Below are 60,948 nucleotides of genomic sequence, written 5' to 3'. Positions count from 1 at the left end.
AAGTATTTGGAATTTTTTTATTTTTTCTCTATTTTTTCAACTTTGATATAATTTTTACGATATTATCCGATATTGAGGATTTTGTACACTACTGTTGTAGAAAATTTAATTTTGCGTCGAATGGCTATATTTGACTGTAATTCAATGAAAATTAATAGAGTTATGTGAGTTTTAAGATTTTATTTGTTTTTTTTTTACTAATTATCTCGTAAATCTCATCAGTTGTCATTTCAGAAAAATTGTCAACACACTGTCAAAAAGGTTTGTTTTTGTTCTTTCGAACTAAAATAACAAATTCGAAATCGGATGGAAATTGGCGAAGTTAGGAGTGATTGTTCACATCAACCTACTGAAAAACGTTGTTTTGGCCATAAAATGAGATTTTGGGGGTGTATTGGAAATTTCTCCTATACCATTTTTCTTAGTTTTACTATACCTACAAGTTGTACTAGGTCTCCATAAAAGTATAATATTATACCACTGTCGCACAGTGTAATAAGCGAATTTAACCAAATTGGAGACTTATAAAAGGTAAGAACTTAACTTATATTTTGCATCACCGCAATTATCTGTGAACTTAAAAAAAAAACGTCAAAAGTCCTAACTGTTGTTAAGTTAAGCATACAAATTTCGCTCTTAAAGTAATTTAACAGACATTAAAATACTAATTTGCACTTAAAGAGAAAAACTTTGCAACGAATGAAAAAATTGTAATCCCTGGGGTTCTATAGTATTTTTCTGGTAGGTTATGTAAAATAAAATATTCCCATACAACACATAGACTGAAAACTCCAGGGCCTAACAAAGAAAATACGTTTTCTTTTTGTTCAATTAGTTTTATTCATCAAAGTAATTTCCATCAGGAATAACGCAATCATTCCAGCGCCGCTCTAACATTTCATTACCACCTTTGTAGAACAGTTTATTCGAGCGAAATTTCTTACCGGCGAGCAGTTTTTTAGGTCTGCGAGCAGCCAGTAGTCACTGGGAGCCAAGTCTAGCGAATACGGTGGATGTGAGCAAACGCGGCATCCACTCTGAAGAGAGCTTTCTCATAGTTAAATGCTCATACAATATAAAGTCAATACGTTCTTTTGATATCTTTAACATGCCAGGCAACTCACGCAACTTCACTTTTCGATCATTCAAAACGATTTTGTGCTTTTTTAATGTTTTCTGGCGTTACCACCTCATTTGGACGTCCCTTGCGTTGTGCATCGTCAGTGTTTCTACGACCACGTTTGAAGTCAGCAAACCATCGTTTTATTGTTGGTTCTGATGGAGCGGAGTCCTCATAACACTTTTCAAGCCATTGCTTTGCGTGCGGTATGTTTGCCCATCAAGAAGCAGTGTTAAATTAAAACACGAAATTTTTATTTGAAACATTGTTTTGAAAATAACAAAAGTAGCGTCAATCTTAGCACAATAACTCACGAACTAATAATGTAATCTCATGACATTTTAACAGCTGTCTTTTTAAAGTTAGTACTAACTGAAAAATAGTAAAATGCAATAAAACTATAAACTATATGCCCGCGACTTTTCTGCCCATGTGTTATTAGCATACATTTTTTTCTTTAATTTTATGCCTAAAGCTTGTAGCTCTTATGTATTTTAGATGAAATTCTGAGATATTGCGGCAAAAACCATTCCACCCAAGAATGATAGAAACAAGATTGCGTCCGTCAGAGAGTGCATGACGTCACATTAGCCAAGTTGTGCAGTGTTGCCACCCATTTGCTCTTCGCAATAAATTTAGTGCTTATACTCAAAATGCGAAAATTTTTAAGTTTGGTTTTTGTTTCTTTTTTTTATTTAAAGCTATCGAAACTGTAAATTAAAAAGAAAAAAACTCTATTAATAAACAAAAGAAGGTTAAAAAAGGCCACTCTGAGAAGATTCTAGTGCTAATGAAAATTTGTTGATTCTCTTAAAATTTGATATTTTGAAAGTCCAAATTTAATTTTTTGCTCCTTTTGCTCTTAACGTTGAAAACCTTTTTAAACATTTTAAAAAGCGTTTGAATTTACTGAATTAAAACCATAGTGGTGTAATCGTTTCTTCCGGTCCTCAATCCTTAGTGGGACATAGGGCATCAAGAGGGGTATTCACAGCAAATATAAGCAACAAAATACCAGAAAATATTGAACAACCATAACGACATTTTTACAAAAAGAGTACCTTATCTTGTTACATAACCTCACATATAGCAAAAAAGTCATAAATTAAATTGTACATAACCATAACACATTTATTAAAAAAACGCACATTTTAAAGCCAATTTGTCACGCATACAAAATTCTTTAAGTAATTCAATAAAATTTATTTACAATAAAAAATGTATATTTTAAAAAACTATAAACATTACATTTTAGTTAGAACAAGTTAGAAAAATGTCATGAAGAGAAAACTAAAACTCCGAAACTAAATAACAAAAACAAAAAGTGCGTGTATCATAGTACACATAACAGAAATGAAACTTTCAAGGCAGAGAGAGAGAGAAAGAATATATATCTAAATAAATTCACAGCATTTGCAGAGAACACAAATAGACAAAATTTACAAAAAACGGAGGAGGGTCGGCCGGTGTAGGTAAACGCCGGACACAAACCGTGTCAACAACGCGCACTACTCCGCAGTGATTCCAGGACCGCAGCAACGTCACAAATTACCGCAAGGCAATACCGATAAATCCGACGCCGGAATGGATAGCACTTTATAATACGCACAAGCACTAGCCAGGAAACGGAAATAAGCGCTAAAAAGTTGGCACCAAAAAAAAAACGCCAAAAAAAATTGGGACCGAAAAACGCCCCAAACAGTTGGCACCGAGGAAATGTAACGTCAAAAAGTAGGCACCAAAAATATATTCCCTACAAGTTTGCACCAACAAACAAGCGCCCAAAAGTAGGTAGTGTTATTTCTCACTAGAAATTAGCAACCACAAGGAAAAACTCAGGAAAAATAGCCTAAAGTGTATCTAAAATATATATAAGGTATAGCTCTCTCTTTCCTTTTCCTCTACGTTATATCTTTTTCTCTCTCGCGGAACGAAAATGCCCAAAACGTTGCGTGGCCTTGAAATTTTACTCTCCATTCTCGCTCCTCCATCGACGCCTAAGAAGTTTCACTTCAAAAAGCTAAATCAAGTTACGAAAATGGTAATCTGGCCATACTGGTGCTAAGACGACGTCACTCATTGTCAAATTCGCTGCGTGCAAAGTAACGGTACCGAGATAGACGCCATCTCATTATCATGCATATGCCATACATAGGCATTACTACAGAGGCGAAATGACGCAGCTTATCTTATCGCTGTCAAATACAAAAACAAAAATGTTTGGAAAGTTGAACAACGAAAAAACGATGAAGATATAGTACATATAGCGATTAGAGGTAATATGCAGTGTGACAATATTATAAAAAGCCAATGAGCGAAGCCGTATAGCTTACTTGTTGAATGTACTATAATGACACAAGTATTATTGTTGTTACAGAGTCATGCTGCACAGGCAATACAAAAATATCATCATCCATACGAGCATAGTTCGATTGTAAGTACGATAGCTAAAGTCGGACATGTCTGCATCGTGATTCTTGTGCACTGACAGTTTAGTCCCTTCCCATCCAGCACATCTGGCGCAGGCGACAATAATTTCACTTAGCAAAAGTAATTGACTAAAAAATAACATCATAGTGATTGTCACGAACTAAATGAACGAAATAATAAAACCTTGAATGCAACTTTGGATTTATATTTAGTTTAGTGAATATTCAACGAGTGCGCTTGTGGTACCAAAATCAAACTGAATCGATAAAAGAATCCCAAACAAAAATAAAATGATTGTTAATGTGTTCGAATTAGTGAGCAGTACAAGGTACGTACGGAAGATTTTGCTCATTTGCCGAAAAAGTGTCTTAACTCAGTAAATAGAAATTTTTGACAAAATGGGATATCATTTCTCATGTTCTGCACAGGAAGTTTGTACGCTAATATTGTAAGAGAATAAATGGAATCGAATGAATGACTTTTAAAACCACCAAATTGCATTAATATTTAGCAGGGATTAATATTTAGAGGGAAGTTCGAGCGTTTGAATTTGAAATTATTAAACCAAAGAAATATTGGTGACTTAAAGTATACAACAATAAATTTCTATAGGTATGAAAATTTATAAAAAGAAAAATTTGGTTACAGCAGAGATCACTCGATTTTAAATATGGAGTGCCATATTTGATATTCAACAAAAAACAACTGGTTACAAAATTTCAGAAGAAAAATATATAATACATTTTGAAATGATTCCGGAACTAATGCTGAAAACAGTGACCGACGTAAACGCAGTCCCCTGTCAGCTGTTGCGATCAAACTGATGAGAACCCCATGTAAATGAAAAATGCCTTCCTTCCATATCGTAGTGTCTTAGATTTTATATCACGATTATTTAAAATTCCGATAGAACCCTGTCAGCTGATTGCTCTCTCACCACACAGTGTTGCCAAGCAGTACATTTCGAAATCATTTACAAAATAAACTTAATTTTTATTAAAATAACTTAAAAACACTGTTGAATAATGTTAATTATAGATAAATGAACTATCTGTATTTGTTGTTTTTTGGCTTTGGTTTATTAAACAATGAAAAATTGTAACTGATGACGCGGATGTGTGAAAAAGTGTGTAAGCAAAAATATCAATGGCAACATTGTGTAGATACAACCAAACAGACACACACACAAACCGATGTATTGTGTAAATATGTAACTAAATGAACGGATTTGTTCTCTACGGGATGAGTTTTGCTCAATTTTGTGTTCTCTAGGGGCTGCGGTAAGTACGATACGTCGGTCACTGTTTGCAGCATAAGAAATGCAGGGTTGACTGGCGGATATTTTATGAAAGGGTTCCGAGTAACCTTTGTAACTCCCAATATTCCTCAAATAATATTGTAGTTTTGTATAAATTCGCCATTAAAATGCCTTCAACAATTTCATTATATGTAGTTTGGAACATTATACTAAAATGTATTCTAAAGTTCATTTCAATTCATAAAATACTATATGGAATGTACTAACATACATTTGTATGTCGATATTTCGGTTTTCATATTTGAATGAAAATTAATTAAAAGAAAGTAGTAATTTATTCGAAATGCCATTAATACTGTGTTGTCAGATATCTGCAAATGAAAATTACGAACAAAAATTAAGATTTCGGGAACTGTGCTAATATACAATAAACCGTTTTAATTCACAAAGGCTATTTATTTTATGCGCAGCTGAAGGCCTCCTACGCAGAAAGGAGTTTTACGCAAAAATACTGTAACTGCACAGCACAACTTTATATGCGCTTATGGAATATTTGCGGATGAAATCGGTGTTTCGAAGTTTTGCTGTGTAGTTTTGATCGGCTTTTTGCAATCTGCTTTGTCGACCGTAAATGTTTAACGAAATGTCAGCAGAGAGGACGTACGCTGATATCATGCAATACAAACACATTCTGAATTCTGAAAACGATATGATATTGCATTTTCTTACCTCTTGCATTTTTTAGTTCGTAATTTACTTTAATAAATCCTGATTTGATATTTGGTAAACAGTGTTGCCTAATGTTTTTACGGATTATAGACAATTTTCAATGTGCGTTTTTTTTGTTGTGTTAAAAAGACACGACTAATATAAATACATTTTCTTTGTTATCATTTCTATAAATTTCGCTTCTTCTTACGTTCTATAGTTTTATACGGCTACATTGTATTTAATTCATTTGAACAGTTAACATTCGTTGTGATTTCATCAATTTAAGTAAAAACTAAATGTTGAAAATGATGTATACATAATTTTTAATATAAATCCGATTAGTTTTCTTTGATTTCAATATATCTGAAATGCCTTTGCTATGAATGGATATTTTGAACAAGCCATAGCTACCTACTCGAAAATTCTTTTTCGAGTTACGATGGTATTGTTGCAAATGAGCAATATGCAGACAAATGTAAATGCAAAAGTACTTTCCCTGCAGGGAAAAGTACTAGTTGTGAACTAGAGTGCTACCAGTTCATTTTTCAGCTCAATCAATTTATGTACTATTTTTCCTCTTTATATATACTATACATATATAATTGGCGCGTACACCCTTTTTGGGCGTTTGGCCGAGCTCCTCCTCCTATTTGTGATGTGCGTGCTGATGGTGCAAATCGATCGTGAAAATGGAGGGACCTGCAGTTTCAAGCCGACACCAAACGGCAGATACTTTTATGAGGAGCTTTTTTCATGGTAGAAATACACTCGGAGGTTTGCCATTGCCTGCCGAGGGGCGACCGCTATTAGACGTTCTCTCTGTGAATTCCGAATGATAATCACGCACCAACATATTCGGCTACCGCCTCTATTAGGAAGTGGTATTTTTAACACAGCGATGTCCTACTGTCAATTGTCCGATCATGTATCAGCAAAATACCAATACTATCTATCTATCGCATGGCGCGTCCATAGATGAGTCTTAAACTTCCTTATATAAAAAAAAATGAAATTAAGTAATTATTTTATTACCAGTCATTTTGACCAGATCATTTTATTATTTTAGTGTATTATTCTAGTATTGACGACTAGTATAATTTCTTCTATTAAGTACTAGTATTAAAAAAACTAGTGTTTCTATACTAGTTTGGCTTTTTCCTGCAGGGTTGTTAGCGACAGATTAATTGCTTATAAATACATGTACAGTATTACTCAGTGTCAAAAAGCAGAGATTGAACTGCATTTTGCTCTATATTGATAAGAGTCATCTGAAAAAAATATTTTTTTATGACAATTTATAATTTGTGTTTAAATTTATAAGAATATTCAGACATACTGAATTAAAAAAGTTATTTGCTCACGCCATATCTTTTATAATTTGAATAAAATGAAATGCATCTTTTGAACGTCTCAACTATTACGCTCCCATTTAAAATTTGTATACACTCATATACCTACATTCAAACTACATACATACGTACATTAGGGTGCGCTTTTGCCGAATGGAAAGAGTAAACAATGCAGCATTAGACAAATTTTAGGTATTCAATTTTATAACCTAGAAAAAATTTTAGGCTAACAAAGTGCAAATTTAAAGTTGCCTAAAAAATCGCGTTGATTATTAATAAAAAAAACTTAAAAACTGTCGTATATTCTAAAAGCTCAAATTAAAAATATCAGCTAAATAAATGCCTGTTAACCAATGTTAATTAATGGTAAATAATATATTTATACACATATTTGTAAATATATACATATATGTACATATTTGTTAAGGAAAGCCAAACTCAGCCCGCCCAGTGGTAAATAAAAATATTTAGTATTTCTGTAATCAGACTTTCACCACAATATACTGTATATATGTAAGTGCAATTATTATATTACATAGTTTCTCAGCAAGGTGTTTGAACGCGCGGATAAGTGGGATGCGGTTAAAAGATACGTTGAAGGCGTATTACGGAGAAAAAAGATAGATCTCGACGCAGTACAACAAAACGAAAACTCACTGACAGAGACATAAGAAGACGGGCGCCTTTTATGAACGTCGTTCAATTCACCCACGTCTGGGTACACCATGCTTGTAGCCAGTTTCATGCTTTAGACCCGCCTTCTGTGAGTATTCGCTTTGTTGTACTGCGTCGAGGTCTATCTTTTTTCTCCGGGAAGGGAGTATCCACCAAAAACCAAACAATTTTATATTAGTTTGGGGAAAAAGAAGTCCTTTATTTTCGAGTAAAATTTTTGCGAAGATGGTTTAAAAGTGTTACATGGTTGATCTTTAGCTCCTGGGTGCTGCTAGGACTATAGTGATTTTGTCGACATTTTCTTTAACATCAAAAATGCCTGAATGCAGTCGGCGACACCAAAATTTTACGTAGTTAGCTGTTACAGTATCGGCACCCTAAACACCATTCACAATTCACGCATTTATCAAAGAAAAACCGTAAAGTGTACTGCATTTTCTTTTGCTGACTTCCATTGTTAACTCCCTGTAACTCATAACTAAATGGGACGAACAAAAAACAGCAGAAGAATGTGTGGAACGTCACCTTGACAACACGCATAAACTTTAAATTATTTGACCGTTACTTTAGGAGATATCGATCACTACAGCCATCTACCGAGAAAATATTTGATTTTTTCCCCCTCTCCATTTAAAAATTATCACAGTTTTATCTACAGTGGTCACATAATGTATTCGTACACCCTGCGCACGTGAAAAATGTTGGCTCTGTGCAAAATATTTGCTGTGACAATATACTTACATACTTATTTTGGGTAACTGTAAAAATGTTACATTCCTAATAAATTGCCGCAAGCAAAACTCCCGTTCTAAGGAAAGCAGGCAGACGTAGCAAAATGCTGCAAAACATTTATTCGTGCACTTTCAGTTCATGATATTTTTGCTGTAAAAGTAACAGTAAAAATCGTTTGTGTTTTTACTGATATTGCTGAAAATGAAATAGTATGGCTTTTTCTTAGTTTTTATCGCTGATTCAGTTTCAGTTGCGCGAAATATCTCGATTGAAAGTGACAAAATGGGATGAAGAGCGGATTTACCATTAAAAATGCGCAAAATTGTTATTAAATTGTACTTGGAAAACAAGTCTCTAGGCGAAATCAGGAAAACAATTGACAAATCGCATTCTACGCTGCAAAGAGTTATTGCTAATTACGTTAATACTGGTAAATTGGAATCTAATCAACACCAAGCCGGAAGGCGAAAAATATTGACTTCACGTGCGGAACGCAACAAAGTAGTATTAGTCGCGAAAAATCCCAAATAACCTCCACGCTACTATGCCGAAATATTCTAGAGTCTTTGCATACAAAATTAAACCCATAAACAGTCCGTAATTGTCTGCAAAACGCTGGTTATCAAAACAGAGTGGCACGCCACAAGCCCTACATTTCAGATATTAACAGAAGAAGAGATTGGACCTCACTGTGATGAGTCGAAATTTAATGTTTCCGGATCAGATGGGCCTCCAAAAGTTTGACGAAAAGAAAATAAAGAACATTATATCGTCCCCTTAGTATTAAAATAGCCTATAAATTTTTTGATGTTTTGAGAAAATGAATTTCAAACTTTTTGTCGAAAGTAGCTCTCACTCAAATCTCGTTATGTCTGTAAATATTTATTATTTTTTGACTGACGTTTTGACCCACTTTGTGGAACTAGAATTTGACAAAATTTTGACCACATATAAAAACGACGATGGAGAATCCAAAAATTCAATAAAAAAATAATAGCCTATAAGCACATAGGCTATTGTTATACTAAGGGGACGATATGTAATACAGAACGTATTCCTACCGTTAAGCATGGAGGAGAAATGCAATGGTTTGGGGGTGCATTTTTGCATCTGAAGTAGGAAAAATGGTTTTTATTGATGATAAAATGGAAAAACTATTTGAACATTTTGAAGAATAATTAGCATGATAGTGCCGTTAAACCTCGACTGGATGCTAAAGAGTTCTTGTTTCAACAAGACAATGAGCCAAAACACTCATTTTATCTCGTGTAAGAATGGCTTATTTACACTGTAAGCAGCTTAAAACTCCACCTCAATCAACGGATCTGAACCCAATTAAGCGAGGCTCTTAGAAAAAAGAATCAAAAAGCACAAAATAACATCAAAAGCGTCATTAAAGACAGCTTTAAGTGTTGAGTGGGAGAAAATCGCAGCTAATGAAACCAAGGTAATGGTAAAAATAATACAACGACGTTTGAAAGCAGTTATTAAAGTTAAAGCTGCCCAAAAAAGTACTACTCGTTTTTTCTATTATTTTTGTCTTATTAAAATATTCCTTATATGGCTATGTTCGAATAATATTTTTGCATAAAATTGTGTCTTAAGTTCTCTAATTCCATAAATGGATTTGGAAGTTGTTGTTCCATAAATAATGAATAAAAATGTTATTCTTTACGAATTTAAGTATCAGCTGTATCTGTTTATAAACTGTGAGTGTACGAATAAATTGTGGGACCACTGTAAATAATGAATATTAACGTCGGACATTCATTTATTACTGGTGTATCTATTAATATTTACAATAAATTAAAATCTTCTAAATCCCCTTTTTCACAATTTCGGTGGATAGTTACATGCTTTAAATGTCGAAAAGAGTAAGCATTAGTTGACTGAAAGGTTTGCCATCAAATTTGAAAAAAACTTTGAAAAGATTCTCATTCACATTAACGTATCAATTTACCATATCTCCCTTTGGCACCTTCTCATTCCATTAACATTCTCTGATTCCATTTACATTTTTGCTTTCTCATTCCATTAACATTCTCTGCCATTAACATTCTCTGCCATTAACATTCTGTGGTCAAATGTATGTATTTGAATTCAATAATATGTTGCCTATTGTTAGGCGCGTTCATTTTCTTTTCTTTCTTTTTATAAAACAATAACGTGGGGTACGGTTATATGCACGGTTACAACGGGAAACGAGTAAATGAGCCGTACTGCTATTGATACTTCTTTAAGAAAATTCAAAATTCGGCAGGTCGTTTACATACGAACCTTTACCATGACTTGCCGAGAAGCAACTCCTATTAGGAGAACTTTTCTATGATTTGATTTTTCAGTTCCACAATGGCCATCAAATCCATTTTACCCAACATTTAGCTATTGGATTTTCCTTCAATGGCAAACCTCCGAGTGTATTTCTGCCATGAAAAAGCGCCTCATAAAAATATATGTCGTTCGGAGTCGGCTTGGAACTGTAGGTCCCTCCATTTGTGGAACAACATCAAGAGGAGGAGCTCGGCCAAACACCCAAAACGGGTATACGCGCCAATTATATGTATATATATATATATATTATGTATATATAAGTGGCATTGTACTAATTTATTATTTATTACTATATAAATTGTTAATTTTATATATGCATATACAGCGCACGCTGGATAACGTGAACTAATTCAAACCAAGGCAGTTCAAGTTAACAAAAGTGTTCACGTTTTGGAATGCCCAAAAGGACTAAGTAAATATATTTTTTCACATTTACATTCACATTTTGTTGTTGTTTTCGTTACATATTAATTGAAAATTAATGTGTGTGTGTTTTATTTAAAAAAATCTTTTTTGTATCTTCTGTTTGCCTAAAACTTGAAGCACAGATTTCTCCCTTAACCATCTTAGCACACTCCTACGAGTATCATTATAATCGACGTCTTCCTGACCAGTCCGCTGTCATCATCGGATTCGTTCTCTTGTTGATGATCGTCATCTGCATTGCCCTCCTCGACATCTTCATTCCATTCATGAATGGCTGGTAACGGGAATTCAATCTGAAATTTTTAATAAAAAAAAGTTTTTCAATAACCCACATACATATCTTTGAGCATATCTGCGAACGTGAACGAACCTCAGGATTTAAACTACTAAGGAGATCGACGGTGTTGCTCATCAAGGTGCGAAGTTCAGCTTCCAATTTTTTTGTTTATTATTATTTGTTTATGTTGGTACACTCGTCTCGAAGATATGTTCACGGTTTTTGGTAATATAGCATGTTTAGTTTGGTTATGAAGAAAACAGATCAAAGAAGTTGCATCAAATTTTTTGTGAAGAAAGTGGAGTTAAGTGCTCAAAGACCCTTGAAATGTTGACAGTGGCATACGGTGAGAGTACTCTAAATCAAAAAAATGTTGCAAGTGGTACAAGCCTTTCGCGAAATTGAAAATTTTACCTTATTTTTTAACAGATCTCGTATATATGTACTTGTATATATAGTGCCTTTGCACTAATTTCAGCTTAAAGACGTTGTTGCAGGGAGTCTGCTAGAGTTTTGGTGACATCTCTTCGAATGTTTTCCCATATCTCATAAATTGCTGATTTTAGGGAATTTTTACCACAAATCTGTCGTTTCCGTAATTCTCTTTCAATGTGGGCTGATAGGATAGAGATCTGGGATCTGAGGGGGATGGGACAGTATTTTTTTTACATTGTAAAGCAAACCTTCCCCTACAATCAAACATACATGAAAGTGAACAAGTGAACGTTGCTGATAACTGTAGATAACTCATTTTAGTCATTGTTCCCCAAATCATTACATGCCCCCCACACTGTTTCGCAGAACATTAGACGGATTGAGCGATCTGCCTTCCCTTTTCCAGACAAAACTGCGGACATCCGACCCAAATATGTTGAATTTCGACTCATCGGTGAAAATATTGTTGTTCCAATATTCATACGGCCTGCTAAGGTATTCATTAACGTTGTTCAACCTTTTACGCTCTGTTTTCGTTAGTGTGCAGAAAAATCTGATAATTTGTGGAAGCACGTCCACAATTGATGAATTTTTGACTGATTAAGCTATGTTAATTGCAGAAATTTTTGCAGAAACAAGAACGGCTTTCATTCTATTTTTTTTTCAGTTTATTGTATAGTATAGTGGAAATTTCGAAAAACCTAATTCGACAGTTTTTTCAAAATTTCCACGATTTGACACACTTTTTCCTTTGGAATGGTATTTCACCATAAGGTTTTTTAAAACACTCGATGTTTGGTTATTTTTCTGCATTCTTAAAAACTTGTATCTTCAGTAAAAATGTGAGAAATAAAATTAACTTTTGCTGTTCCGTTTTGAAAAAAATTAACATATGCCATTACCTTATAATATCGGTATATATATCGGCGACCAATGAAATAATCCCACAGAGTCTAATAGTACCTCCGATGTGGAGACATGCAATCGCCAAGGACGGCATTGCCGAGCTTAATACCTAAAGATCGAATGTGAAATGGCGTGTCACATTGCCGAAGTAAGAATACTTTCAAGTTTATTGTAAAATACAAAGCAACTTTGTTTGTTAACATAGAAGAGGGCTGAAAATATCTCTTGTTCCAAATATTTAAAGCGTTATTCTCGCGATCGGTTTAATACCACGTATATATTGTATGATACTGAGTTTCTACAATACTTGTGAGTCCGAAATAGCGACAGTAAATATTTCATGTACGCAATGGGTATGGAACCCGGGTTCAATCGGTTTCTAACATCAGGGGCAACGAAATGCTGCATTAACTCCAATTCTGGTCAAGAGACTAATCGGGTGCAAGGGCCCCGACGAAATCAGCTACGACACAAGTAACGGAGCAGGATTATGTTGCTGAGGCTTGTAAAAACCATATCCGACGATTAAAATATTTTCTAGAATAAATTCAACAGATAAATCATCGCTGCGAATAACATTGTAAGCTACAAAAATATAACTTTCAGGAATAAAAAATCACAATGTTAAAGACGCACATAAAGTCATTTAAGTCCTCCGTTAATATGAAAAAAAGATTTACAAATTTTAATAACGGAAATGTTTCCCCCGTTTACCTACTAAGCTTAAAAGCTTCCCTGATTGTCACTCATAACTTTATTCGCCGTCAGATTCGGTCTACGTTTATTTAGTCTGATTTAACAATCTTATTATAATATCTAATATCTCATTGTAGTTTCCAAAGCCTGATAATTGAATAGTTTTTTTTATAGTTTCGTAGAACAGGTATTCAATGAATTTCTAAATTTTCGGCGTCGAAAGCAAATAAATCGGCTACGGCTTCCTCTGGTACTATTAATGCCATAAATAGTATACGATTTAAAAAAATAGGTATAGGTATACGTTTTACTTTATTACGTTTTGATTTCCAATAAAATTAGTCTGGTTAACGACTAGACAGCCTCTGCTATTCAACAATGGAGATAATAAAGCGTGAAAGTCTAGCTTCAGCAAAAAATTAAGTCAGAAATTCCAACCCGGTACGTATTTTATATTAAAACACATGACGCGGGTAAAGTCAAAGGCGTGTAACTTAAACCTGGATCGGAATCTAGTATGAGGCGGGTGTGAGCTTAGTCTAGAACTCTCCTTCTAATAAATAAAAAAAATAGATTCCGGCTTCTCGCATCTTGCATTAAAAATATTTAAATATCTCTACCGATTCTCCCCCAAGTCATGTTATTTTAATTTTTGAGGGACTTTACGTCTAGTCACTGCTTTATGAATTACCACTTGGAAGGTAATATTCAGTGCCTATTCCCAATGTTATCGATTTTTTCTATTTTATTTGAAAAAAAACTGATTTATATTTAATAAGAAACCCCAATGATTTCATCCACTCACTTACATCATCCAAACATTGAAAATAGAAAACTTCCCAAACATAGTGAAGTGTTTTTCTACCAAATTCTGACATAAGCAAAGCAATGACGACAATTCGGATAACTTCCAATAAAGACTACTTACAGAGATAAAATGGCGCACTTTACCGGTAGCCACGCGCTACAACGCAATTCGTAATTGATAAGATTGGCATGTGGTGTTAATTTTGGGTGTCCATATGTATGACAACACATATACATTAGCATATACTCGTAGAATATGTATGTACGACCATTAGAATTGAATGATTTTTCTTTTTCGCTTTGTATTGAACTGATTTGTACTTTGCTCGTCGCATTCATACCAGTTCCAACTGCATCAATCAAGATAAGCCATTTGAATTGCCATTTGTAATCGTTCTAAGTTACTCAGTAATACTTGTATTTATAGGGAAAGTTATGACGCGTTTTTTCGACAGACATGGTTTGTGCTCATGATTCCATGTGAAAAGGTTTCGCTCACCTCTCACAAATCCGTTCACTTAGAAACATTTGTGAATGCTTTACATATTAAAATTATCTTCTAAATACATCATCATCATCATCGTTTGGCGCTATAGCTTCTTATGAGCTTGCAGAAAGATATACCTCCATGCTGCTCTATCCGTTGCCGTTTCCTTCCAGTTCTTTAATTAAGCGATCTTAGTCTTCCTTTTGCTTTATTTGTGTATGCGTTCGCTTCCCGAATTTTCGGTTGGGCTCTTGAACTTTATATTCTCATAACGTGGCCTAACCATCGTATTCGTGCTCTTCTATACACGAACGACGAAAATGAAGGGGCTTTGGATCATAGGATGACGGCCAACAGTGGCTACTGATGAATTTCACCAAGTGCGTGATATTTAAACCCGCAATATCTGCAGGTGTAGCATACAAGTGAGAGCCCAGATGCCTAATTATACCATCGCCGTCGCATAGTGGCAGATGTAAGCTAATCAACTTAAAATAGTAAAAATGCAAGAAATCTATTCTCTCCCTCCCATTTGCCTTTGGCATTATTAATGGGTTAATTGGTTGGCACTTTCTTCTAAAATGCATACATTTTCACATCTTCAGCACTGTTTTCGGAATAATGATTTTTTTTTTTCTTCACCAATTTATAAAGCTTTAAGATAACGGAGTTCCATCTCAAATTCTTTAATCTTTGAAATATTTTCGTATAAGTCTAAACTTAGAGGTACATCTCTCATAAAAGAAAGAAATCCAAATAAGGAAGAGTACGTTTTCAAGTACGCTTTTATTACGTTTTCAAATTGTCCCCATCTGCTGGGCCTGCACTACGTATACGTAATCAAACTTTATTTATATATGTATTCATGGCAGAAATACACTCGGAGGTTTGCCATTGCCTGCCGAGGGGCGACCGTTATTAGAAAAATATTTTTCTTCATTTTGGTGTTTCATGCACGGAGAATCGAACCTGCGTACTCCGAATGGTAGTCACTCACCAACCCATTCGGCTACGGCAGCCGCCATCAAATATCACCCTTCATTCTTTTAAGGCCGGCGGGCCAATTAGATGTCCTAAATTCAGTAGTTTTCGCGAAGCGTTGTAGGATGAGAAAAAAAACAATTAGCCAAAAACTTTTTTTAAGCGACTTTTTTATCCAGTTGAAGAGTTTTTCTTTCGAATTTTACGTGTTTCTCCAAATTTTCTTAGTTCACATCGAAGATAATTACATCAAAATTAATAATCTTTTTTTTTTTTGTTTTAAGATGAAAATTGCAAGTTGTATCTTGTACAGAAGTTGGATACAGGCGCTCTGGGAATCTATTGATAACTCGGCTTACAATATATTGTTGGAGATTGTACAAATTTTTTTTTTTTTAGTTCAAATATATATTAAACTATCCCCAAAACTTCATTTGGCTAATTGTTTTTTTTCTCATCCTACAACGCTTCGCGAAAACTACTGAATTTAGGACATCTAATTGGCCCGCCGGCCTTAAAACAGGTACGCATCAGATTTTTCAAATGGTTAAAAAATAAATTTTTTGCCTGCTCAACCGATTTTTTTAATTTTAAAATAATTTAGCGGAAGAAAATGCATACACATACATAAAACAGCTAGCTAAACATATGAGCTGACAAAATGGAGCTAGGTGTGCTATATGAATGTGCCTTGATGAAAAACCATCTGGAGGTGCAATTATAACAATAGACGTGGTCGGCCATCAAAGCTACCTACTCTTCGAGTTTGTGACTTCATGCAATGCAATTATTATTTTATTTAACAAGGAACTAAAGTAAGTTGCATTCGGACACCAATGCTTTGAACGTAGCTGAGAAGGTTAGTTTCTTAAATCTCAAACATTCAAAGATTCCTAATTTGGCCTACTATATTCATCATCCGAAGACATAATCATATGCCAGTATATGCATATCTCTCATAGGATAAGTTAGGTTAGGTTGGGCTTGGCAGCCACATTGCACATAGAGACAGGGGTGCCACTTAGACCACGAAATGGGTCCGTTGTGAGTCGCAGGGGCTGGGCTACATTTCCCTTCCATGTTGAACCATCCTGAGCTTTGGACAAAGCGCAAAATGTTGTTGACACCTAAATTGTATAGATTATCAATATTCATTAAGAAATAAGATCTCATATATCAGTTCCTGCTTCTGGCTAGAGCCGGCATGTGCAAAAAGGTGTTGAATTGTTTCCAACTCCTCCTGATCCCTGCATCTATTAAGAACTGATTAGTGCGTCAATATCAAGTTTCGAGAGGTACCCCCATAAAATTATTTATGCTTGACATACAGGTACCTTATCTTGCAAGTTGGTCAACCCTACAGTTCCCAATATCAGCATAAGATAATACGATATTGTTTGGCCATCTCATTAAGAGATTGGCGACAATGTAAGATACTCCTTAATTTTATTTGGAATGCATCCAGGGATCGTAGGGCAGTTTGGCTGTCTGATCGTATGCAGATATCTGTTGATGATAATCTGTTTATCTCTAACCATCTTAAGGCTTCATGAATAACGTTTATTTCCGCTTGAAAAACATTCCAGTGATTAACGGATGTGTTGGGTGATGGATCTTCTTCAAGCCATTCCAGTCTAGAAGGGATTTTCATAGAGAAATTCCTTTCGAAGCAGAGAATGGGAGGGTGAGAATCACAATCACTGGGTATATCCGTATAGGAGACTAAGATGGTTGAGTGTCCATGAGTGACAGTCTTCCATTGTGAACTCGCTCTGAGCCTTACAGCGGAACAGGTCGCTGAGTATTTGCTGAAGAGATCCAGGGGTGGCAGATGTAATATTATATCCAAACCCATGGAGAGCGTGGCCACATATTGCTAATTCCGCTGATCTCTGCATCTTATTCCATAAATTAAAATAGGTTGTTTTCTGCATAGCACACCACCAGATAGCATTTCCATGTAGAAGAATGAGTCTCACAGCAGTAGGATAAAGTCAATGAGCAACCTTAGGTTTAATTCCCCAGGTCTTACCTAAAGCTTTTTTACAGGCATAAAAAGCTAGTTTCGCTTTCCGAACTTTTTCTACAATGTTTGACTCCCAAGCAACGAAAGCAAGCGTTTGGTTGCGTATACGCAGAGCTGGCCGAGCAGGTGAGAGAACTTGAAAACGTACTAAAAGCAAACGAGATTTAAAGAATTACACATTACCATGTTTGGAATTTTTTCTTTCATGCGAGATGTACCTGTGGACGTCGTGGAAAGCACAATAGTACAAAAACAATTTCTGTGCGGAAAAGGAGTTTCGATGCAGCTTCGTTGAAATTAAGCCGACATTATGTCAAAATGCCATCGAAAATTTTGAAAAATCCAAAGCATATATGGACTTTAATATGCGTACGTAATAACTCAGAGAAAGATTTTGAGAAAATTCAGATGAAATTATATATTTAGTACTTAACAATAATGGTAATATAAAAAAAGGGGGAAAAGTCAGAGCTATTGGACAAAGCCGAAAAGCTACACTGCGGAATATATATACATATAGTATATTTGATTAACTATTATAGTAACTGTTCCTTTAAGAAGAATGAAAGAAAGAGTCTATGAGAATGGAAAACAATTTGAAGATAAAATTTCATTAATCACTTCATACCAAATCGCATTTCATTGGTACAGAACCAACTGCAGTCAGGCACACGATGGATACACAATCCGAAAAAAGCTCGAACTATAAAATAATGTTAAAATTGTTCATTCCATTTTATTGTAGATCCTTTATTTAGAATATTTCCAACTGCTATTTTATGCAGTGTGGTGGGCATTCAGTAGTAAATAGGTAAATATGTATATGTAAATATATGAAAATATGTATTATTAAATGAAAACTATTGCTTTAATTTATTATTATCTACTAAAATTGAATCAACAACGAAAATCATGTCAACGAATAATAACGAAGCAAATATTGAAATAAAGGGTCCGGCATTCGAAATTTAAGCAATTAAAAAGGCCATACATTTAGTTTGGAAAATTACTTTTTTTCAATTCAAAGTAAAAAATGTGTGAAAATAATGCAAAATTAAGAATCAATTTACTTTTGCTCGATATGACCACTTTTTGCCTTGACTATGGCCTTGAGATGGTCCAGAAGCGAATCGCAAGCTGCCAGAATGTGGTTTGCAGGTATTTTTACCCACACTCGGCCAATGGCTTTTTTCAGCCTCTCGAGACTCGTGAATATTTTATTTCGAACCTTTCTCTCCAAAATGGTCCAAAGAGAATAATCCATCGGATTCGCGTCTAATGAGTTTGAGAGCCATTGTGTGGACGTTATGCAGTTCAGAACCTTGTTTTTTAGCCATTTTTGGTTCAATCGAGCTTTGTGAGCCAGTTCCGAGTCCTGTTGAAACGTCCTTGGTCTGCCACCGAAATGTTTGTCTTCCCACGACTTCAAAGCAACCTCCATAATACTTTCCCTTTAATTTTTCGCATTTACCTAGACGCCAGGCTCGATGAAAGTAATTGGAGAGCGCCCATCTGCGCTTGCAACGGCCCAAACCATTACCACTGGCGGGTGCTGCCACATTCTTTCGCCATTTGATTGGCACTTCGTCGGGGACTTCGCTCAAGTCGCTTCTTCACTTTCTGAACCATTTCACGTGACGTTGCAGTCTTTTGATGACCACCTCCATGATGTTTCGAGATGCTACCAGTATCATTGTAACGAGTAATGGTGCGACAAACAAAAACTTTATTCACTTAAAGGTGCTCGAGCTCACGAACAATAGCTGGTTGTGATTTTGCAGCCAAATATAATGCAATCACACTATTGCGTTTGAAATACTGAATACCTTACTGATTTTCTGGACTATTATTTATCCAACTAACAGACAGCTGATGACGGTGCATCAGTGAAAGAAGACTTGGAAAAGCTTAATTTAAAGAACTGGAAGGAAACTGCAACGGATAGAGCAGCATGGAGGTATACCGTTCTGCAAGCTCACAAGAAGCTATAGCGCCAAACGATGATGATGATGATGTATTTAGAAGATAATTTTAATATGTAAAGCATTCACAAATGTTTCTAAGTGAACGGATTTGTGAGAGGTGAGCGAAACCTTTTCACATGGAATCATGAGCACAAACCATGTCTGTCGAAAAAACGCGTCATGACTTTCCCTATAAATACAAGTATTACTGAGTAACTTAGAACGATTACAAATGGCAATTCAAATGGCTTATCTTGATTGATGCAGTTGGAACTGGTATGAATGCGACGAGCAAAGTACAAATCAGTTCAATACAAAGTGAAAAAGAAAAATCATTCAATTCTAATGGTCGTACATACATATTCTACGAGTATATGCTAATGTATATGTGTTGTACATACATATGGACACCCAAAATTAACACCACATGCCAATCTTATCAATTACGAATTGCGTTGTAGCGCGTGGCTACCGGTAAAGTGCGCCATTTTATCTCTGTAAGTAGTCATTATTGGAAGTTATCCGAATTGTCGTCATTGCTTTGCTTATGTCAGAATTTGATAGAAAAATACTTCACTATGTTTGGGAAGTTTTCGATTTTCAATGTTTGGATGATGTAAGTGAGTGAATGAAATCATTGGGGTTTCTTATTAAATATAAATCAGTTTTTTTATTCAAATAAAATAGAAAAAATCGATAACATTGGGAATAGTCACTGAGTATTACCTTCCATGTGGTAATTCATAAAGCAGTGAGTAGACGTAAAGTCCCTCAAAAATTAAAATGACATGACTTGGGGGAGAATCGGTAGAGATATTTAAATATTTTTAATACAAGAAGCGAGAAACCTGAATCTATGTTTTTTATTAGAAAGAGAGTTATACACTAAGCTCATACCCGCCTTCTATTAGATTCCGATTTTAATATGAAATACGTCAGGGCTCGAATTTTTTGTTCTAATTTTTTGCTGCAAATAGACTTTCCCTCCTTACTATCTTCCTCATCGAAAGGCTGTAAGTTGGAGACATTTAGTGAGGGAGACATTTACCTATTTCTTGAAAGATCGAGTGTAGAGGCCAAAATGCATTTTTAAATGGTTTCCGATGAACCGATTTGTCCGGAGTCAAGATGACGGACGCGAAATTAAAAAGTTTTGGCAAGGTCATCAATTTGAATACTGTAAGATTTTTGGAGTCGCTAACTATCATAGTTTGGAATTTTGAAAAACTTACAGCGAATTTGTAACCAATCATAATCCCAGCCCCTTAAAAGGTTAACTCTATTTGAATTAACCTTAGCCGTGTCACTAATTTTTAACTACATAAATACACTGGCACTATTTAAATATGTAAATACACCTTTCAATTTATAATCAGAATTTAATAAAATATCGGTACACACTCTTATAGCCCATGAAATTTTAGTATAAAGAAGTGAAAGTTTCAAGTGGATAAAAATTCAAGTTTATTTTTCATATATTTTTAGCCTGACGATGGTGCGTCATATAACAAATGCACTACATACGCAACACCCTCATAGAAAATAAATACAAAATATCAACGTAATTTGTTAGCAACTTCAAACTTACATTTTATTCTACTAAAAATTAGTAAGCCATAAAACTGCTTACCAAAAACCTTTCTAGAAATTTTAACTGAAAACCGTGGAGTTTAGTGGAGAGTTTTGTAGGCAATACGCTGTATAATTATAAAAAAAAAAAATAAAGAAAAATAAGTAAATCTTACTCCAATATTATTCTAAGTGTTATTAAATTACAGTTTTTCTAGATTTAGGCGAAAAGTTATGTATATAATAATGTTTAAAAGGGCACAAATGCTAGAGTTGTTTTATACTTTTTTGGCGAAGTGCTTTAGAATATTTAGTTGCGAAAAGTACTTACGCACTAAATACGAATCAGTTAAAGTCTGCTGGTTTGCTCATCGAAGGTAATCACGGACATTCAAAAATTAAAGGATGTTGCTTTATAACCTACCATGAAGAACTTAAAGAAAAAGATGAACAACATGACTTTGAAATCAGTTGAAATAAGATGCTTGTGTGGAACACAGCAAAACACTAACGAAATACATTAATTGCTAAGAAAATAGAAACTATAAGTATCTTTACTCAGATGTATTCGTTATTTACTTTTTGATGATAAAAAAGTTTAACTCAGTCAATATACCAATTGCGCCAGAATTTGGTAGAAAAACGAAATAATGCAAGGGATAGTATAAAAGACAAAATTTTGGCCAGTGACTGATGAATATAGTAGGCCAAATAGTTTTTAGATGGAACCAAAACTTTAAAAGTTATAGCAATTTGAAAGCCTAAGCCTTTACTTGTTTTACGTTATGTAAATTGTGCCAAGGTAAGTGTTGGTTTTTTTTTTGGAATTTGCATATATGTATGATTATAGTGTAAGATTCAATCTTTAATTTTAGTATTGGTGGAAGTCTCCGGCAAGTCAGGTTTTTGAGAGAAGTCGGTGTGAAAACAGTGAAAAACATATTTTTAAGAGACTTCAACCACAATTTCCTCAAAACGCTGATAGACACTTTTGAGCCTCATAATCATTTTCAGTGTGCAAAAAAACATTACAAACAAATGTATATTTTGTAGACCTGTGTTATGTAGAATATTTCAATGCTAATTTTCAATTCAAATATTGTGTCACATGCACTACTAAAGGTGACCACTTTTGTTATAATATATTTCTTTCACCAACCAACAAAATAACTAATTTTTTTGTCTTTATTGAAATAGCGTAGCAATTTAGCCGTGTTGTTGCCCTTAAAATGTATGCCCTTAATTACTTGTACATCGGCCAACCACTTTCAGTCGATAGATATGTATGTATACTGGTGGATAAATAATGCTGGCCTTAAACTTTCGTACCGGTAGTCACGCTGGCTAACGTAGAGAATATCCAAACCTAAGAATCCTATCAAACAGCTGACAGATCTGCTCCAATTATTTTGATCATTTTAACTGGAAATAGGACCACTTAATAAACCGTATGTGCCTTTTTCCAGACTAAAAACAGAAATATTGTTTTTGCTATGGTAACAGTAATATTATGGTATTTATTATTGTTTTGCTTTTTCCATATATACAACCATTCATACAAACAATCTACGTCGCTGTCAAATTGTACAATTGTGAAAACAAGTTTCATACTGGAGGCTCGACTTGTAAGCATGAGGTTATCAATACTTGCTGGCCGCTGACTTGCTGATATGCAAATAAACAGATAAAGAGGCAAACCAAAGCAAAACCAAACCTCGAGCATTAAGCGAGGTAAAGCGTAAACAAATTTTACAGACTCATTAACTGTAATTGCATGGCTGACGAAAGTATTTTAATACGTGCACATATGTACGTACATATATAGATTGACACAATCGTGCATATGAATGTAAGCACAAGTATATAGTTCAAACATTTTACATTAATACATATTACATATGTTTCGATAGCCTTAATAAATAATAACAATAATAATAATAAAATTTATGGTTAAATAAGCAAAATTTCATTCTAAGAACAGAGTTGCAAGTATAAAACTAACAATGGAACATCATACATATGTAAACATATGCAAGGTGGCGCAAAAGTAACCTTGTGCTTTTTTTTTGGCTGCAATTAAAAAAAAAAATTAAAAACTTTGATTCTTCTTGTGGATTATTTTTATTTGGTCTTTTAATTTTTTTTACATCAAGTCGAGAATATGATGTCATGGAAATGGCCGCCGCCACAGTTGTTTGCCATTTGAGCCCTTTTTATGGCATTTTCCATCACTTTGGCCAAAACTTCCGGCGATAGGTCCTCACATTCTTGACGGATATTGTCTTTAAGAGCTGCAAGAGTCTGAGGCTTGTTGACATAAACCCGTGACTTGAAAAAGCCCCACAAAAAGAAGTCTGGAGCGGTCAAATCAGGCGATCTTGCTGGCCAGTGCAAATCGCCAAAACGGGAGATTAGGCGCCCGGGAAATGCATCCTTCAACATATCGGTTGTGGCACGTGCAGTGTGTACCGTTGCACCGTCCTTTTGGAACCACATGTTTTCCAATCCCAATTCATCAAGTTGCGGCAAAAAGAACTCGTTGATCATTGCTCTGTAGCGCTCACCATTCACAGTAACCGTTTGGCCCGCGACGTCTTCGAAGAAAAAAGGTCCGATGACTCCTCCAGCGAAAACAGCACACCATACAGTGACTTTGAGCGGGTGTAATGGCTCTTCGTGGGTTACACGCGGATTTTCAGTGCCCCAGAAGCGTAAATTTTGCTTATTTACGTACCCGCTAAGATGGAAATGGTCCTCATCACTCATGATTATTTTTGATGAAAAATCATCTTCCTCTTGGTGGTGATTAAGGATGGCTTGAGCGTATGTTAGACGCGATTGGCGGTCAGCAGCTAACAGCTTATGCACCGTCTGGACTTTGTACGGAAACATCTTCAAAATTTGTACCAAAATTCGCTGTAAAGACCGTCGACTGATACCCATTTGCGTGGCACGTCGTCTGGTCGATGTCGGCGGCGCTTCCATGATATCCTCGGCTGCAGCAGCAATATTCTCTGCAGAACGGCTACTCCGGGGTCTGCCACGCCTGGGAGCATCTCGTGTTGTGCCAGTCTATTCGAGGCGAGCGGCTAAACGTCGCAGTGTTTCACCAGTAGGCGTTGGACGGCGAGGAAATCTGCGACGAAATTCACGTTGTGCCAAAGTCACCTACCGATTATTGGTCAAATAAATAGGCAGCAATACTCCGCGTTCTGGAGCAGTGTAGCGTAACATTGTTTATTAACGTGTATTTCGCATGTGTTTACTACACAAATGTCAAAACAGAACTAACATTAGGGGCCAATCGCAAAATTTATAGCATTTTCTGATAGGAGGATTACTTTAGCGCCACCTGTTATATATATATAATTGGCGCGTACGCCCTTTTTGGGTATTTGGCCAAGCTCCTCCTCCTAATTATGGTATGCGTCTTGATGTTGTTCCATAAATGGAGGGACCTACTACAGTTTCAAGCCGACACCGAACGCCAGATTGTTTTTTATGAGGAGTTTTTTCATGGCAGAAATACACTCGGAGGTTTGCCATTGCCTGCCGAGGGGAGACCGCTATTAGTGAAAACTTTTTCTTCATTCTGGTCTTTCACCGAACACTGGTTCGGTGTTATCTGGTCATGGAAATTTTCAACCATCCACCTTGTGCCGCCATCGCGTTGTATGAAGGAATGAAGTCTTGATGAAATATGTACGGGCAATCTCTAGAACCTCGATAGTCATTTCTGCGGTTAATCTTTTTGTTCCGTCAGAAAAAAACCATAACATCTCTAGCACTTTAGGGTCTTTAATTTTGTTTAGAAGGCGTTTTGAACGGATAACTTGCAGCACATTACGTAGAACTCATACTGGAGATCTCCATGGACAACTCGACTTATAATACCCTCAGCAACATTAAGCTCCCGCGGAAGGTCTCTCTTTGATTTAGAATGGTCCTCGTCAATGATCGTTTGCACTTGTTGAATAAATTCTGCAGATCGGACAGTGTCAGAACTTTCCTCGTGTTTTTTGCGTTTTGAAATAGATTCTGCATTCCCCCTGAGCGCCTGATGCTTCAATTCACGATGAACCTTATGAGCGAATGAATGGGCAGATTTAACAAAGTTAGAGATTTCCAAATTGGTGTGAGTTATGTTTTAGTCCTCCATGTCTTGAGTTCTGTCTTATTTGAAAATGAGCAATAAGCAAAATAATTGTTTCGGGAAGTTATAGCCACATATACGCATGTCCTCAACTACCATATGCTTCCTGTATAACATGCACCATACATAGCTACAATTTTTTAAAAAACTCAGTTACTCGAGGCTGTTGTAGCCGAGCGGGCTTGCTCTGTGAACAAGAAGTAATAGATATTTCCGTTTTTAAAAGCGACCGTCAGGAATTAATATTACTTTTTTTTTACTTTTTATTATGTAAACAGAAATACCGTTATGCATCCATATATTTTTCAATTATTCTATCCCATATCGAGAGTACTTAAGCGATTTAATCAAAATGAGAATACTATTTACCAAAAACAGCTGCGTGAACTTAATTTTTTGTAATACTTTGATTATACTGCTAACACGCAACCGAAAGCAATCCTCATTAAATATTATAAACAAACGTCTTTAAGCAGCAAAGTCTGGTTTGAACTTAATTAACTTTTCTTTGCAGGCCAGGTTTGCTTTTTTTCAAACTGGCAATGGATGAAATATTTAGTTATTCCCTTAGAACAACTGAGAAAATGAGCTGGGAGAACGCGTTTCTTCGAGACAAATTGTAATAATAATAATAACAGTAATAATAATAAAAATGTAGTAAAAGTAATAAGACAATATGTCTAAATGTACCAGGAAAGTTTTATACTTAGTTGTAGCTATGTAGTTATGTAGTTATGAAACTAGTAGTTTATGGAGCGCCCCTATGAATGTGTGCTCGCTTAATAAAAGGTGATTTTTTAAGAGCTATAGGAAAGTTTTTCAAAAAAACACGCGTAAAATTCAGAAAAATGTAAATCGATAGTACAGTCCATATAATTTAATGTTTGAAGATTATTTCATGCAAATGTTGACCGCGACTGCGCTTCAAATGGTCCATCCGCTTAGTCCGATTTTGGCATACCCTTTCTTCCAATGCGTTAATTGAAGCAGGCTTGTCTGAATAGACATGAGCTTTAACATAGCCTCACAAAAAATAATCTAAAGGCGTTATATCGCACGATCTGTGTGGCCAATTGACAGGACCCGAACGTGAAATAAAATGTTCACCGAACTCGTCTCTCAACAAGTCCATTGTTACGCGTGCTGTGTGGCATGTGGCACCTTCTTGCTGAAACCACATGTCATGCAAGTCAAGCTCTTGCATTTTGGGCAAAAAAAGTTGGATATCATTTCAAAGTAGCGCTCACCATTCACAGTTACGTTACGATTCGCAGCATCTTTGAAGAAGTACGGTCCAATGATACCTCCAGCCCATAAACCGCACCAAACTGTGACCTTTTCTGGATACATTGGTAGCTCTTGCAATTCTGGCTGATCTTTACTCCAAAATCGACAATTCTGCTTATTTACGTACCCATTGATCCAAAAGTGAGCTTCGTCGCTAAACATAATTTTTCGATAAAAAAGTGGATCTTTGGCCAACTTTCCAAGAGCCCATTCACCAAAAATGCTGCGTTGCGGTACGTCGTTCGGCTTCAATTCTTGCACCAGCTGTATTTTGAAAAGCTTCACATCTAAATCCTTTTTCAAAAATTTCCACGTTGTTGAGTCACAGAGGCCCAATTGCTGCGACCGGCGACGAATAGATAATTGATGGTCATCATTAACACTGGCCGATACAGCTGCGATATTTTCTTCAGTTCGCACTCTACGTAAGCGTGTTGGTGGTTTGATGTCAAATAATGTAAATTTTGTTCTAAATTTAGTCACAATAGCTCGAATAGCCGCTTCAGTGGGTCGATTAAACTGACCATAAAATGGAAGCGCGCGATAAACTTTCTTAACAGAACACACATTTTTATAATAAAATGGTTTGCAAGCGTTGTTCGTTTGTAAGACGATTCATGGTTAAATTATAGACCAAACTGAAGATGTTTGACAGTGAAACAAAACACGAAACGTGCGTCAGCTGTTTAAACCAACTGTTTCAAAAGATAATAGCTAAAAAATCACCCGTTATTTGCTATTGAATGTGTAATTTTTAAATATATGACTTATGTTCGTATACACATACATATACTATAATTTAAAAACAAACCGATATACCGGCATGCCGGTAATACTAAACAACGCCAACATTTTCGCTGACTCGAACCTAACAAGCACTGCTATTAAGCAGATATATGTAAATTTTGCTGTTGGCAACAAGCCTCTTGTCATAAAACGGCCAACCCAATTTGAAATTGCTTGTACATTTATACATATATACGATTTATTTAAACATACATACTCATGTATGTATATGTTTGTGATTTAAGTAATTGGCAGAAATTAGAAGGACTGTCGTAATGATAAAACAAAAGGACTGCACAAGAGATAAATCTAGGAATTTTTGAAATTTTACAAGCATTAGAACAATTTCCGATTTATTCTACCTGTTCTTGTAACTTTACACAAATTACAAGACCGAAAACTCGTTGTAAAAAAAGATGCAGAATTACACATATTTATTATATTATTTGAATAGAAATAAAACACATCGTGAATGGCCTGAATATGAAAAGTATTTTCGTTGCTTCCAAGTAATATAGTAATACGAGTGCATAGAACAACAGACAGTAGGAAGGCGTGATGAAATATTTCATCATGCAATCGAGAAAGCAAAAAGTGATGGTGGAATTATTCATCGGCGTAGATATGAATCTCTGGTAGTGAACTATTTTTCATCAAGACTCTCTTAGTCAAAGTACAAAAAATATGTTTGGTTATTAGATTTGGTCCAAATTAATAAAATAAGAAAATAGACATAACATCCCATTATTATGGGATCTAAAGAAGATTTGCTGCTTAAAAAGTGTACCACGGCCACGCAATATCAGTAGAAAAAGTTAACGCAGTTCAGAGAAGCAAAGTAGAGTTAACGCAATTCAGAGAAGCATAACTTAAAAAAAAACTTAGAGAAAAGACATTATATTGTATTTTGGATGCAAATTTTCTTCCGATATAATTTTGTTTCAAATTTTTCCTAATTTAACTAAAAAAAAATTAATTGATTGCTACAAGTAAATTATGTCAGTATTCTCGTTCCATATGAACAAGCCAGATCGCTGATTTATTTTTTCTCTTAAGTTAAAAACCATCGTAATCTACCCTAAATACAAAAATTCATTCACATAATTCAATACATAAAAGTAAACTACTTATTTCGAAATATCATTTTTTTAAATGGATGTATGTAATTCAGTAGATGAAACGTTAGTAATATTTCTTCTTCTTAATTGGCGCGATAACCGCTTACGCGATTTTGGCCGAGTTTAACAAAGTGCGCCAGTTGTTTCTTTCTCGTGCTAACCGTCGCCAATTGGACACACCAAGTGAGGCCAAGTCCTTCTCCATCTGATCTTTCCAACGCAGAGGAGGCCTTCCTCTTCCTCTACTACCACCAGCTGGTACCGCATCGTATACTTTCAGAGCCGGAGCGTTTCTATCCATTCGGACGACATGACCCAGCCAGCGTAGCCGCTGGATCTTTATTCGCTGCGCTATGTCTATATCGTCGTAAAGTTCATACATCGTTCCATCGTCTGCGATATTCGCTGTTGCCAATGTGCAAAGGTCCAAAAAGCTTCCGCAGAATCTTTCTCTCCAACACTCCAAGCGTCGCTTCATCGGATGTAGTCATCGTCTAAGCTTCTGCGCCAAACGTTGGGACGGGCATGATGAGAGACTTGTAGAGTGTTAGTTTTGTTCGTCGAGAGAGGACTTTACTACTCAGTTGCCTATTTAGTCCAAAGTAGCACTTGTTGGCAAGAGAGATTCTACGTTGGATTTCAAGGCTGATATTGCTATCGATGATAATGCTGGTTCCTAAATAGACGAAGTCTTTTACAACCTCAAAATTATAACTGTCAACAGTGACGTGGGTGCCGATACGCGAGTGCGCCGACTGTTTGTTTGAAGACAGGAGGTACTTCGTTTTGTCCTCGTTCACAACCAGATACATTCGATTGGTTTCTTTATTCAGTCTGGAAAAGGCAGAACTAACAGCGCGGTTGTTAAGGCCGACGATGTCAATATCATTTCAAAGAAGCCGTGCCAAATATAGTATCTAGGCGTTTATTTCTTTGAAGACCTGGGAAATTTGCAAAATGTTTCACTCCTAGAAAGTAATCTCGACTTCATCAACTTTTTATTCGCGAAGTAAGACTTATTTCTAGCTTTTATCCTGACTTGGCAATAGATGTATCTTTCTGTGCGCTCAGCACAACTCCAAGATTCGCTTGTTTGAAGTCTATAAAAAGGCAACACAGCATAATTTTATATTCGTCACATTTTTCAAGCGAAAAACATTCGTCAATTGTTGATCGCTGTTGCTGTTTTCTGAAGCCGCATTATTAGTTGCCGATAATTTTTTCAGCATATTCATTTCGCTTATTGTAGAAAATATTTAAAAATATTTCGTAGCAAGTATTCAGTAGGGAGACGCCTCTATAGTTTTCAAACTTGGATTTATCACCTTTCTATGTATTGGTACATTATACATTCTTCCCATCCAGTAGGCAGTTTTTCTTATAACCATATTTGCAATATCAATTGATGTATATGAGTACATTTGTAGAGTTCATATCCACCGTATTTTAACAATTCCACATTGATTGCGTCGCTACCACAGCTCTTATAATTTTTAAGCGTACTAATTGCGTCTTGAGTGTCTTGTCAATAGGGTGGATCCATTCTGTTTTCAGTCGCATAAACTTTGCAATCGAGTGGTATGTGGTCACTATTGTTTAACACTTCACTGAAGTGATCTTCCATACGTTCAGTTTATCACATTACCGTACTTGTCTTTGCAAATGTTAGTTCTAGGCTCGAAACTTTTGGTATTTTTCCTTATTCTTCGGTACATGTCCCTATGTCTTATTTGATTCAATATCATTCTCAATTTGTTCTACTTCTAATTTAAAGTGTTTCTTCTTCTTGGCTTATTACCTTTTTTGCTTTTTTTCGTTCAGCTTGATATTTTAATAGATTTTGTCTTGCAGCTCAGTTCATATAAATTTTACGTGCGGTTGTTTTACTTTCTGGCCTATGACTGTAGTTGCTGCTTTATTTACTGAACCTTTGATTGAGTTCCACGTTTCGTCTATATCTTCAGTGATGTTACATTCTGTGTTGCTGCTCAAGATTCTTTCGGTGATTTTTTCATGGTATTCTTACCATTTGTTCTCATTTGATATTATGTGCTCAATATTCCAACGCTTCATTCGCGATCCGCCGTTTTTGTTTACCATTGCGATGCGTTGACGCATCTTTGCTATGACCATGTAGTGGTCGGAATCGCAATTTGTATGTTCATACGTCTAAAACGGATGTTATGTGACGCTGGTCTATAAGTACAACGTCAATTTGATTAGCACTTGGACACCCTGATATTCTCCATGTTTGCTTATGCACTTTCTTATGTTTGAAAACGGTGCTGCTTATCCACATTCCATTCGATTCGGCAAAACTATCAAACATGTGCCATTATCGTTGCAATTTTCATGCAATGCATACCCTCCTGCTACATTCTGTATCCGGCTCTCTTTTCCAATCTTATTTTGCTGCATATGTAAGATAAATCATCATAGAATCTGTCTTTTTCTGCGTCATTTCCATCCTCAGTTGGGGCACATACTGACAGCACAGAAATGTTCTAAAATTTCCCTTTACGTTCCCATACGTTCGTTTATTGGCTCAAAAGCTATTATGGATTTCCGGGCTTTGTTTTTCAAATAAAGGCCTGTCCCTTTATGCCCTCGTTGGGTTGCTTCGCTGTAGAATAGGCTATAATCATGCTTTCTTATTTCGCCATTTCCGCTCCATCTTATGTCTTGCAGGCATGCTATGGTAACTCCATATGATCTTAGCTCGTCGGCAATTTCAACCGTTTTACCAGGTTGTAACATTGTACGTATGCTCCCTGTTCAAATTTTTATATCATAGTCCTTTATTCGTTGCAAGAGTCTATATCTTCTAGAGTTGTTTATTAGAGACCTAATTGTTGTTGGATTCGTAGCAATTTTTATACTGAGATGAGGTTGCTAGCCTGAAGCCCAGTTAGCTTTTAGGAATTCTCATCCTAGTATCTGAAGTTTCTCTTTTTCTTTAGAAATAGTCAATCTCCGGTCGGGGTTAGCCGCATCACCACGCGCATGCGAATCTAGGGAGATTGGGAGTGATAGGTGTGAGATCTGTCATCGAGTTACACTTCGCTTTAAAGAAAGCAAGACACCATGATTGTATACTAGACACACATCCTGTAGATAATAATACTCATGGCACAATATTATGTACCCGTATAAATTAACGAAAGTATGCAGAACATTAAGTTCCAGATACGACCAGCCGATTTTGTGAAAGATAATTTCTCATTGAGATAGTTAGGCGTCTTATCCACAATAAGTCGGAATAGAAAAATACAGTTCCTCACTTTGGTGTATTCAGATATTTCACATCCCAGTTCGCAAACAAAAGGGTATGGAAAAGCTTTAAGTGCATGATCACGACCTTATATCTTTCATAAATGCGGGCTATTTGACTTTACTGCTAGTTTAATATGAAAATAAATAATTTTAATAATATATTAATAGTTTTTCAAACACTTATCAGTATAATAATCATTTTAGTAATCTGTACTTTTTGCTTAAATTTTATATCCTTCTTTATTTAATGTTTTATTTACTTTTTCTTTCAGTTTGCAACTTTTAAATACAACAAAAAGATGGCATCTTGTTTCACAACTTCGCCGTTTCTTGTCCGTGCAATATGGCGATTCTGCTCTTCTTACACCTGGTGTCAAGTCCTACGTGAATGAATGCGCCTCCCTATGCCAGCCTGACCATATCCATTTATGTGATGGGAGTGCACAAGAAAGTCAAATGTTGCGAAAAGTTATGCTGAAACAAGGGACCATTATTCCTCTCACAAAATATGAGAACTGTTGGCTTGCGCGTACTAATCCAGAAGATGTGGCTCGGGTGGAATCAAAAACTTTTATTTGTACTGATCATGAAGAAGAAGCCGTTCCAATCACTCCAAGTGCTAAAAAAGGAGTATTGGGTAATTGGATTGCACCTAGGGATATGGAGCAGGCTATTCAAGAGCGCTTTCCAGGTTGTATGCGTGGACGGACGATGTATGTCATTCCATTCTCAATGGGTCCAATAGGTTCTCCGTTATCAAAAATTGGTATTGAAATAACAGACTCGGAATATGTTGTTGAATCAATGAAAATAATGACTCGTGTCGGAAATCGAGTACTAGAACAATTGCCTGGCGACAGTGATCAATTTGTAAGATGCTTACATTCAGTAGGTAAACCGAAAAATGGAAACACTTCTGTACCTTCATGGCCATGTGATCCTGAGCGTACAATTATACTTCATAAGCCTGGTAGCAACGATATTGTATCCTATGGTTCTGGATATGGTGGCAACTCTTTACTTGGTAAAAAATGTTTCGCACTACGAATCGGTAGCACCATAGCAAAACGTGAAGGTTGGCTGGCCGAGCATATGCTTATACTAGGTATAACGAATCCGAAAGGTAAAAAAATATATGTCGCTGCTGCATTTCCTTCTGCTTGTGGCAAAACCAACCTGGCTATGATGACACCTACATTACCCGGATATAAAGTAGAATGCGTGGGAGATGATATAGCGTGGATGAAATTTGATAGTCAAGGCACTTTACGTGCTATTAATCCAGAGAATGGTTTCTTCGGTGTGGCTCCAGGGACTGCTATGTCGACGAATCCGATTGCCATGAAAACTATTTTCAAAAATACACTTTTTACCAATGTAGCGTCCACATCGGACGGTGGGGTTTACTGGGAGGGCATGGAAGAATCAGGTTTTAATAATGTAACAATAACTGACTGGCTCGGTAAGTTGTGGTCTAAGCAAGCTGAAAAGCCAGCTGCCCATCCGAATTCTCGCTTTTGCACGCCTGCTGCTCAATGCCCCATTATAGATCCTGCCTGGGAAGATCCACAAGGAGTGCCTATAAGCGCTATACTTTTCGGTGGACGCCGCCCAAAAGGTGTTCCACTAGTATACGAGGCCCGTAACTGGTCACATGGGGTCTTCATGGGAGCAGCTATGCGCAGTGAATCAACTGCTGCAGCGGAGCATAAAGGCAAAGTAATAATGCACGATCCCTTTGCTATGCGTCCATTCTTTGGTTATAACTTTGGAGATTATCTCCATCACTGGCTAAGTATGGAGAAAAGAGGAAATGTACCAAAAGTTTTTCATGTCAACTGGTTCCGTAAAGGTGCTGATGGTAAATTTTTATGGCCGGGCTTTGGTGATAACTCTCGTGTACTAGATTGGATTTTTAGGCGTGTGAGCGAGGAAGATTGCTTCGTGGATACCGCAATTGGTTATTTGCCCAGTGAAGGTGCACTTAATACAGAAGGACTAAAACAGTCCGTGGACCTTAAGGAAATGTTTAGCTTACCTCGTGCATTTTGGCAACAGGAAGTCATTGACATCGAAAACTACTTTAAAACACAAGTGGGCAAATATCTTCCAAAAGAAATATCCAATCAATTAGATGAGTTAAAGAATCGAGTAGCTAATATGTAAATACAAATTCCATGTAAATATGATGTACATACCAAATGTGTATTTTGTAAGCGCACAAAACTTGACGTAACTAAATAAAATAAGAAGAAACGGAATGGTAATTTTTATTTTGTTTAAAGTATAACCATGGGCATTACCGATCTGACCGATTGAAGAAATTTTGCAACTAGCGGTAAAGTTTTATAAAATGTTAATACAAGTTGAAACACAACAAACTTGACGTTGTGTGTAGATTTTTCTTCAATTCATTATTTTTTGTTCTCAACTGTCTACTTAACATATGTATATTGAGAATATTTAATTTCTTTGATCAACCTTTTAATAGTCTTGTTATTATCAAAATGAAGAAAATGATTGCCAGCTATTTTTATAATTTTTATGCGCCACAATTAGTACCCTAAGTGTATATACTCCAACCATAAAACAAATGTTTATTGTATCAGTTTTTCTGTATAAATAACGCATAATAGAGAAGCCATGATAGCTTTTGATGAAATCCAGCGCTTACTAAGTGTCCAGTAAATTCAGTAATGCCCAGTAAAAAAATGTTTTCCAAATGCATTATACGCCGTGGCCGAATGGGTTGGTGCATAACTACCATTTGGAATTCAGAGGGAACGTATGTTTGAATCTCGGTGAAAATGAAGTTTTTTCTAATAGCGGTCGCCCCTCTGTAGGCAATGACAAAATTCCGAGCGTATTTCTGCCATGAAAAAGCTCCTCATAAAAAATATCTGCCGTTCAGAGTCGGCCTAAAACTGTAGTTCCCTCCATTGGTGCAGCAACATCAAGATGCACGCCACAAATAGGAGGCCAAACACCCAAAAAGGGTGTGCGCGCCAATTATACGAGTATATAAATATATATATAAATACATTATACAACTTTCTTAGAGTGTAAGAATTCGGAAAATGTATACTATACCGACGTAGAAAAGCTAATATAGCCGCGTTCGCAATTATATAATTCATATGACTACTTTTTTGTTTTTTTTTTTTTATTTCTTCCATAAAATATTACACCTGTCGTTAGACAATAAGTAATTTGATTTACAAAAAGATGGAATGAGAGTGTTATTGAAGGGCCAATGCCCCCAAGCTCATTTAGAAGAAATATATATGTACATATTATTTAAAAACAAGTGATTAACAAACAATGACAATGACATATACGATTAGTTGACAATTGATTACATGGATTTTGCAAGATCTGTTGGTGTTTGACGGTTAAGCCGACTTTGGGTAGATTTTTCTTTATTTGGTAGTCTTCTCATCATAGGATTTGTGTGCGTTAATAATCTATTTATGTGTCTTCTGCTAGCGCTTTGTATTGTTTCATCAATAGTATCGATGTCAAGGTCGCGATGAATATCTGCGTTAGGTATGTACCAAGGTGCATTAGTTAAGGTCCTTAGTATTTTAGACTGGACTCGTTGAAGTATACTTAGATTACTTTTTGCGGCAGTGCCCCAAATCTCAATTCCATATTTCCAGATTGGAGCAATTATCGTTCGATAAGTAAGTACTTTATTATGCAATGATAGATTGGACTGAGGTCCAAGTAGCCAGTACAATTTCTTAAAACGATTTTTCTTTATATGCTCCTGCCAGTTTTATTTCGAGTCGATCGTAATACCCAGGTATTTCGCTTTGGTGTCAATATGCCCGTCAGAATTACCAACGCTAACTGGTTCAATGGTTGTCCTTCGGTTTGTGTAGTTTACTTGTATTGTTTTGTCAGCGTTAATTTCGATGTTCCATTTTTTGAACCAGTTTAATGTCACATTTAATTCGTTTTGTAAATTTTGTTTTGCGACTTTTGTATCTTTATGAGATACCATGAGGACTGTGTTATCTGCAAATGTTGCAATCATGCTGTTTTCTGACTTCGGTTCCGGTAGATCAGCCGTGTACAATAGATACAATGTTGGTCCTAAGACACTGCCTTGGGGAATGCTTGCGTTCATAGGTTGAATGTCTGAACATGCGTCGTATGTATATGTCTATGACTACTTAATGATCCCAAGTCTTTGATTTGATCTACACATTTCAGTTTAGATCCAGATATATGACAGGTAACGTATATAGTGTTATCACTTTGCTAATAAGCGATTTAAAAAAAAATTTATATATTTAGTGATGATGGAGCTCATTTTCGGGTAGAAAACTTTGTGAATAAGGAACATTGTCCCAACTGGAGTTACTTTAATCCTCAGGTGCAGTTTAGGGACCGGAAGTACAATCTCTCCTAAAACGAAGCAAATGGAGCTCCCACCGTCAACGCGAACCAATATGGAGCCTTGTCAGAAGTATATGAGTATGGCCTCGAATACCTTAGATATCGACCAAATCACGTTGTTATCTTTCTTTTTTCTTCAATTGTTACGTCACCAACTCGTGGCCACCTCTGTATTCTATAATTCGATTAAAAAAACTTGGCGGGCATTGAAAACGGGGAAAATCTGAAAATTATCTGGCTTCCAAGTCCACGTTCACGGTGTTTTTTAAATATTCAAAAAATGCGATATTTTAGTAACTACTGAAAAATGTTTGCTTAAATTAGGTATAAGAGATAATATCAAGAAGGAAAATAGGATACTTGAAAATGGAGGAGAACCTAAATTTCCACTTAACAAATTGGATAAATGGTTGGACCCATACCCTGATGTGTAGTCTGATATGATATATTGCAAGAAAAATCTTATTTTCTTTTCAACTTTGGATATTTGGTCACCTACTCCCGGATACTCTGACATGAAAAGAGCATTAGCAATTTTTTTGGCCTTTGGAGAGCTATCGAATTTAAAAAAGCTAATCGGCTCTCAGCGAATTTGAAAGTATCAGCTGGTTTCTTCTTATTAATTGGCGCGATAACCGCTTACGCGGTTTTGGCCGAGCTTAACAAAGCGCGCCAGTCGTTTCTTTCTCATGTTAACCGGCGCCAGTTGGACACACCAAGTGAAACCAAATCCTTCTCCACCTGATCTTTCCAACGCAGAAGAGGCCTTCCTCTTCCTCTGCTACCACCAGCTGGCACCGCATCAAAAACTTTCAGAGCCGGAGCGTTTGTATCCATTCAGACGACATGACCCAGCCAGCGTAGCCGCTGGAGCTTTATTCGCTGTGCTATGTCTATATCGTCGTAAAGCTCATACAGCTCATCGTCCCATCGCCTGCGATATTCGCCGTTGCCAACGTGAAAAGGTCCAAAAATCTTGCACAGAATCTTTCACTCAAACACTCCAAGCGTCGCTTTATCGGATGTTGTCATCGTCCACGCTTCTGCGCCATACGTTAGGACGGGCTCAGTAGTTTACTACTCATTTGCCTACTTAGTTCAAGGTAGCACTTGTTGGCAAGAGAGATTTTACGTTGGATTTCAAGCCTGACATTGCTATCGGTGTTAATGCTGGTTCCTAAATATACGATGTCTTTTACAACCTCGAAATCACAGCTGTCATCAGTGACGTGGGTGCCGATACTCGAGTGCGCCGACAGTTTGTTTGATGGCAGGAGGTACTTCGTTTTGTCCTCGTTCACAACCAGACACATTCGCGTTGCTTCTTTATTCATGATGATGTCAATCCCATTGGCATATGCCAACAATTATACGCTCTTATAAAATATTGTGCCTGAGCGATTAAGTTCTGCGGCTCGTACAATCCTCTCCAACATCAGGTTACATAAGTTATACGACAGCGAGTCACCCTGTCTGAAACCTCGTTTGGTATCAAACGGCTCGGAGAGGTCCTTCCCAATTCTGACGGCGCTGCTGGTGTTGAGCAACGTCATCTTGTATAGCCATATTAGTTTTGCAGGGATAACAAATTCAGACAACGTTGCATACAGGAAACTAGTTTTCGTATTGTCGAATGCAGCTTTGAAGTCGACGAAGAGATGGTGTGTATCGATTCTCCTTTCGTGGATGTTTTCCAAGATTTGGCGTCCTGTTAATATTTGGTCGATGGTAGACTTTCTTGGTCTAAAGCCACACTGATAAGGTCCAATCAGTTGGTTGGCGCTGGGCTTCAGCCTTCATTGGGCAGAGCACCCTTAAATTCCGGGCATGCTTTCATTGGACCATATTTTACATAGAAGCTGATGCATGCACTTTACCAGCTTCTCGCCGCCATGTTTGAATAGTTCAGCCGGCAGTCCGTCAGCGCCCGCGGCTTTGTTGTTCTTTAGCCGCGTTATTGCTATTCTCACCTCATCATCAACGATTGGGGTATCGGAATCTTCACATTCTCTGTGATATGCGCAGCTATCACTATTTTACAGGTTCGAGAAGGGTTCCCTCCATAATTAAAGTATGCCCTAGATGTCAGACACCCTACCGCCGCCTTTGCTCTTACAGTAAAACGCCCCGGTCTTGAAACCTTCTTGGGCTAATCCCGAGAGTTGTGAGCTGCTTGAACCATACGACATAAAATCGACCTAGCCACTCCCAAGTGAATGGCGATCAGTAACTTGCGTGGACTTCTACATATGGAACCATCCCCCAATCAGCTGGTTTATTGGTATAATAAGTGAGATGCCAGCGGGTTTGTTTAGACCAGAGTTCGGCAAAAACCAAGATTATGTTGGTAGTTTAAGAAACAATCAGTGCAGCCATTGTCCGAGTTAGTTCTTCATAGATGATTAGGTGCGAAACTTTCTCATTTTCGGTGAGAGCGCGACTAGGAACTCCTTCAAGTACTTGACTTTACTGCTAATCCCTGTTTTGATAAACACCTGATAGACAAAATGACGGGATGCCATAAATAAAGCGTCAAAAATAGCTGACGAAAACAATTGAAATAAAAGAGAACAATAACAATGAGGAAGATAAATACTAAAGTTTATGCAAGGACAATATTTTAAGCTATTAAATTAAATTGTAATACTGTTTCTCCAGTAAAAAATGTCAAAAGTAAAGAATAAGAGGGCTTGAATAAGCACTGGAGAACAATGAGTTTTCAACTTCCCAAGTTAGGAGAAGGAGATGATTGAATTGTGATTTCTTTAATTTGTGATATTTTACAAAAGAATTTCTTGTAAATAAAAAAATTAAATATTATCTTTAATGACTTGCGTTTTGTTTAACCAATTTGTGTTTATTACCCATTTTTTATCTTATATTCAATGTACATTATCATTATATGCATATATGTACATTACAAAGATATTGCAATTTTTGAATATAAGATATATATATACGAGTATATGGATGTCGCTTTCATTATTTCTGTCTTTCAATATTCAAAAATTTAATTTAATACAATATAATGATATACTAATATAATATGTCTTCAATGCAAATCTGTAAAAATATTGCTAAAGGTATCACTATGCTGTCAGTTAACAAAACTTTCTGCAAAATCTAAATTCAACAGACTGCTCATTTCTGGCAAGTTGTGTTAATTTCCGGGCAATCAAACATATGACAGTTTAAAATTGATGCAAAGTTGTACGAAGTACACATAATCAGAGCTGAAGATACGTGTGAAAAAAGTGGTCACAATTGTTCTATCAACTCCTTAATGACATAGCAGCCAAACTCTCACAATTTTGCTAGGAAGTGTACTGTTGATGAGAGTCTGTTAGATTTCCCATAGTGATCTCCCAGAAGACATTCCTCTAATACCTTTAAAATATGTAGATAAATGTCCGTAATTGTTACACGTTTCCGTATGAATCTCAATACTTTATACAAATTGTTGACACCTATAATATACATATATTTATATAAAATTATAACTTTTATTGAGTTCAAAATTTTAAATACGTATTATCATTTGTTTATTAATGGAAAAGTCCAAAGTTCAGAAGACAATGTCAACTGGTACAAGGTTTTCCTAGCACTGCCAGACATACATACGTATGGCGTGTGTGTTCAATTTATATATACTATAGGTACATACATATGTGCGCAGAGATTTATTCTTTCATGTGCATATGAGAGTGTATGCGAACCCTGCAGGAAAATTGTCAACTTGTGGAATAAACTTCTAGTCCAGTATAGTAATACTAATCGCTAAATGCGAACTACCTGTAGTTTAGTGCACAGGTCCCAATCTGCCTGTAGTGTTCAATCAGCTAAAAGGCAAAAAACAATACAACACCAGTACTAGCACACTTAAAACTAAAATTTTTTGTTAAACTTAAGATGGTATTAGAGTTCTCGTTTATTTTGCCAGAAAATTTTTAAGTGTAACCATGAAGCAGAAAATGCTCCGGCTCATTCCGCATTTTCGGTCAAGAAATTTCTAGATAAGTACAGTATCACATTGTTAGAGCATCCGCATTGGCATCTGGGAAAGAGAAACAGCACAACAGAAGAAGGCTCTGTTGCGGACAATGAAGGATTCGAATGTAATGTATGTGGAATAGAGGAGGGAGTTCACTGAAAGATATTTCTGAGTGCCCTAATTTAGCAGTTGACTTACAGTAAGAGAAATCCAGGTAGGATCCGATGGGTTTCCAGCAGGGCACCAATACATGCATTTAAATATAATATATAGGCACATCCTATAGAAACGAGGCACATGTCTCTGCTAAAATTGTTTATTTTTATAAGATTACTTCTCAGACTACTCAAGCGATCACATAAAAATACAAACATATATGTATACATGTGTATGACAGAATTTTCGCAATTATAAATAAAAGCTTATTAAAAGCAAAACTTTATGGGTATAATATATCAATTTGTTGTTGCTTTGTTAAAATAATATCCACACTGGAATTATATACATACATTTATATATATATATATGGGGCATTCTTCGCCAACCGGACACCCCCATCTGCCCAGAACAGTTTTTATAAAAAAAATTTTTGCCTATGCCGAAATAAAAGCTTATGTTATTCAAGACGACGAATATTGACATGATGCTCGGGGGTTTCTGGGTTCGCTGCTGAATATAAATATTGAAGGAAATTGCTGAAATTGGAATTTTTTTTTCATAATACAGGATTTTTTTCACAGTAAAACTTTTTTTTTCTTCTGGAGAATTGGAAAATCTTTTAATAATCACTTCCTTTTTGTTTGAGATTTGGAATGAATGGCTTTTTAGTATTTCTGGTACTGGTGCTGCAGACTCGAATCTTTTGTTAAGCTTCCAACATATTTGTCATGATGCTCGGGGGTTTCTGGGTTCGCTGCTGAATATAAATATTGAAGGAAATTGCTGAAATTGGAATTTTTTTTTCATAATACAGGATTTTTTTCACAGTAAAACTTTTTTTCTTCTGGAGAATTGGAAAATCTTTTAATAATCACTTCCTTTTTTTTTGAGATTTGGAAGGAATGGCTTTTTAGTATTTCTGGTACTGGTGCTGCAGACTCGAATCTTTTGTTAAGCTTCCAACATATTTGTCAATATTCGTCGTCCATCTTGAATATTTAAAAAGTGCCACATGACAAATTAAAGTACATGACATAAGCTTTTATTTCGGCATAGGGAAAAATTTTTTTTATAAAAACTGTTCTGGGCAGATGGGGGTGTCCGGATGGCGAAGAATGCCCCATATATATAATTGGCACGTACACCCTGTTTGGGTGTTTGACCGAGCTCCTCCTTCTATTTGTGGTGTGTGTCATCCACGGTGATTGGGACCTGTGCACTTCCGAATGGTAGTCACGCACCAACCCATTTGGCTTCGGTGACCGCCCACATTAAAATTATTTGTTCGAAATAAAAGAGAATTAAAATCAATTAGGCCGAAAAGGACATTCACACGTTTACGATAAAAAAGTGGAAACGAGCGTACAATTTCCAAAATATTTTACACGTAGGTGCAGTGATGTTATGAAATGTAAAAAGAAATACCTCATAAAGCACTAATTTACTTGCTTTTGCCTTTTTCGGAAAAGAAATTTCTACTTTTTGACCAGACTTTAACACACCAATAACACAAAAACAAGGCATATGTATGCATATTATGCACATCTATAATATGTATAGGATATGTATATGTCGATTAATAACTTTTTATAATTAGTTGATGTAAGAGATTTATATATTTTTCTTCGTACAATTCCATACGATTTTTCATTATCCCAAAATTAATACAATTGGTATTTTCGGAACATTCATTTTTACTCTGCTATTTAGTGTAGATTTAATACACTGTCAATGATTTTTTTATTTTTCACTTGGTAATTCATACTCATCATTAAAATCTTTATATTGTAAAATTTTATACCAATTTCATCAATAGGAAGATTTTTAAAATTAGCTCTTTTATTATGAAATAAACAGATATGTTTTTATTGTTGTACTTGTGTTCAACTGAGCTCCGAAAAAGTATACATTTTCTAAATTCTCATTTTTCATACAAATTGCCCTTTCACCTTTTAGCTAATTTCATATTAAAAATTACCACAAAAGGGAAAACTTTCCGCGGTTTGGTATCACTGTGTAGATGTCACTTCGTAAGAAAGTTCTTATTTACTTTGGTTTTGTGTTTTAAGTATGAAAATATTTTTTTTTTTTAAATTGATTATAGTAAATGTACATATAATATTATTATACAGGGTGCGCCATCTCTTATGTCGGTATGTAAACGCTGAATAACTTTGTCATTTACCAACCGATCGACTTCAAAATACATGTTTTCGATACGTCAATTCAGTACAATTTCAACCATAGATCGCTTTACACCGAAACAACCGAAATCGACGCTATAAAACCCGAAATTCTTGACAAGGTGATGACAAACGCAGAAAAAAGATCGCAGTTTGTGATTGCTAATAAAGGTGGCCACTTGATTGATTTTGTATTCAAAAAATAGTTTTAATAAATTGTAAATAACCAAACCAAATAAAAATACCTCACTCATACAAATCAGTTGTTTTTTTTTAACTTATTCAATGTTTTCATAACGACATAAAAGATGGCGCACCCTGTATTTATATGTGGGGTTTCGGCACTGCGGCTTCAAAGACCACAGTGTTTCTTTGAGCCCTTTTCCTCAATAAATTTTAGTATTTATCCTAATATATTGAGTGTATTTCCTCTTGTAGTAAAATATCGCACCCTAAATACAAAAGGGGCACAACTCAAAATTTTCCGCGCTCGAGCTTGACTTGTTTACAGTAGCACAGAAAGCAAACTATGTGACATATAACGCTGAAATTTGCCATGTAAGCTTATAACAGTCCTACCAAAAAACAAAAAATTTATTTTTGCCATATGTCATCCGCGGACCGTTTTATTGATAACGTCTCGTTCATATTTGAGCAGAAGTACATTTTGAGTTGTGACCCTTTTGTATTTAGGGTGCGATATGTTTACCCAGGTGTGCTTATGCTTGATAAATTGAGTCCTACATTTCCAGACAATATTTTAATACCATTGAATTGGAGAAAAGCTGGGTTGAAGGATAACACTAACGCTGTGTGCAATAGTGTTCCATTTTTTCTGAGTTATTATGTACAGAGGCTCGAACGTTTAAAGGTGTTTAACTTTAAAATATATTAGATTTTGGAAACGATAAATTAATTTTATCTGGAAAATGTTTTTTATTTATTTATACTGTATTCAAGTTAATCACATTTAAATATAGTGAGAAATAAAAATAAAGAATTCGGCGAACTCATACCAAAATAAATAATCGAGAAAATAAAACGAATAATATATAGGATGCGGCAAGATCCCATTATGTACTTATGTATATAAGTAGTATGTATATGAAGCGAGCATTAAATTTTATAAAAAACGCGGTTTATAGTTTGATACAATCTTTGAAGTGATAAACATAATGGTTCCGTTAGGAAAACATATCACTAAAGAGATACGCCGGCTGGTTGCTAAGTACAATACATAAATGGAAAATATAAAAGTTCCTCTTCGATTGCAAATAAAAGAATCCTAACCCAAGAGAAGAAATTTAATGGTCGCAAAGAACGCTTGAATTTAAACGAAGTCAAAAAAATTCCTTTGCATCAAACGTACAACTCAATCAAATTTAAAAGGAAATGTTAAAAAGGTTTCCAAGAGTGTATTGCACGAAATAAGTCCTTTATTAGTCCGAAGAACAAGAGCGCCCGCATGAAATTTGCCACTGAATATATATATGTATACCTATGTAGCTAAGGAGATCGACTTCTGGAAAACAGTAACGTATAACAAAATCAATATTTTTTGTACTTTTTCTATTGTTTTAAAGTATTATACACTGATAAAAGTAAATATTATATAATTTAAATGCGTGGGTTGAAAAGTGTTATATCTGGAGAAAGCCTAATACTGAATTTGAACAGAAGAATACAATGGCGTGGGATAATATGAAAAAATTTCAATATCTGAACATTCTGAAAGCTAATACTAGGCAAAGTGCCAAACGGTTGGGTATATTGCATAATTTTTCTTTCTAGTAGCTCATCTACAACTACCTTAACTACTCCAAACACCCGCTCAATCTCATAATCTCAATATAATCGATAATATTTTGGATAATGGGCAATTACCATAAAACTAAAAACTAAATATTTTCGGAACACAAACTGACTGAAGGAAGTTCTTGTTATGCCAAGACGTGCTGAGATAAAGGCCAAATGATTATTCACTAATTACTAATAAGGAAGGTAGGGAGGTAGGTGAAATGGTTGAAGTGTCACTTTGATCGCGGCTTGACACTAAGCATTTTGCATGCCTGCAGGATCGACTCCCGATTCCACCTTGAAATTGTCAGTGAAGTTTGCAAGCTTCGGTGCAAATTTCCCCATCGAACCAATCCTGAATATTTAGAAAGATTGCCCTAGCACGACCCTCAAACTCTAGTTTACGGATAGAGAGATTTCTTCGAATTTCGGAGAAATACGGTGTTTCTTTCCTTGTTCACTCCACTCGGGAGAATAGGGTTTCGTTAATCTATTTTCTTTCTGACAGGGTAGGTTATTAGCCTGCCGCTACCAGTCCTAAGTAGTGGGAATGCCCACCTGTCGTTACTTAGGAACAACGCCTTCTTACCGCTTGAAGCGCAATCTGTGTATCAATTTTTTCTGGCAGAAGAATCACACAGATGGTTGAGGACTTCGCTAAATTTGGTGTGTCTGCGTGCTATTACCGCGATTGCCCGCTTCCTCTTGTTGGCGCCAGTGATGCAATATGTAACTGTGTCTTTTTCTTAATTTTTTTTTGCTTGTTTTAGCAGCCACAATGCAAGTAAAGCGCTGACATTTTGTGCGGGAGTAAGGATTGGAAGGATAAGGTTGTTGGGGTTGAGGAACTCATTTTTTCCCCATTTTTTTTATAGAAGCGAGGACCGTGCTTTACTTGGGATTCGAACCCACAACCTCTGGGATGGCAGGGTAGTGCATTTACGCTAGGCTACCGAGGCCACGGTGTTAACTGCCCAAAAATGCTACCATGCCCCTCGAGAGAACATAAAAGTTGATGAGAAGATGGTGATGTCAACGCATGCAGTCCTTTGCACCCTCCCCAGTTTATTTATGTTATAGCCCTTCCGTAGAGCTCCCCACCAAATCGATTATCCATACGTTAAAATTGGCAAAGCCGTTGTACATCCACAGCACGACCTGTGGCTTGAGTCCCCATTTTTACCGAGCATAGATTTGCAGAAGTAGAAGCTATACTGGCCTTCTTTATCCGATTTTCAATGTGTAGCTTCCAATGGAAGTCAAGTATAACTCCAAGATACCTAACTTCTGATGAAAGCGGGAGGAGGTGGTTTTTTAATTTGCGAAGTCGAAAGGGTGGAGGTTTATATTTTTTTCTGAGACAATTGACTCCGCCCTGACGTTATTAAAAGCACCCTCTATATCAATGAAGGCCGCCAAAGTGGATTGTGTGCCTTCTAAAGATTTTCCCACAGTCCCTACGACCTCGTGTAAGGCTGATTCCGCGAATTTCCCTTTTAGGTAAGCATGTTGCACTGGAGATAATTTGGATTCGATGTGCTCTCGGATATGATCAATCAATCTTTCAAACACCTCCTCCCTGCTTTGGGTATGAAAACAACCCTCGTTTATTTTAAGTTGGCGGGGAGCGATACATTTCAAGTAGATTTCTTGCAAAACCGGAACCACCGAGATACTCGTTTTCTGAAGTATCACAGGCAAGATATCGTCAGAGCCAGGAGATTTAAAGGCGGAAAAACTATTAATTGCCTACGTGATTCTGTTTACTGACAGGATAGATTTCAGGGAAACATCGAGTAGCCCTACCTGTCGACTCGTGTCGACAATGTCACGTGGGGTAATAGAATTTTCCGGAAAGTGATTATTTACCAGGATAATCAAAGATTCTTCTGCAGATTCAGCCCACTCCCCACCTTCTCTTTTTACAAGAGTTCTGCAGGAGTGGTCTCTCGAAAGGATCTTGCTTTGCCTGGCAGAATCCTTCACGAGTTCAGTGGATTCGCAGTACTCCTTCCAGGAGTTGCGTTTCGCATATTTAATGGCTTTTTGTATTCATTCAAAATTAAACAGTAGTTTTTAGTTTGGTAGCATTCGTTAAAAATCTTCCTAACCTTATTTTTCAAGTCGGTCAGCGTCTTGCTAAAAGATACTGGACAAGCTACTTTGAAGGCCGTCGATAGGATTGCTGCAAGTGTTCCTGCTTGTCCAGTTGATCAGTGGATGAGTAGGAAAAAGTTCGGCTGTTCAATTTATTATTGAAAACCCTATTGAACAGGGACCATTCGGTTCTTTTAGGGTTCCTGTGGGAAGATACGGTTTCCCGTGCGAAATTGATTTCGAAAAGGCTCAATCTATGATCCGAAAAGGAGTTTTTCTGAGAAACCTTCCAATTATCAATCCTAACGGTAGGCGAATTAGTCGAAAGAGAGATATTAAGAACCTCCTCCCAATCGTTTGATGTTTCCGATGCTGGAAATACAAGCGTAGGGGCTTGCCCTTGTTCCAAATAAGGAGATTATGGCTAATAATGAAATCAAAAAGAGACTCCCTCGTTCATTTGTCTCGCTGATTCCCCAAATAGTATGTCTCGCATTGGTGTCGCAGCCGATGAGGATGGTCTTGATGGCACTTCCGCAGGAAGTGTTGCACTTTCTTGGGCCATGTATAAAAAAGACAAATAGTAGCAGCGACCTCTAGTTGCTCCTACACGGACTACTGTCACGTTTGGTGAGCTGAAATGAGAAGTCAGAAAGGCATTAATAGTATTCCTAACGAGGATACAAGCCCTAGGCTTACCTTCAGACTGGACACAAAAAATATCATAGTGTCTGCTCTGGAGGCCCATGATCTTAGAATACCGAACCCAGGGTTCTTGGATCAACCAGATATCTATGTCTTCCTCCCTGAGGATGACACAGAGCTACCCTTAACAAAGGGTGCTCACCTAAGCCTGTTTTATGGCCGAGCTCCGAGGATTTCATGGAGCTCTTGACTTCGGGTACCACGTCCGTCGCAGACGACCGTAGTTCATCCAGCTGATTTACTACTTCCCCTATTCTGCTCAGTTTACCATCCGGAGCACCAGACGCGGAGAAGATCTTAATTTGGCCGTCTTCAGGCCAAAACGGAGTTTGTGCTTCTTTTCCTCGAGTACTTCATGGACTCTACAGAAACTAGCACCAGTGCCTGGCCGTGGAGGATCTTCGGACCCTCCAGATTCACCTTCGATCGCCAAATGCAGGCTCTGGGTCTTCTTGGGATCTCCGAAGCTGGGATGAGCCCCTCCGAGGCATTGCTGACCTCAGCAACGCACTTCTCCAGAAATACCCTGGAGAACTCATTGGCACAATTGATCACCCTACAGCTACGGCAGATATCTCCCGAGTCAAAAAGAGGTACCTGTCCTTGGTTTGCCATGAGGTATTCGACGATCATTTCTGACAGCCGTCCCTCAATGGCACTCCAAATGGCCAGCACCTCCCTACCACAATGGGACCTTGCGTCTATGAGGGTAACTTGGAGGTGATCCTTGGCCACCTCGCTATAAGCAACCCTCGCAACCACCGCACTTGTTGAGGGCCTTCAACTCCCTGAGTTGAACATTTTTTAATTTTCTTGGCAGCGTTGTTGAGTTCTTGGCTGTAGACGGCTGAGTTTCAGCAGTGGAGTGCTATGGTGAGCACTCGACGTGCTGGGTCCGACCACTATGTGTTGGCTAGAAGCCAGCAGCTCACCAGATACGTTTTTGTTGTTTCCGTAGTGTTTTTTGTTACTTTTTTTTGTTTTGTTTTCCGTTTATCTAAATTTTGGTCCCACGAGTATGCACGGAAGGAAATGGTCCCCCGTGGCAGAGCCGGCATATTGCGGTAAGGCACTTGCTACAACCGACCTTGCTTGAGCATCGGAAGGGGCCATTAACGGCTGGTTATTTAGGCATTACCGGTCATGCAGCTCTCGGCACGGGTATTGGAACACCTTGGCTAAAAATGCTGACAAGGAGTCAAGTGCCTTGACTCGGTCGACAGAGCCTTGTTTTAGTTGGGCTTCAAAATAATATGCATAAAAGCAATATGAGTCTCTGTTATGTTACAATCACTTGCACGTGGGACCAAACCCCAAATGCGGAATGACATACAAGCACGACAAACAAATGTAAAATAAGACACTGTTAGGTGGTTAAGCGCTCGAATGACCACAATGTTTCCATAGTCACGTTTCTGTTTTACTCAGCTTCCTATCGTTGAGTTAACTCATAAATAACAGGCTGAGGTGTGGTTTTTAGTCGCTTCTTACGACAGATATCCATTAGCTCGGGCGGATTCTAACCCCCTAACCCGCGGGTGGTACTAATAAGAAGCTTTGAATAAAATGTGTAGTCCTGGAAATGAATTCAGCACGATTATCCGTTTGGACATGAATTTTATGGTTTTGTTTATTTTTATTTCCCAGAGTAAGAAGGTTGAATATAAATATAATTTATTTATATAACTAAACTAGCGAGAACCCGCCCGTTCCGCTGGTCACGGAATTCAAACGGCATATCCGATGGTATCATTGGTATTCGCGGTATTAAAACATCTTTACCAGAGTATTTTCCATTCAAAATTGTTGCTTCAATGACGTTATCCATCAATCTCTTAACTGTTAATCGAGTGCCATTACATAGTCGGGGTTGATTTATGTTTCTCAACATAATAAGCGGTGCTCCTATTTTCAAGTTTAGCATGTGTGGCGGTAATCCAGGTAAATCAAAGGAATTTAAAAATTCAGTGGGATAATTTACAATATCATCTTGATTTGTAACAGTGTCAACGGATCGATATGTTTGTTCTGGACTTGGTATGTTAGCCAAAATAGCCGCATTCATTTCATTCACATCTTTATTTTTGCCAGCCATGATGGCTCGTTCACTAAGCCAATTATGATTTTTGTAATTTTGAGGCAAATTTGGGAAAATACTTTGAATTAACTGTTCTTTCGTTTGACTTATTTAACAAAAGTTTGGTTGTAAAGTTATTAAGCCAGTTAAATTATCGACAGGAACTTTGCCATTTCCAATATCCAAAAATTGCTGTGAAAATTCAGCAGCTGATGGATCATTTTACATTAGAACACGTACATTTGTAGTTAGTTTGAGGGTTTGAACATGTCTCCACAAATATGATGATTTCAAACATGCAGCCAATTCATCTGCTGCAGTTGCTCGAGGAATAACAGGCATGTTTGTCTAAAATCACCTGCCAGCAGCACTAAGGCACGACCAAACATTTCATTTTTACTACGTAAATCTCGTAATGTCCTATCAAGCGCTTCCAGTGACTTTTTATGTGCCATCGTGCACTCATCCCATACAATTACGTGTGCGAAAAAGCGGAGAAGGAGAAGAGAACTGTTCTATTCCCCCCCGCTTTAACCCAGCTATGTGTTCAGGTGCAAATAACTTTTTTGCGTGAAGTCTGATATAAAATAAGTACTATTTACTCTTCTTAAATTTATATAAACTTTTCCAGGCGAAGTAAAGAAACTGACATATATTTGCTTCAACCGTATATTTGTGAGTACACAGGTAATACGTAAATATATGAATGATATAGGTAATATCTCATATTAGCATAACCTTTCTGCAAAAAATTAAGGAAACGATCACCAATCACGCCGGCAATGATACAATAAATTTTTCACTATAACTGACTTCAGATTAACGTTTATATAATAAGCGTATATGTAACATTTTAAAATTTTTTTAGAATTTTTTTTTAATATTTCATAATAATTGTCTTCCTCTTCCTCTTCCTCTTCCTCTTCCTCTTCCTGTAGCTATTCCTTTTCCTCTTCCATCTCCAGCTCCATCTCCTTTCTTTATCCCGGAAACGGGCAGTAAAAATTACTTCACTTAAAAGCTTTCATCAACAGCTTCCATCTGATACCCATATTGTACAAACACATCCAAGGGTTCCTTGGTCCACCTTTTCGGCTATATCTCGAGATCCTGGTCACTCAGAGATCTAAAAAATACTCTGTATTAAAGCACTCATCAGTAGCTTTGATTTGATACCCACAATGTAAAAACACAATCTAAGGTTAACCGGGACCTCGTTTTGGCCTTCGGCAGCGCCACCTGGTGGCGAGTAGAATCAATAAGCATATTATACTAACCTTCACCGTGGAAAAATATATATATATACCAAATTTCATAATAATCGGCCAAGACACACACGACCCAAATGTATTCAATTCTAATGAATGCTATGTGCGGTACAAAAAATACGTGAGGCAAATAGCAAAAACACACTCACTTAACCGACGTACCGCACACACACGCGTTATCGGATTTCAACCAAACTTCACAGAAACCTTTGCCAAAGCAACACCAACAATGTGTGAAACTTTCATTGTTTTTCTTACACGCGTTGCTGAGATTACCCCGGACAAATGCACACTTTTTTTTCGGCTTAATTTTTATATATATAGATATGCAAAATGTATACATTTGAACTAAGTTTAATGTGACCAAAGTTGAAACCAAAGTTTTTAGCTGGTTCGGAAAGTAAATTATTTATTAAAACTAATTTTTAACGCCGTCATACATGAGTGGATCGGAATTCAAAACCGATATTGAACAGGACACATCAAATCATGGAGTAGTTTTTCTAATGTAGGTCGCCACTTAACAGACAATGCCAATCCTGCGAGTGTATTTAAATTGAATTTAATTAGCTGTTTCCTCAGTTATATAAAATATAAATTCGCTAAGCCACAAAATTTAGCCCCTGTTTTTTATACCAATTTGCATCTACATTTCTTCTTTTTCTCGGCAGGTAGAGTGTGAAGAAGAGTTTTGTCACTTCACATACAAACTAAAGTTTTCTTACATTTTATTCTAAAACAGTTTATACTAAAGATGGGCATAAGGGCATACATTATACAAATGCAAATTAAGGCAAAATGTGGACAAATCATTTCAATAACACAAACACAAATTCATCGCATTTTGATAGAACGAAGGTAGCATACCATCGATCGGCATTTATTACCGCCATTTTTAGCTGATGAGGTAGTACATTTGTACATATTTATACAATTGTATATATGCATGTACCTATAGATACATACGTGTATGTATGTGTATATTTGTATATTTTCGCTGTTTGCAAATTCTCAAATACAAACACAAACATTTTTGCGTACTGATATTCTTAGAACAAAGTTTAGTTTTCTAGCTGAACTTAATACTCGTATTGTATGATACATATGAGCATAAATTTATTTGCATACATACATATGTACATACATGCATACTAGAACTGATAACTAACTAAACCGGCTTGTTAGAAGTTACTAACTTTTTTGGTATTTTATACGGATGGAAGACGAAATTTTATTTTCATGAAAGCAAAAAAGGAAACAATTTGGTAATAAAAGAAACCAATCGCTTCAATTGTTCTAAAAATATTAGTAAAAAAATGTAGATTGCTAAAAAAATTGGTGAAAAACAAAGTCATAATCTATCGGTTTGATTATTCTTATCTGATGTATGAATAGCGAAACTGAAAACAACCTATTTTCATAACATTAATACTTATACATACATATGTCTGCATGTATTAAACGGATGTACATACATATGTCGTTTATATACACACTCGTATTCTACTATAAGTATAAGAATGTATGTAGATATTTACGTAATCAGAAGCGTTCTATGAAAGAGGCTTACTAAACAAAAAAAAAGCTGTTAATGGAAAGAAGCCGAAAAATGTCTACTAAACATAAAATATCTGATCTATTCGGAAAAAATACAATATATAAATCCTGAATCCAAATTCACAATCTGAAAGATATTTATCTAATATATATTAATAATATCCCAACCCTCATAGTAAAAACAAACCGTATAAAATTGAATATGAAGACGAAATAACCATGAAACAATGGAAAATATTAATTAAAGAAAAAAATAAGTTTCATCTGGATTAATCTGCTATGACTGGTAATGAACGACACCCCACTTGGCATATTTTTCATGTTGTTACTAAAAAGAGAAGTTTGGTTACGTACATACAAACTTGAAGCGACATTAATTTTAATGTATGTATGTATGTTCGGTCGCCGTAGCCGAATGGTTGGTGCGTCACTACTATTCGGAATACGTAGGTTCGAAACACTATGAATCCCCAAAATGAAGTAAAAGTTTTTCTAATAGCGGTCGCCGCTCGACAGGCAATGGCAAACCTCCGAGAGTATTTCGGCCATGAAAAAGCTCCTCATAAAAATATTTGCCGTTCGGTGTGGGCTTAAAGCTGGAGGGACGATTTTTGGAACAACATCAAGACGCACGCCACAAATAGGGGGAGGAGGTCGGCCTAACACCCAAAAAGGGTGTAAGCGCCAATTATATATCTATTTGGGTGTTAGGCCGACCTCCTCCCCCTATTTGTGGCGTGCGTCTTGATGTATATATATATGTAGTTTGAAGAAACTTACTCATCGAGGAATCATTGAACTTTCTACGCCTAATTGATAATATCAATTGAGAACATCACATTATTATTATATATTAAACAAGGGTGGTGATGGAGAATATAGAATGTACATACATATTATATATAGGTATCCAGGTATTAAGGTGATGATAGAATGCAAGGTTGCGCCTTCCGGATTCCCTATGTCTTCAGGCTCCATTTGTACCATAAGCAACAAAATGAATGGGAATTACTTGTTTATGAAAAGGAAGGCGAAGGCGATAAAAGCTTCCAAACACAATAAATTGTACACAAACACACATTCTAGTCACGGAGTCCTCTGGATCAAAATGCAAATTGGAGACTTTATATTAATTTGTGCTTTGACAATTTAAAACGCGGCTCTTCGTTTTCCTTAGTTAATTTAGTTCAAATCTCACAAATCATAATATTACTAAGCTGTATTCTATCATTCTTCCGGGAAAAAATCAATCCGGGAAAAAATATTACTAAGCTGTATTCTATCATTCTTCCGGGAAAAAATCAAATTGGATTAATTGCCTTCTCAAAATACATAATGCGTATGTTTACGTATCCATCCCTGCGCAGACACTGTACATGCATTACAAAGTGCAATACAATTTCTGAAATAAACATCGCTTAGTTATTTTTCTTCTGGCCTTTTCCAGATTGTTATACTTTAGCAACTTCAAGAAGTATTTGCCTGTTGCTATGCGAAACGATCGCGTCACATTTGGGAAATTACGAAAAAAAAAATATCAAAGGCACTCCAATACAAAAAATCCAGCTGAGGCACTAATACAATGACCATCTTAAATACTGATAAAAGCATATATGTATGTACTTATGTATGCGCGTACACACAAGCCAAAATAAATCGCTCTGATAGAACAAAAACCAGAATATCTACATTGTCATAGACGAGCCTCCAAATTTCAGCCAATAAGTACAATATTTATTTATTTTATTTGAATAGCACGCGAACTCATGTCGTTTTGTAAACACGTACGAACATACTCGTACTTCTTTCTATTATATTTTGCTCGCCACGGAGAATGATCGAGCAGCGAGATAACACAGTTTTACTACGAAATGATGTATGAATGCATTTATTTTGGTGTACACCGACTCCACCAGCTGCAAAAACATAAACAAAAAGCTATGTAGAGGCCTGTTTATGCCGCGATTGTTGGAACGAGTCTCGGTTCGGGTGTGTTTATTGTACATAATGCAGATAACAAGTTCTTTTCTGGCCTACTCACTCGCGCTAGTTGTCGAGTATAAAAGCGTGAAACGCCTAGCAGAAAGCCATCAGTTACTCGTGCCTAGAGTAAATGGAAAGATCAAGTGAACAAAAAGTCAGTGGTCTGAGAAGCAAATTAAGTTTTGACAAAAAGCTTTGGAGAAACATATGAAATCAAAAATTATAGCAAAATAAATTCTAAAATTTGTGATAAAAATTGTGATTTTTCATAGCAATAAAGCTAAATATTTAAAGTTTACATTAAGAAAAAGCTAATTCTACAAAAACAAAAATGCCTGAGATAATTGAACAACCCAAGGATATGTAAGTACTTTGATAAGTACTATTTTGTGTATACATGCATGCGCATACATACATACATTTGTACATATTTAAATGCATATCTGTGATACTATTGTGTTTTGTTTATTCCAGACCCCTTGACAACTGCTCTATACCGCGACAAAATAAGAGCCAGCAAACTAATTGTGGCTTGTATAGCCATATTCGTGGCACAAATGTTTCCTACGGTACTGTCTCTAGTCTTCCACCGCTAGCCAAGGTCTTCGTGGAGGAATCCGTAGCACTTTGCCAACCTAATCAAGTGCATATTTGTGATGGCTCCGAAATGGAAAATAAAATGCTAGTGAGGATAATGTTGGATGACGGAACCATTATTCCACTTCCAAAGTATGAAAACTGTTGGTTGGCTCGCACCAACCCCGCAGATGTTGCTCGTGTCGAATCGCGCACTTTTATTTGTACTGAACACCAACATGACACCATACCTACCCCGCAGATTGGTGTGAAAGGGACGCTGGGTAATTGGATTTCTCCATCTGGTTTCGATCAAGCTATTCAAGAACGTTTCCCTGGTTGTATGAAAGATCGCACTATGTATGTGGTACCCTTTAGTATGGGCCCTATAGGCTCACCACTTTCTAAGATCGGAATTGAAATTACGGACTCACCATATGTCGTCGCTTCCATGCGTATTATGGCTCGTATGGGTACTCCAGTTCTAGAGCACCTATGGAAACAGGAGGAGTTTGTACGTGCTTTACACTCGGTTGGTACACCTTCAAATGGTGTTATTGAGCTTCCTTCATGGCCATGCGATCCAGAGCGTACAATAATTTTACATAAACCGTGTGAAAATTTGATAGTTTCTTACGGTTCGGGATACGGCGGAAATTCACTTCTTGGGAAAAAGTGTTTTGCACTGCGAATTGGAAGTACTATCGCCAAACGTGAAGGTTGGTTAGCAGAACATATGCTTATTTTGGGTATTACCAATCCAAAGGGCGATAAGAAATATATCACTGCCGCATTTCCCTCAGCTTGTGGCAAAACCAATCTTGCTATGCTAAATCCCACACTCCCAGGGTACAAGGTGGAATGTGTTGGTGATGATATCGCTTGGATGAAATTCGATAATGAAGGTGTATTACGAGCGATAAATCCAGAGAATGGTTTCTTCGGTGTTGCTCCCGGTACTTCAGTTGAAACAAATCCGATCGCCATGGCTACAATATTCAGGAATACTATTTTCACAAATGTAGCCTACACTTCAGATGGAGGTGTGTACTGGGAAGGTATGGAGAGCAGTCTATCATCTGGTGTAAAAGTAACTGATTGGCTCGGTAAACCATGGACCATGGAATCAGGCACGCCAGCCGCACACCCTAACTCCCGCTTCTGTACTCCAGCTGGGCAATGTCCTATTATTGATTCACATTGGGAGGATCCACAAGGTGTTCCAATCAGTGCAATTCTTTTTGGCGGTCGACGCCCCGCTGGAGTGCCTTTAATATATGAATCGCGTAGCTGGGCTCATGGAGTGTTTATTGGGGCAGCTATGCGCAGTGAATCAACTGCTGCAGCGGAGCATAAAGGCAAAGTAATTATGCATGATCCCTTTGCTATGCGTCCATTTTTCGGTTACAACTTTGGTCACTATGTGCAACATTGGTTAAGTATGGAAAACCGTGGAAAAGTACCAAAGATTTTCCATGTTAACTGGTTCCGCAAGGGCTCCAACGGAAAATTTATTTGGCCTGGCTATGGTGACAATTCGAGAGTTTTGGATTGGGTCTTGCGTCGATGCAACGGAGAGCATTGCTACACCGACGCTGCGATTGGCAGAATACCGGCCAAAGGCGATCTTAATTTGGAGAGTATGAAACAACAAATCGATTACGATGAATTATTCTCTTTGCCAAAGGAGTTCTGGTTGGAAGAGGCAGCAGTAATACGTAATTACTTTGAATCGCAAATAGGTTCAGATTTGCCTCAAGAAATTTACAATGAATTAAATCAGCTACAAGATGCCATCGCAAAACTTTGAACGTACTTTTTATTATTTCTAAATATATGTATGCACATACTTAGATTAAAATATTAATAAGGATTACATTGTAAATTTCATTCATTTAACTTATGTTAAGCTATTGGATTAAAAAGAATAATAAACGTATATGCCATATAATGCATTTGAAGTAAACAAAATGACAAACTATTTTTTTATTGAGTTCCAACGTTGAATGAATACTACTAGAAGTACTACTAACTAGAGTTTGAACAATTTTATGTGAGATCAACCAATATACAGGAGATCCGATGGGATGTAGAACGAAAAGAAACAAGGATGATAGATTTACCAGGTTTGCTCATTAACTATGGTGAAAAAGAAAATTTTGAGAGGAGCTTCGGCTGTCACGTCACTTAGGAGATTCTTAGGATGATAGATTTACCAGGTTTCCCCTTTAACTATGGTGAAAAAGAAAATTTTGAGAGGAGCTTCGGCTGTCACGTCACTTGGGAGATTCTTAGGATGATAGATTTACCAGCGTTTTTCTTTAACTATGGTGAAAAAGAAAATTATGAGGGAAACTTGGGCTGCCACGCATGGTAAAAAGAATAAAGAAGGTGTGGCCAATAACAGACCGTTATCCGGCTCTCAGCGAATTTGACAGAATCAGGTGATGGACTGATGTGACTCGAGACGTGTTTACAAAAAATAGAGATTGTGTTAGTGATTTTGCAGAATTCGTCCTGAATGTTCCAAGTGACAAAGCAGCCAAAGATGTTAGATTTTCTACAATAGGTTTCCGAAATTTGCACGACAATTTCAAGCATATTCACACATTCTTCCAATTAGTTGTTGTTTAGACGGCAACAAAGTGTAATTGGTTAATTTTTTTCGTATATCACCAACACAATCTTCGTTTTTTGTAAACACATCCCGGATTTTTCTTTTGTAATATCATCATTTGCCAAGTGTCAGAATAACAAGCAAACCGTCAACTGCTGTTATAATTAAAAGTTTCCACAAAATATTGTTAAGAAAGCTATCAACACTTAACAGTTAGAACATATTACGGGCAAATTCGTTGAATTAGACGGACTCAACATATCGCACCCTAAATACAAAAGGGTCACAACTCAAAATGTACGTTCTGCTCAAATATGAACGAGACGTTATCAATAAAACGGTCCGCGGATGACATATGGCAAAAATAAATTTTTTGTTTTTTGGTAGGATTGTTATAAGCTTACATGGCAAATCTCAGCGTGATATGTCACATAGTTTGTTTTCTGTGCTACTGTAAACAAGTCAAGCTCGAGTGTGGAAAATTTTGAGTTGTGACCCTTTTGTATTTAGGGTGCGATATGTTTATGAAAATACTGCAAAATAATACAATAAGTAAATTTAATATGAATTTTTATTACTATAAAATTATGTTTTAATTACAGTAAGATCGTAAATTATTAACATGGTCTTTATTTATTGTCGTCTTCGTCCTCTTCTTCGAATCTGTCTGGTTCATCTAAGCAATCGCGATTATTCCCTCCTTGTAAATTCAAAAAAAATGTCGGTGAGCCCGGAAAAATTACCTTTTTTTGCATAAAGCTTTGAGATCCTTCAATTTTGTGTCAGAAATTGGTAGTTCTTTTTTATATTTGTGAGTTAATGTAAAATTTGTGGCTCCTTTCTTTTTCATTCTCGAGCCATCTATATCAACCACTTTGAAATCTTCGTTCCATTGTGCCTTGTATAACAACTGTCTCTTTTCACTTTTTATTACTTGGAGAACCTTAATTTTAAGCCAATTTACCGATTCATTGTTGACATTTTTCTTCAAGTTATGGTTCAATTTCCGCGTCTACTTTTCTTTGCATTCCGTGTTTACCCCTCATGTCAACAAATTCTCTTTGATTCTTTTTTTTTTGGCTAATACAGATATCGCGCAGTCTGACACGTGTAAAGTATTTAAAAAGAACTTTTTATAGACCTGTTTGACATTTAGAAAGTATTTTAGAGTGTTCGGCCACCGTGATTCTCTCGTTAATGTCCTCTTGCACTTTTCCACTTTTATGTTATTACTAAGGAATAGACGTTGCTTGCAGTAATCGCCCAAACTCCAATAGTCTGCATTGATTTTCTTACGATCTTCTTCAGAGAAGTGTTCTGGGCATTTGTGATGACAACTGCAATCAGCGGGCTTCGGTAAACGATCCTTAATTACTTTACCACTCTTTGTAACATTAGCCTTTCCTTGACTCCTGTCACTCTTTCTTTTGTTCTGCATCCAAAGGTGGCTCTTACGCTATTGAATACAACAAATCCATAATTGTAGGAGACATCTTCTTAAATTACCTTTTAATTAACTCACCTTTCTTTTTCGTGTTACTATCAATTCTACATTTTCATCATTACTTTCTTCAGTGATTTCGCAGAGCACTTCATGTTGCTTTACCGAAGATTTTTCAATTTTCCCCTCGAGATTATCCTCCTCTTCATCCGTTTCTGGAATATAATAATCTGACGATTCTGCTGAAAGCTCTTCTCCATCCTCTTCGTCATTTTCCGATTTATTTGAGCCTACTGGTTCCACTGATAATCCAACAGAGTTTGGGGCAAGTTGCACACATAGGGCTCCTGTTGATTCCGTCGCAAATTCTGTTGACAGTTACCTAAATATTCTTTCTTGCAATTTAAGATAGCAGATACTCACCAGAGCTTGACAAATCCATGATTAAATGAATGATTGGGAACGAATGAACGACTAAATGATTATGAACGAGCTAATTTCAGCAACGAACTGAAATCCTAAATTGCACAAATTATTTTTATTGCATTTACATACATGAAAAAACAACGTAAGCATTGCATAGGCTACTTTTGTTTTTTGTAATTTTAAAACACATGTTAATTGTTCTGAGAATATAACGGCCTTTAAGAGAAAATGAATGTACATAATCTCAAGAATGTTGTGTCCAAATTTTAGGTCAATCGGTGCAAAACTCACAAAGTTAGAGCATTATAACCGTTGGCCGCTCCGACTCACCTACCTGCTATGGTCGAACTTTAAATCGATTTTCTGGAAAACGACGTTTTTCAAGTCGGTGGACACTTTTTCTCTGAATCTACTGGGCCGATCTTCCTGAAATTTCGTACACACTTTCTCTACATAATTACCGAGGTAAGCCTGGGAGGTTTTTTTTCAATTTTTATTTATTTTACAATAAACAATATTATGCGATTTATCGTCTAAAAATCGCACTTCTACTTCAAATGTTAAAAAAAAAATTTTTTTTAATAAAAACTCGACAGGGTTACCTCGGACAATTGATTACCTAATGAAAACTCTTTGATTTTTTGATTTCAGATGATCCAATGCTGAGAAAAACTGTCCACGGCAAATTGCCTTTTTTTCGAGACGTCTGCGTAGATCTGCTGTCAACGGCTCAATTTTATATATTTTCTTGTGAAAATTGTTGTATATATTTTTGAAATATGAGTTTACAGTATACTAATTGGATAAATAAATTTACATGAATCATCTTTCCAAAAAAATTCATAAATAAGTGCATATTTTTAGTGGAATTAACCCTAGCCCCCCCTTAAGATTCATACAAATGAACAAATTGAAAATATTTGTTGAACAACAACGTATATCATTATACGTCATTTTAGGTGTTTGTGTCATGACAAAATTGATATTTTTCCTAAAAGTTAAAATAGAGTATGTGAGTGTACATTACTATTCTATTGAATAAACAGAAAATTTAGTTTATGTATTGTAAAAATAGCGTATATGCGTTTACATGATTTTTGAGGAAAATAATTAAAACATATTTATACTATATTTTTTGATTGACGTTTTGACCCACTTTGTGGAACTAGAATTTGACAAAATTTTGACCACATATAAAATCGACGATGGAGAATCCAAAAATTCAATAAAAAGATAATAGCCTATGAGCACATAGACTATTGTTATACTAAGGGGACGTGTTGTTCTTGTTTTGTATCCTGATTTTTACTTGTGTTATATTTCTTTGCTTACGGCGCAAAGATGAATTGAAAACATTTATAAGAGCCACTGGCTAAAGAACTCAGTGCGGAAAAAAGGAAGCGAGTTACTATGTAATAGGTTGCGGGGCGAAAAAACGAGGAAATAAAGGAGGCTGGCTTTGCTTACTGTTCTTGCTCTGCTTTGCTTTGCAAACTTGTGTGGCCAAATGGGCGCATCGAACGCTGACATAACTAGAAGCTGTGAAAACATATAGCAATTTTTTCTTTTAATAGAAAAAAGTGCAAAATAAAACGCCTATCATAATGGTTTTGAACCCTTTTCCATTTTTATATTTTTGTGGCGGCCGCCTAGCCAAATGGGTTGGTTCCTATCAAAATGGTTTCGAACCTTTTTCCATTTTTATATATAATATTTGGGGCGGCCGCCGTAGCCGAATGGGTTGGTGCGTGACTACCATTCGGAATTCAGAGAGTAGAGAGAACGTAAGTTCGAATCTCGGTAAAACACCAAAATTAAAAAAAAAAAATTTTTAAATAGCGGTCGCCCCTCGACAGGCAATGTCAAATCT

The 60,948-nt window shown here is 36.5% G+C and overlaps 2 protein-coding genes across 4 annotated transcripts; both read left to right on the top strand.

Moving 5' to 3' along the window:
• Positions 1-3,277: 3,277 nt before the first annotated feature.
• LOC128866054 (phosphoenolpyruvate carboxykinase [GTP]-like) lies at positions 3,278-34,052 on the top strand. 3 transcript variants are annotated; one of them, XM_054106533.1, is made up of 3 exons: positions 3,278-3,396; positions 3,498-3,554; positions 32,070-34,052. In XM_054106533.1, the coding sequence occupies exons 2-3, from the start codon at positions 3,502-3,504 to the stop codon at positions 33,961-33,963; spliced, it is 1,947 nt and encodes a 648-aa protein (XP_053962508.1). In that variant the 5' UTR covers positions 3,278-3,396; positions 3,498-3,501; the 3' UTR covers positions 33,964-34,052. The 3 variants fall into 3 exon arrangements, with proteins under 3 accessions (XP_053962508.1, XP_053962510.1, XP_053962511.1); XM_054106535.1 differs by having other exon boundaries at positions 3,498-3,878; XM_054106536.1 differs by lacking the exon at positions 3,278-3,396 and having other exon boundaries at positions 3,491-3,878.
• A 20,072-nt stretch (positions 34,053-54,124) lies between these two features.
• Positions 54,125-56,565, top strand: LOC128865905 (phosphoenolpyruvate carboxykinase [GTP]-like). The gene is made up of 2 exons (XM_054106301.1): positions 54,125-54,381; positions 54,493-56,565. The coding sequence occupies exons 1-2, from the start codon at positions 54,350-54,352 to the stop codon at positions 56,402-56,404; spliced, it is 1,944 nt and encodes a 647-aa protein (XP_053962276.1). The 5' UTR covers positions 54,125-54,349; the 3' UTR covers positions 56,405-56,565.
• Positions 56,566-60,948: the final 4,383 nt, after the last annotated feature.

The sequence above is a fragment of the Anastrepha ludens genome, chromosome 6 (genome assembly GCF_028408465.1).
Source record: "Anastrepha ludens isolate Willacy chromosome 6, idAnaLude1.1, whole genome shotgun sequence".
In the NCBI taxonomy this organism is placed as follows: domain Eukaryota; kingdom Metazoa; phylum Arthropoda; class Insecta; order Diptera; family Tephritidae; genus Anastrepha; species Anastrepha ludens.
Note: the sequence above shows the minus strand (reverse complement) of the source record. Positions and strands in the feature narration are given on the sequence as shown.

Excerpts from the sequence above, each read along its gene's own strand:
- LOC128866054 (XM_054106533.1), top strand. The coding sequence starts at position 3,502 with ATGCTGCACAGGCAATACAAAAATATCATCATCCATACGAGCATAGTT. Across the intron at positions 3,555-32,069 it reads CATACGAGCATAGTTCGATT|TTTGCAACTTTTAAATACAA; the intron begins GTAAGTACGATA and ends TTTTTCTTTCAG.
- LOC128865905 (XM_054106301.1), top strand. The coding sequence starts at position 54,350 with ATGCCTGAGATAATTGAACAACCCAAGGATAT. Across the intron at positions 54,382-54,492 it reads ATTGAACAACCCAAGGATAT|ACCCCTTGACAACTGCTCTA; the intron begins GTAAGTACTTTG and ends TGTTTATTCCAG.